Consider the following 72,089-nt stretch of genomic DNA (forward strand, 5'->3'; position numbering starts at 1 on the left):
TGTAGCCTAAGTGACCAGAAGTGACCTCGTTGTGACATGCTTGAAGTACTTCACTCCAGTAACGACCAGGAACGACCAGTAAATAGTTGCATCCGATGGGTGAAACGTTCCTCTTGTAGAGAACATCGTTGCGTAAACAAAACGATGACAGTCCTCTTACAAAAATGTTAGGCGCCTTGGGTGCTCGTCCATCTAAAAAATTAATAAGGGCAAGCAACTCAGGGCCATCACGTTGTTGGTGTGCAACAGCGGCCGTATCAAGAACCCTGAGGAATGGCGTTTCCTCTTCATGGGGTGAAGCAGTCGACTCTATCGGTGACCGCGACAGACAGTCAGCGTCGGTATGCCTTTTCCCTAACTTGAACATGACCGTCATGTCGAACTCTTGTAGCCTGAGGCTCCAGCGTGCTAATCGCCCAGCAGGAACTTTCAGGTTTGTCAGCCAGCATAGTGAGTGATGTTCACTAATAACTTTGAAAGGGCGGCCATGCAAATATGGGCGAAATTTCATACCCGCCCATACCATGGCAAGGCATTCCTTCTCAGTTGTTGAGTAACTTGCTTCTGTGGACGAGAGCATTCTGCTTGCACAGGCAATCACCCTTTCAGCTCCGTCCTGCAGCTGCACAAGTACTGCTCCCAGGCCAACATTGCTGGCATCAATGTGAAGTGTCGTAGGGGCTGCTTCGTCAAAGTGCGCAAGTACTGGAGGGGTTTGTAGCCGTTTCTTCAGCTCATTAAATGCAGTTTGCTGTACGTCTCCCCACACAAATGCCACGTCATCTCTCGTGAGGTGTGTTAACGGTGACGCAATGCGTGCAAAATCTGCGATAAACAGACGATAATACGCGCAGAGGCCAAGAAAGCGCCTGACCGCTTTCTTATCGGACGGTAGGGGGAACTGTTCAACGGCGGCAATTTTTTCAGGATCGGGACGAACACTAGCATAACTCACGACGTGACCAAGAAACTGCAGTTCCTCACAGCAAAAGTCGCATTTCTCTAGCTTCAGCGTGAGGCCCACCGACCGGATGGCTCGCAGAACTGATTGGAGTCATTGCAGGTGCTCGTCATATGTTGCCGAAAACACGATGACGTCGTCAAGATAGACCAATCAGGTTTTTCACGTCAGGCCCGAAAACACAGTATCCACGAGCCTTTGAAAAGTAGCGGGTGCAGAGCACAAACCAAAGGGCGAAACTTTAAATTTGTACAATCCATCTGGCATCACAAAAGCGGTTTTCTCACGGTCTCTCGGGTCCGCCTCGATTTGCCAATATCCACTTTTCAAGTTCATTGAGGAGAAGTAACGAGAGTGTCGAAGCCGGTCGAGGGAGTCATCTATACATGGGAATGGATAGACATATTTCTTTGTAATCTGATTGAGCTTGCGATAGTCGACACAAAAGCGCAGGCTGTCCTTCTTCTTGACTGAAACTACAGGCGATGCCCAGGGACTCTGATGGTTCAATTACGTCGTCTTCGAGCATTCTAGTTACTTGCTCCTGTATCACTTCACATTCCTTTAGAGCCACACGATAAGAGTGCTGGGGCGCTATAACGTAAAATAATTCCAAATTGTTTTGATTCCAATTTCTGCAATCAGCCTCCACGATTGGTCAAAACATTTTCAGGACACTCCCAACTTCACCTGTCTGTCACACAACGTCACGAAAACCGCGATAGCTCCCCATCTGATATAATGTGTACACACTGATTATGCATGATTAAACCACACAAAAGAAAAATAATCATTCCTGATTCAACGCTTTTTCACCATTAGCCCTCTGCTAATTGGTCCAATGTTTTCTGCCTACGCACACTTCGCCTGTCTGTCATGCGACCTCACAAAACCGCGAAAACTCACCACGTCAAAGTGACGTGTACACGAAAAAAATGCACTAATATGCCAAACAAAACTCAAAATGTTTCTGAATAGCCACAGACTGCCCCGCTCCGAAAGGAATAGAAGATGGCTGCCCGCCGATCGCTCAGGCCCTAGCTACTCGCATCTGCCGGTGAGCATGTATTTATTTGCGCATGATAAACCTTTTGCCTGACAGTAAAACGTTATCGAGCTCTTTCGGCATGCATACGACATTGCTCTACCAACTCTTCCTTGCTGAGGATCCGTTTTAGCGGCATTCTTATCCTTCCGTTGCACGCCGCCGCGATTTTTCACCAGCCACCGCAAGCCAAGTAAGGCGAAGCGGACCAATCGGAGAAGCCGGCACCACCCTCTTCATGCGGTTATCTATTTTCACTGTGCTGGCTCGGCCCCATCGAAACCCTCACCACTGGAGCGTGCTCCTCGCCTCATGTCAGCCAATTAGATAAGAAAAACTGCTGAGTGTAGGCAATGTTAGTGGTTTTGAAAGCGCACAAAGGTGACCTCGTATAAACGCGGAGAGCGTTTCATTGGGTTGTTCAGACAACGCTGCGGGTCACCGCCCGATGCTTGCCTCGGTGTTTACGTAAATTTGACGTCAGGAGTTTGGAATCAAAACAGTTTGGAATCATTTTACGTTATAGCGCCCCTGGTGAATTGGTCTGGCCATGTCATCAATGATTATTCGGTGCCTGGTTAAGGGTGAGCGACCGACTCCTTATGCTGAGGCAAAGCAGTCCTGGAACTCGGCTAGTAATGCGAGTTTTTGTCGTTCTTCCTGCGGCAAGGTAGTGCTGACGTCAAGAACAGGAGTTGGATTTTGCGCAGATGCTTCTTTGAGCATTGAAAAGCAGTCTTTAACATCTGTAACACCGTCGAAATAGGCCACAGCCGTGCCCCTTGGAAGGTGCCGACGCTCCATACTGAAATTTGTCAGTAACAAATCCGTGTGCCCATTAACAACGCTGACAATACCTCGTGCGACTGAAATATCGTGGGTAAACAACAGCCACATTATTTGGTCTGCAACTCCTTCACCGTCGAACGGCATGTTGCACGCCACAGAAACAAGGGTGCACGACCGAGGTGGGATGACAACACCGTCATCATTCAGGCGTAATGAGTTACGTGGTGGTGCTAAGCAATCAACTGGATCAGGATTAGGTAAAATGTTACCAAACGGTCTGGGATATTGATGACCGCACAGTATTCCCACATAAAGTCCATTCCGAGAATCAAGTCCTTACAGCACCCGGGAAGAATGACGAAAGATGCACCTCCTATGTTGACTCTCGCCGTACATCATCCGGCGGGCATCAGTAACTGGCCGCCTGCAGTCCTTATATGGTACCCTGTCCACGGCATCTTTACTTTCTTGAGACAAACTGCGGGGTCATGACTTATAATGCAGAAGTCAGCACCAGTGTCAACCAAAGCTGTCACTTTCTGCCCATCAACAAAACAAAAACAATAAGGTCCACGGACACAACTTCTTCACTCTTACGGCTTGTCTGTGTCATAGCGTCCTGCGGTGGAAGCAACAGGGGCTTTGTATCATCGTGACGGCTTGCAACCTTGCCCCCGGAGGTCGCCGGCAAATGTTTCTTTGGGGTTATCCTAACACCGTGGCTCCAAGGGAGAGTATAATTGAACTGCATAACTGCAGTCTTGGATTGCGAAGTGGAATTTCCGAACATCGTTTTCGATTAGAAAACCGCCGACACGATAATAAAAAGTGATCGATGGATTCTAGTTCATTGCAGAGGTAGCATAATGGGGATGCCGCCAGACCACATCTGCGCAAGTAAAAATTAAGTTGTGGAATACAGCAACGCAACCTTGTAAATGATATTTCAAATTGCCGGTTATGACAACACTGTCGGTTCTGAGAATAATTTAGATGTATAAGGTCTGTAGATTTTGCTAATGAGAGGCTTTTCTTGTGTTCAGTAAAAAGAAAACTGCCTATATCTGGCTGCAGCAATATGCACAGTTGCCGGCAGCACAGATGTCACCAGACCCTTTAAAGAAGCTCATGATAAAGAATCGGTTATTTCATTAAAATGAATGTCTCGGTGGCCTGGTACCAATATTAAATGATCTAACCATAAGTGGGGTGGAGCTAATGTATAAAACATGTTCAAAGCTGTCGAATTTGTAGACACATTAAGCGCACTGCATACAGAAAGAGAATCTGCGACGATAACTTTTGTAACATGTAGCGGTAACTTTCACAATGCAACAACTATTGCCAGAAGTTTGGCCTGAAAACTGATGTGTAATCTGGGGCAGGCGAAGTGAAAAAGACCAATCGAGGGATGGTGAGTATATTCCCACACCTGCCTTCTCTTCACACGAGGAAGCATCAGTTGCTATTACATTTATTGGGAAATGGGCCAAATAGTCTTGCAAAAAAGGTATTAAAATATGTTGGGGGCAGCAGTTCTGCATTATTGGAAAAAATGTCTGCAAATTCTATTTTGAGTGACAATGTGAACCTATCAAACGGAATCATTTCCCTAATGTGAACATTTAAAGGTGCTAATTGTGCCTGCACAAATCCAACCTGTGGGGTATGTAACCATGGCAACATGTTCTCAAAAAATGAATTTGGTTCACAAATAAATACATATTCTGTACGTCTAAGAGGAGATTCATAAGTTCTTCAGTAGGTTTGAACCGTAAGCATGTGGAATCTTGTGTGAAGAGAAGGTAAGCACACTTCCTGATATAGCTCCAGTGAAAAAATCCACCAGCTCATGTCTGGCATTTATGCCAGAGCGGTAATTCCAACACGGGTTCTGGCGTCTCTGGTGTAACCCAGCCGGTCTGGTGTGACCTGGTGTGACCAGCTCTGGTGTGTCCTGGTGCAATCAGCCGTCATCTACTGCGATTTCATACGCATCAGCACCAGTATCACAGTGCCAACAATGAGGTCACGATTAGCATGTTTCACGACTATACAATGGCTTTATTGCTCTTTTGATGTGGCCATCCGTGTTCGCCGCAGCTCACTAGTCTTCTGGGAGAGCCACATTCTAATTTTCTTAGTGGCTTCACTGGTATCCACTTCAGAGAGGCCTTTTGTGGAGGCATAGGGCCTGAAAAAAACTACAAGAATTGTTTATTTAAGTTTCAGTACTTTTGCTGCAGATTCATGCCCTGCCTTCCATGTGAAAACAATGCATGCAATACAATTCGATTTTACTTGAACTTTAGAAATACTTATCAATGCACCAGTAGATTACAGTGGAATCTCACTAATACAAACATGCTAAAGCAGCACTAACCATAACTATACACAGAGGCAACAAATCTACAACCTAGTCTTCATACAGCTTACATGTACTGGTTTATCACTTAAGCTGTAGTTTATCGTATGCTTAACAATCAGTACATTCAATATTTCATAGGAGCTTACCGCAAAACATTTTCACTCTTTGGTAATGCTGACATATTTACCCTGAGATAGAGAAAACAATTATTTGGACCATTGAGGTCGATATTGAGGACGAGTGGGTGGTGTCCTCATTCTAGGACTCCACTGGCCATGGCTGCTCGACGTACTTGCTGGACGAGAGCTTCTTGTCCTGCCAGGGCATCGCTGGTCAGCGTTACCTCCCACCGCTCTAATGACGTGCTAGGCATCTTAAGTGTTGAGGTTTGCCCCCGCACCCCCATGAGATGTCAAAAAGTGTAGGGCGTGTGTCGCCGCACGAAGGGCAGATGCCGCGATATGTTTGTGGGTATATTTTGCTGTATCTGTATAGGTTTGGGAATGTGTTTGTTTGGATAAGGTCTGAGAGCTACTGCCTCTTCAGTGCTGTACTTTTTGTGAGGGGGAGGATAAATCCTGCGGTTGAGTCGCTGGATCTCGGGTTGGTCGCAGTAATTGGATGGCAGGGGCACGAAGGTAAAGGGTGAGGATTGATGAGACGATTGTTTTTGCCCCGCTAGGTTGATTAGCGCTAGAGCTAAGGCATTCGCCCTCTCGTTCCCCTCCAGTCCCGCGTGGCCCGGTGTCCACGTGATTTGATGGGATTCTTGCAGTCTCGGGCCTAGAATCTGAGCTGCCAGCAGCAGTGTTCGTCCACTCGTAAAATTACGAGAAACAGAGGTGGTGGTTAAGCAGCCACAGCATATATTATGAACCTAGCAAATTCATGTGCATCCCTAGAAATTATGCCCACCTACACGAGTGCCATAAGCATATTCAAGTATCTGCTTGGGACTGCATTGTGTAGTGCACAGTAACGTTGAAAGTATATACTGCATGCTTTTAATAGGCCACAGCACACATGTGCCGCCTCCTGAAACTGGGCCAGCCAAAGCGCGCTAACTCGCTGAAACCAAAGCAGCCAGCAGAATGGTATAAATTTTTTAACTGCGCTAATTCACACTGACAAGGACGAGGCAGACAAGACGTGCACAGTCTGCGCACGTCTTGTCTGCCTCGTCCTTGTCAGTGTGAATTAGCGCAGTTAAAAAATTTATACCATGCATGTCAACCAAGTAGCCCGACTTGGAGCTCTAAGCCAGCAGAAGTCCCCACATCAAGGTACACCCTATCACAAAGAAAAGAAGAAAAAAAAAGGCAGGCCATCTGCCAGCTTCTGATGATGGTTAACCAGCCTTTACTTTTTTTGTGATAGGCAGTAACAGGTAGTCTTGCACTACATGCACAGCTAGGCATGGTAAGGAAAGTGGCAATGTGGCCATGTGTAAAAGGAGGCATGAGCGCCAAGGCAGCTCACACAAAGCACAAAGTAGCAATGCGTACTACACACAAATGCACAAGATAATCGGCACAATCCTCACAGACACCACATTACAAAAAAAGGCCAGCACCAATTAGTCCTTACTCCATAGATAACTGACATATCACACTCAACAAAAGTAACAAGTAATGTGAAGCATCATACGTAGCACTGCAATGTAGCACACAAACATTTGCAAGGTCTATTTCTGCTGGAATTCCAGTACTATGTTGGATAGTAATTTAGGCTTAATGTCCCAAAAACTGTGCTGTGGGCCGCAAAGGACATAGTAGTAGATCCCTAACAATATTTAAGTCTTTTAGTACGCAGTACACGCGAGAACACAAAAGTTTCAGCATTTCGTCCACTTGTGTGGAGCTACTATGGCTGGGAATTGAGCTCAAAGTTGTGCTCAGGAGCAGGACACGATAGTCACTAAATTGGTAACATGTTATAAACAATATGCATGACACGTGGTTGAAAGGCATATAAGCTAGGTACTACAACCTTGTACACTGACCTCTCAGTGCATTCACTTTGTGAGGTGACAAGGGCCGCTGTGGCTGCTTCCGGCCCCCTTCCGCCACAAATCGGTTAGCCAAAGTTCCCGTGAAACTTCTCTGCGCCAGTACTTCTGTGGACCAGATAGCTGTTGCCGATCTTTTCACGAAGTGGGAGTTTTTCTGAACACCCATCAGATGTTCATACGTGGCCTTCGGTATAAATACCTTGTTGGCCAAATGAACCTGCAGACACACAATTGAAAAATTGTTATAGCGAACAGCAATTGGCTTACCCATCCCAATGACAAAAATGACCTGCTAGGAGTACACAATTGAACGCTGTTTAAAATACAAATTTACACAAAGTACTATGGGAGGTACTTCATTTCGCATGGTACTTGCCAAATGACAAGCAAATAACATTACTTCTCACATGAACATCACGAGCTTTAATTAAAGAGAGCTTTATCACCACTCCTTCACCACAGAAGGGCCAGGATAATTTTATGCGCTTGCCATGCCAATGTCAGTTCAAGTGCAGATTGACGGCTGCTATACTCCTTTTGTGCAAGAAGTGAGAGTTAACATGCACCTGCATACTTATCACAGCTTTTTTGGTTAATTACGCTGAAACTCGGAAGACAGCTACAGAAGACATCAAGAGTCAATGTCATGATAGTTTATGCACCTGCAATTGTTTTCATGCATCCCACATCATCTTACCTGTCCATCCTCTGTGAAGGAACAATTGGGCACGATAGCCTCACTTGAGGCAGCTGGCACAGCTACCAATGCTGCAGGTGGTGGTGCTGCTGCTGTAAAAAAATAATACATAGGACTTAATATTCTCACCCCCCTTCAGAGCAGCCAAGCAGTGGTTTATTGACACTTTCGACTGGTCTCAAGTTAGCTGCTATTTGCAGTTTGTTTTTGTACTCTTTCTTATTGAGTAGCACAGGGCATGCCTGCATGCAGAGTACTATGCAATGTGTCACGCTTAGGTGAGATGAAACCAAGTAAAAGATTAAGCATCATTGCAGATGCAATAAAAATAAAATCAGCCTATTTTATGTCCCAAGTGTTCCAACAAAGTCCCCTCCCAGTCACTTTCAATTACAGATCTTGCATTAGATTGTTTCTAGTAACGGCCTATCCGGATTCTTAGAGCCGTGAGCTGTGCAGCAAGTTGGGCTGCAACCTTCCTGATGTCATCAGCAATAAATTACAACTTAGGACCAAGGGGTTGTGGCCATTTCCTGTTTTTGCAAGGAAGTACCCCTGATATACAGGCAAACTAATATCCTTTGAATAAACCCTTTTCTTAAAGAAGTAATGTCCTTTGAAAATGTTGTTGTTGTTGGGTTTAATGGCACATAAGCAGCTAAGGCTATCATGCGCTAAACACAAGATATAATTGTTCCGAAAAGTTGTGTCACCTCAGCGAGTCCTTGTCTGGGCAAGGACCCCGCTAGGGTCCCAACAATTTAAAGAAAGACCTTGACCTTTTCGGGGATGAGAAGGTGGGTGAGGTGTAGCATAATATGTAGCGAAGCACGCGTTGAGAATATAGTTTTTCGAGAATACCTGCTTCCTTTAAAAAGTTAAAAACATCTGATATATCAAGAAGCACATGTTCGCCTAAAAACAAAGCGGGGTGAAAAGGAATGTGTTCCTTGTAAAATGGAGTAAAATATTTTTTCCTCAGTGTTTCATGTTTTCTGCATGAAAATAAGACGTGATTCACTGTTAGTTCGTCACCACATGTTTCAGATTGGGGCTTGTCTTGCTTTGTTAGTAGGAAGTTGTGTGTGAGGTGTGTATGTCCTATGCGAAGGCGGCATAGAATCACTTCTTTGAACCGTTCCTTGTGTTCGCAAGATCGCCATTCGCCTAACACGGGCTTTACCAAGTGTAGTTTGTTATTTAGTTCATTGTTCCAAGCAGACTGCCATTTTTACCTTAGTTTACAATGTATGAAATTCATGCAGTCTTTAGGAGGTATATTTATTTTCTTGATTTGTTTGTATTTAGCCTGTGCTGCGCATACATCTGCTCTTTCATTGCCGCTAATTCCGACGTGGCTCGGAACCCAGCATAACTTAAGGTTCTGTCCTTGTGTGGTGGCTTTTATTACATTGTGTATAATGTCCCCCAATAGCGGTGTGACTGCATTTCTGGAGTGAAGAGCTTTGAGTACACTTAGGGAGTCTGTATATATAATACTATTTGTGAGGTTCTCCTTTACTATTTTTTCGACGGCTATGGAAATGGCGTAACATTCAGCAGTGAAGATAGATGTATATTGCGGAAGTCTAACGGTTTCTTCCCAGTTCCCTTGGACTACTGCACTTCCAACATGGCCAATCGTTTTTGAACCATCAGTATAAAAGCTTGTGAAACTGCTGTATTTTTCCTCTATTGCAAGGAATTCCTGAATAATGTGTTGGGGTGGAGTCTGTGCTTTACGGAATTGTGTTAGGGTGAGATCGCAAGCTGTGGGGAAGTTGAACCATGGGGGTAGTGAATCATGTCTGTGACAATGTCACGTAATGTATCGGCTATGCCAAGATTCTGACAGATCTCTTCAAATCGCAAGAGCAGTGGTTTAGTAGTATGTGGTTTGTTGTTGAATATTCGTCTGGAAAGGCATTTTGTTACAAGTGGATAGCAAATGTGTTTTGGTAGAGATCGTACCTTCAGAATATATGCACAGGTCAGAGTGGCTCTTCTGCTAAACCCTTTTCTTAAAGGAGAAGTGAGACATGACTGCTTCGCCTTTTCTGCTCGGTTTGATAACAAGCAGCTGACTCCTAAATCATGTAAATCATGGTATGATGCCTGAATCCTTTTAACAGGCAAGAAATAATGAATTAAGACATCTTTTATAGCGACAAATTCAAAATGTGCGCCAAATTTCTTGACACAGGGTTGGTTTACAAGTCATCTGTGGGCGTCGGGAAAATGGGGGGTGTAGAGGATGACAGCAGCAGGAGACCAAGCTTATTATCTCATGTGGAATGAGGAAAAGCATTGAATGAATGAGGAAAAAATGATCTATGTGATGCGCACCCTCGGCTTTTAGTGAGACATGATCATTGTGTAGCTTGCAGCCACTGGAACAGGCTAACCAGCGTGTGTCAGCTATTTGTGACACCTCTGATTTTGTGACATACTTGTAAACAAACCCTTCACTAAGAAGCTGCACTCCATTAGGCATGCATATTGAAATGGTCACCTTAACAGAGGATATACTGTATTTCCTCGCACAGTGTTCACATTGCCAACACTGACCTTCAGAAATTAAATTTTTTCCTTTGAGTAATCACCAGCCTCGAAAAATGCTGCAGCGACTGTCATCTGCTTGTTCAGTCCGCTCATGATTGTGCATGGCAGTCAAGCCGTGGTTTCCGCCATTTGTTTTTCCGAACCTTTTCTGCCGTGGCTGTGCACAGCACGCATGCGCTCAACATTTTCCATATCCAGTCACAACAATGCAGACAGCACAAAAAATGCAGACAATTGCTCAATTTTGCTATGTTGCCTAACTATGTAACCAGATGAATTTTAGAAATAGCGACTTTTAGCAATAAGTTTAGCAAATAAAACGCCATTGCAGTTCTTACTATTATGACGAAGTGCCATTTAGAAGTAATTACTTTCAGCTTACAATGGGTGGTATGGGAGCCACATTTAGCACCTAGAACATTTTTTTAATTCCCCTCCCCCTTTATTTCTAGCATTCCTCATAATTGCGTCAATTTCCACAAGAAAAGTGTAGAAACTATGCGAGTAAATACGGTAATTGGTGTTTTTTACATGTTCAAGAACTATGGCATGACACTGTAGTAACAAAGTTGACAGCTACCCGATCAAGCAAAAAAATGAAGAAAAAAACCCCTTGATAAAAAAAGTTGTGTCAGTACCAGTTCAAAACAAAGCGTCTTGTGCCTACCCCTCCACAACATCCTATCTTCGGGTTCAATAAGTATGGAGTACGTTCCTCCCTGAATAGACAACTAAAACCCTTCAGTAAAGAACTATGATGCACTGTTGATGTGTCAGCAGCTGCAGCTTCCACTGAAATAAATTCAAAGTGGTAGAACAAACTTTTCTGAATTTTCTAAGGAGTCATCGTAACTACTCAGTAAATGGTTCTAGATTTACTGGACAGCCAGTCATGTCAATTTTAGCCCATTTTTGTTGCGTGCATTGAAAAACATTTAGCCATGTTTGCAAACACAGCACGTCAATATCCCACGAAATAATGTAAGTGACCGTGGCAAGGCATTTTTTTCCCATGTTCTTGCTGAAGTCCTGCAGGCTACAAACACTATCCATAAGGCCACCTCAGCGTATCATCCCCAAACCAATGGTCTTACTGAGCATTTCCATCGAACTCTCTCCAATATGATCTCCATGTATGTTAAAGTTTACCACACAAACTGGGACACTATACTTTCTTTCGTCACGTTTCCTTATAATACAGCCGTTCAATGCACAACAAACTACAGCCCCTTTTTCCTCGTGTACAGCCGTGCACCATCTTTTGTTTTGGGCACCACCTTTCTCTCTACGCCTTCTGTTCCATCCGCATCTCTACCAGAGGAGTTCGCCGCCCGTGTCGCCCACTGCCAACACCGCGACCATTCAGTACAAGAGGAAAGTCCGTAGTGATGCGACCCGTCGTGTAATTTCGTTTCGCCCAGGCGACGAAGTGCTCCTGTGGACACCTGTTCGAGTGCCGGGGCTCTGTGAAAAGTTTCTTCACAGGTATCGCGGCCCATATACTGACCGCCGTTGTCGCAGCACTGAAATAGTTCACGTCTCTCACCTGAAGCCGTATCTTCGGCGTTTGTACCCTTTCTGACTCGCTGCCTTGCTGATTGCTTTCGTGAGGGGGGGAAGTTAGTGTGAGCACTAACTGTGCAGTTCACCATCGTCTTCATCTGTATATAACCATCCTCATAATCATCATCATTTGTCGGGTTGGGGCTTGTTGGCTGGCTCGCGCTATGTTGAAATATAAGAGCCCTGCCTTCGTCCCGGGTGTTGTCTCACATGCCTTAATTAAAGTAGTCATGTGTAGCAATGCTCAGTACATTGATATGAAATGTCTCCACATTTCCTACACAGGGAGTTCAGTTTACCCAATCCTAATGTTCATGGTATTTTGTCCTTGCCTCTACCAGACAGAACTGGTAAAAACTGGTAAAAACAAGTGCATGCAAATGTATACACCATGATTGAGGGGCTTAATTGTACTTAACATCATGCAACAAATTAGCAGTGCAGACAAAATCAAATATGAATGAAACTGTACCAGAACCATATAAAATCAAACATTTTTTGAATAGTGAACAGACACACTCACTATCGATCTTCCCATCCTAGTTTATCCAACATTAGCAAATTTCTCTCATTCCACTGCACGTTATAAAGCAGTGCTTATTAAAAGTAATGTCACAGTATGTAATGTGGAAGGAAGAGGACATGGTTGGTGCCTTGGGAGATGACGAAGAATATTCTGGGTTTCGCTTCTCTACGCAGCCATTAAAACACAGCTGTAAATACTAGTACGCTTCTTCCTTCCCGTAACATTATTGATGGAGGTGCGGGGTATTCACTTGCGCAAGACGGAGCTCTGCAGCGAACGTAATCTGGACATAACCTGGAAGGGGAGTCTTCCACCACGGCCCTGTCGATGCCACCGACGGTCATCCTATCCCAGCCCCGCGACCCTGGCATGTTTTCTGAGATTGACAGCGTTGACGTCGATGACTGGTTGGTAAATTATGAACGTGTCTGCGCCCACAACAGGTGGGATAACACGCTTATGCTGGCCAACATAATATACTACCTCAAAAAAATGGCACGGGTATGGTTCGAGACACATGAAGAAGAGATTACAAGTTGGGAGCAGTGTAAACAGAAGAGTACTAGTATTTACAGATGGATTTTAATGGCTGCGTGGAGAAGCGAAACCCAGAATCTTTTTCGTCGTCTCCCAGGGCACCAACCATGTCCTCTTCCTTCCACATTACATACTGTGACATTAACCCCGTGGGAATATAAACAGTATAAATGAAGCATTAGGAGCAAACAAGCAGTTTATTCACAAACCCATGACTCATTGGCGAGTGCAAATTATGCCGGTTTAGACGGAAAAGTCCGGCTCCCTGAGTGACATGCAGCATTCTCCACTACTAACTTTTCACGTTTTATGTCTACGTATTTATTATGGCCACCAAGGAAGAACTTAGAGCACAGTTGGAAATTGAAATTAATCACACTAAAAAGAAAATACTCATATTTACGAATACGTACTATCCGTTTCGAAGACAGAATGAAACAGGGCAATAATAGTTTTGTTAATAAAAAGTTTTGTATACTCACACACCCCAACACAATTTTAACCAGAGTACTGTATAACGGTAATGGTGACCAAGCCACTAAAATTATTTTCCATACAAATTACACGTATTTATGCATGATATACTATGACCTGTAAGTGGTGTTTCATCAACTGCTAAACTTGTCACAATCAGAGTTACAGCCACCCAAGGCCTATGTGGTTCCTGTGCCAGCAGTGGTGAGCAGCTATACAATGAAGTTTCCTTAACTACAACAGCTTGTCTACAAACACCAGCGATGAGCGCGACAATTCATATATAATACTACACAATAGGAAGCCAGAAAAAAAAAGCTGAGCTACCTAAGCTACCACTTGCGTGCCAACACTATACAACAGGTCATCAAATCCTACACACCTCCAATCTCCTTTGATGATGTCTCAAGGGATGCCGGCTTGGGACAGTCAGCCACAACTGCCTCTTCTGGAGCTTCCGTTTCAGAGTGGGAAGTGGGCTTCACACCTATTGAGAAAATAGCTTAGCTCTGCTCACACACAGTTTCTGCAAACCAACGTTATAAATTAATTCTGCTTTTTTTTATCCATATCTGCTAACCATTTTGCCTTCCCAACAAGATTAGTTCCAATACCATTTAACGCAGTAAGAGCCGTAGACGAGTTTACTTGGCTACAATTTTTCCAGCGCAAGAAGGGCCAAGAGTCTGCCTCGTCCCCGTGTTTGGGTTTTTTCGAAATGACAGCAGCAGGCTGGGCTCATCCAATCCAGTTTAAGTTCTAGCTAGTTTCCTTTTTGGCGACCTGTTGAGGGGCCTACAGACTCCATTCGTCCTACAGAAATTTAAAAAATAACTGCCAGTCACGTGTTGCCATGCCTGTTACGAAATTTCGTTTGATTGAGTCATCTAGCTGAAATGATGATTTGCATCTGCATAAAAGCACTGAAAGTGATAGCCGTGCTTTGACGATAGTGTTGATATGACGCGGCAGTGGATGAAGTTAGATGGAAAGAACCTTCCACCAGCACCTCATTTTACACTTGCATATTTCTAGACACAAGTTTTGAATTTACTACCCCATGTTATATATTATATATCTGCAAAAAATTTGTTTAGAAATAAATAAGTAATAAAAGGCAAAACAACTGAATAATTGAAGATGAGAAATGAACTGATAATAAAAGAAATAAAGTAGTCTATACTAAGTTAGTCAGCCTTGCCTAGATAGGAACAGTAATATGAACTTAATAATAAATTACAGTAGAGGATAGACTTAAATTTTGAATAATATTAATAATATTTTTCTGATTTTGTAATTTACTTTTTGAATTTTCTAAATTTATTATTTATTGAAATATAAATAAATCAATCAAGGAAAATGGGAAAATATTAATAAGACAATGTTTTTGTGTCAGAGAAAATTATAAATGGCTCGGCAAACGTTCCTGGGGCTATATCCTAGTAACACCGTGGGTTCAAGTAAGAGTACAACTGAACTGCACAACGGCAGTCATAGATTGCAAAGTGGAATTTCCAAACATCGTTTTCAATCCGCCTTTTTCATTTTCCTGTGCTGCCCTCTGCCGCGCGCCGCTGGAAACGTTTTGGTAGGGTTCTGGGGCTTTCGCCGATGACTTGTGAACCCGCGCCCGTCTTAAGTGCACATCGGTTGTGCGTTTCGTGGATCGCGAATAATTATTAATGGCTTCTGGGGGGCAGCATGTCATTCCTGGAAGCCATGTAGCACTCACCAACTATATACATGTAGGGTGAGCAGGCCTGAGTGTGCTGTTTCGTTTCGAGTGCGGCCGATAAAGGCACGCCGAGTTCCCTCTGCCGTAGCGGTTGCTTTGGAGTTTCTTGGCGCTAACTCCTGCACTTACACCTCGCTTTTTTGTAATTCTTTTTACACATTCTTTAGACATTTCACATAAATAAGATGTTTTCGAGTGCGCAGCCTTCCGCGTCGGATTTAGCAAAGCAATGCACTTGTTTACATCGGCATCTACAGCCACAGATCGTTGTTAGCGTCAAAAAATGGGGGAAAGGTGCATATATGAAAAGGCGCTGGTATGAAAGAATGTCAAAATGTAGAATAAAACACACATATCTGCTCATATGAGCCGCGTTGTTCCATCGTGAGACGAGTCAGTATGAGCGGCTGAGCCACTTAAACAATGGCGACTGTGATCCAGTTAGAAATATCGGGCTGTTAATTTATTACTGATTCTCGCTTTTCTTTAACTTCGCGATAGTTAGTTCGCGCGTGTCATAAAGCATTATTAGAGAAAACTGTGCTCGCATAAGCACTCATTTAAAGGCCGTGTTGTTCTCCTGCAAAAACACGGATGCCATCGCCGACACCGTTGGTATATAACTGAGCGAGGCGAGGCGGTTGTTTATGCTGCTGTGCCGAATGTGAAGTCTCTTGTTTCGGGTTTGACGCAGAGATAATGAGTACATCTCAGGAATTAAGAAATGTGTCATGAGTACATCTCAGGAATTAAGAAATGTGTCAGCATGCCAATACGTAAAAACCCACCCATCTACGTTGCGAATACGACCGGCAGCCTACGGGAACGGTGACGTACAGATGTTGGCACAGCCATTGGGCACACTGCTGTGTCCCCGCTTGCAGCTTATTGTGCACGCGGCGATCGAAGCGAAGAGTAGTTTATTTCAAATCACTCAGGCTAGAACTGGACTACAAAAACAGTTTTCTTCGTCCTAACTTGCTTACTTTTTAGTAGTAGTAGTAGAAAACATTTATTGTAAAAAAATATAGGACGAGCGGTCTTCAGGTTGGTCGGGGCCCCTATCTAGGGCTCCGCTGGCGTGTGCTCTGCGGCTGGCCTGGAGTGTGGCAGCTCTCTGGGCCGCCTCCTACGAGCTGGAGAGCAGGGCCTCCCATCCCTCTCGTGTTGTGGTTTCGTGAAACTTTTTAGTACAGGTCCACCGGTAGCGGGTGCTCGCGAACTCGACGGGCCAGGCCTAACCTTCGCTGAACAGGATCAACATTGGCTCAAACTTACGTGCACAGATTGAGAGGGTCGAATCTTGTACATTTCAACTTCGTGGGCATGTATTGACTCACTTTAAGCGCGATTATTTATATATACCCACGAAGCCGTTGCGTCTATCGCGTTATCGGTTCGACGGCCGATCGCGTGGGGTTCGGGTGAATGAGGGTCGGCACGCTGATTTTATCGGTGCCGTCGACAAGAAAGCCCGTCGCAGTACAACTCGCGCTCGTCGATTACGTATTGTAGGCCTGGTATGATAAAATGGTCTCAGCGACACAGTGCTGAATGGTCGGCCAATCGTACGCGTGCGCGTCTTGTCAGTCTCGTATCGACCCAGTGTTACCGCGCCTTGAACGAGTACGTGAAGTCGCGCACACGCTGCCACTACCAGCAAGCGAGGGCCGACGCTGCAAGAAGTCTTCGTCAGCAACGCGTTTTTAAGTGTCGTCCAAGTGTAACGCAGGGGTTTATCAATAAATTTGCTATTACTGCCATCAATGCAAGGCGGCAACTACGTGGTTCCCTCTGCAGTCTAGACGAAGCCCTCACCGGTTTCTGTTAAAAGTGGAGTTGCAGTCTTACGCTACGCACGTTTTCGGTACCGCACCGACGTCGAGCTACCAGTGAAGTTTCAACGAGGTACACAGCACGAGTTTGCACTCGCAGTAGAGCGCGTGCGAGCGCAATTTTATTTTCTTTTTCTTTTTTTCTTTTTTTTTTGCGGGGGACGTTCCCCCGAGACGGGGCCGCACGGCCGCGCGCGCGACCCTTCCAAAACGTTTCGCGACTAATCCGCCAGTGCAGGGCGCATGCGCCGTAGCGCCGTGAAAAAGGCGGATTATTGGAAAACCGCCGACACGATAATAAAAAGTGATCGATAGATTCTGGTTCATTGCAGAGGTAGCATTATAGGGATGCCGCCAGACCACATCTGTGCAAGTAAAAATTAAGTTGTGGAATACGGCAACACAGCCTTGTAAATGCTACTTCGAATTGCTGGTTATGACACCACTGTCGGTTCCGAGAATAATTTAGATGTATAAAGTCTGTAGATTTCGCTAATGAGAGGCTTTTTTATGTTCAGTCAAAGAAAAGTGCCTATATCTGGCTGCAGTGATATGCACAGTTGCCGGCAGCACAGATGTCACCAGACCATTTAAAGAAGCTCATGTTAAAGAATCGGCTATTTCATTAAAATGAATGCCTCAGTGGCCTGGTACCCATATTAAATGATCTAACCTTAAGTGGGGTGGAGCTAATGTATAAAACATGTTCAAAGCTGTCGAATTCGTAGACACGTTAAGCGCACTGCATACAGAAAGAGCATCTGCGACGATAACTTTTGAAACATGTAGCAGTAACTTTCACAACACAACAACTATTGCCAGAAGTTTGGCCTGAAAAACTGATGTGTAATCTGGCAGGCAAAGTGAAAAATACCAATCGAGGGATGGTGAGTATATTCCCACACTTCCCTTTTCTTCACACAATTAAGCATCAGTCGCTATTACATTTATTGGGAAATGGGCCAAATAGTCTTGCAACAGGGCATTCAAATATGTTGGGGGCAGCAGTTCTGCGTTATCGGGAAAAATGTCTGCAAATTCTATATTGAGTGACAATGTGGACCTATCAAACGGAATGATTTCCCTAATGCGAACATTTAAAGGTGCTAATTGTGCCTGCACAGATCCAACCTGTGGTGTATGTAACCATGGCCAAGTGTTCTCAAAAATGAATTTGGTTCACTAATATATATTCTGTACATCTAAGAGGAGATTCATAAGTTGTTAAGTAGGTTTGAACCGTATGCATGCAGAATCTCGTGTCAAAAGAAGGTAAGTGAGCTTCCCAGTATAACACATTATTAGGAACGAATTTAGGCAGACCTAAACATATTCACATTTCCGGAAAATATCTTGCACTTCCAGAAAACGAAACACAGCCAAATTCTAGAATCGGTCGTACATACATACGGTAGATCATAATTAGTGTGTCAATTCGCATACCAGAACGTCGATTACTGATTCTACGTAATAAACCTATGGCTCGTGTTCCTATCGTTGCAATATTTTCTATGTGGGTCGCTTTTACGACACTCTGAAATTTCTGGTAATTGCAAAAAATGCGCGCCGGAGACTAAAGAAATAAGAGGGCATACAATATCAAACCTAATGGCTAGATGGTCACTGTTTGAGGCAGAGCCGACTGTAGACCAGGAAGTGATGGACATCCCCAGACTGGCAAATGTTAGATACAATGCTGGTTTATAAAGGCCTTGAATAAATGTAACTGCTTTCATGTTTAAGCAACAAAAAATTTGTTTAATTGCCCAGTCTGACCATCTCTTTCCACATGAGTCTTTTCTGAAACCCCAAGACACATAATGCGAATTAAAGTCTCTGGCTATCACAATTTCTTTCCTACAAGATTTTACAACGGTATCAAGGTATCGAATGTCATGAACACCTAAGAGAAAATATGCATTAACTAAAGAAAATGGCGAACCAGGAATAGTTCCTATTCCTATTGATACTATTGCTAGTATCTCGCACTGCGTAAATTATACCGATATATTTTTGTTTGTGGCATATTTTAGTTGTTATCAAGAAAGCAAGTCCTCCGCCTCTCGATGGACGGTCCAATCGAAATAAACGATATTTTATTGTGTGGAAATCTTGGCCATTTGAAAGCCAAGTCTCCTTCAAAAGAATTATGTATAGAGAAAATTCTAAACAAAAATATATTAAATATGTAGCTGCAGAAATAATGGAACAGCAGTTCCACTTTAATACCTTTAGAACACCTATGATGATAATGCGTACTTTAGAAACCACTTGCTCTAAAATACTGTCTTTTAAAAAATCTCTCTTCGAAAGACTGTCTTTACGTGCTTGGTGGGTTGGTTTTCATTGAGCGATGGACCATGAAAATCATAGGAGCAACGCATCCTCCTCTTTCTCTTCTCTCACTTTTCACTGGCAGTGTCACCTTTTAACAATATATATAGGTGGAAATTAAAAGCAGAACAGAAATAATAAAGGTGCAAAAAAGGCAACACACGCTGGAAGGGAAGGCGAAGACAAGAACTTTCTAAAAGTGGACATTTCTGGGAAGAGTTTCACCATCCATATACTGCTGTTGTATGACACCCTTCAACCGGAGAGGGGATAAATAATCCACTGGAACAACTTCCAATGCAACTGGCCTCGGCATACCACTCAAGATAGCCAGAGCCCAGTTTCCTACAGTCCTGGAGCTGCTACCTTTGGAACGATAGGTAGTACATTGAGTTGACTAATCTTCGTGCCTATGGCTTGGAATGTTCTTGAGGCGTTATGTATAACGCTTTAGTTTTTCTGCATTTCTGAGCAAATCATCATTAACTAAACTGCAAGGCAATAATTAGGTATCTGCACACATGCATAACCTGCAAAAGCGAGGGCCTTGAAAGACAGACTTCTAGTCTTTAGCCAGAATTACGATGATGATGGATTTTATTGGCACTAGGGCCAAATATGGCCAAAGAGTGCTAAGTAGCCAGAATTACACGACAGATTTCTACGTGTAAGAAAAGAATTGCAGAATGCCATCTTCCTGCCTGGCGTCAAGATCGGAGGGCGTGCATAAATCGAAGGGTGTGTCGATCGAAACAAAGAGTTGGTAGCAACGCTCGTCCACGTCTGTCGTGTCGTCTTCTTGTGTACGTGTACTTTTTTTACGCTATATCTGGAAGTAACTATGTTAGAACAACTAGCCTAACAGATGGTCCTTCTGGCATCAGGAACTCTCTACTACTGGTGATCGTCGTGTGACGCAGATGTTCGCCTGTAGTGTCCAGAAGCAGCTCTTCCATGCTGCAATTGCAGTTGCAGAGATATGAGAGTAATTTTGGAATGTGACCACCAAGCAGTGCGCGAGAAGTAATTGCGAAATACTTGTGGTGCACTCGTTCTCGCGCGAAACTCGCCTGTGTCCCAATGGCAGTACCACATGCAGAATGTGTGCAAATGGTCCTGCCTTTTAACACAGTAAAAGGTTTGCCTAATATATGTGAAGGCCGATATATATGAAAGGTGAATCCGTTGAGAAATTCCATGTAATCATCAGCCCCATACGTGATCTTTTAAAAAAAAATTTTTTCCTTACGCATACAGCATAAAATGAAAGAAGGCAGCCCAATCTTCGTGTGCTGTAGTACGAGCCATCCACGGGCTACCGCTGAACGCTTTCTAGAAACTTTTCGCTCATTCCCCATTCGCCGCAGATACCCTTGTGTTGTTTAATCTGAGAATGCTGTATGTTTTAAGCGTACCTTGCGGAAGCTTCATGCGTTATTCGAACTCTTACAAGAAAGTGCAATTCGATAGTTTTTATTGCATGGCATCTCATGGAAGTTCTCGCCAGAACGCACTCCTTGATGGGGTGAGTTCTGGAAGTGTATATATATATATATATATATATATATGGCTCGGATCTGTCAAGGACAGCTGATGACGGTGTACATAGTGAAAGCCTAGTTGTTGCTGTTGCAGTGAGCGAGTGGAGAAAGAAATCGCTAATATCTGCCAATTTTTTAAAGGAAACCTTTGGCAGATTCACCTAGTCTTGCCTCAAATGAGAAATAAATTTATTAACGAGAACAATGTTCTATCTGTCAATTGTCAATGTGCGTCTTGTCTCCAATAAGTAAATTTATTAACGAGAACAATATCAGCCCTCAAAAACATGACATTTCAAACAAATACCTCTAAAGCCGTACAAGCCTTTGACTGTAAATTAATCCTGCTATACGTACATAAAAGTGAAATAGCAGCTGTGTTCTTTTTAAATATCAAGAAGACACAGTTTGACAAAGTATACTACTGTGAAAATTGGGAGGCTATGTATTGATACTACACAAAATTTTTTAGTTACTTATTCTCTCGTAAAGAATATGTAGTAAATGATTTTATATCGGCAGTTAATTAAAATATATCATGTCGCGTACCACAGAGCTCTTTCCTGGGTTCTACATTGTTCGCTTTACCTAAATGATATTCCTCAGGCTTTAAATTTTCTAAGGTTATCCTGTATGCTGAGGATACTGCAGTTTAGTTTACCGGTAACTCACTTGTAACGCTGCAGATAATTATGATGGAGCTGCCAGCTGTCTGCTTGAATTTCAGGTAAACGATTGACGCTGGGCCCAAGAAAGACTAAATATGGTATTTTCCATTGCTGACTAGAAGACACTGAACTGCAGTTTAACTTCCTTCTCAAGAGACGCCCCTTTATTTGAGCAAGTCGTTTTGTTCAAATACTTAACGGTTCTTTTTTACTCATTTACACTGTAAAGATCATGTAAACAATGTATGTAACATATTTGTGTTTGGGTGCTATATTCTGGTAATCGCTAAACAGTTTCCCTGCTTATATCATTGTACTTTTTGTTCTGTCATTTGGAAAGAAGCTACTGCATTGAATCTCGGGAACTTACATATATATAATGTACTTATTGTCTTCACTGCTTCTCCAGAAACAGAAATTGCGTATTATAATTTTATCCCATTGCGCCACTCAAGTACAAACTTCTTATGACATTCACATTCTTAGGGTACTTCACGCACTTTCTGGCCGCTATGCATCTCTCTCTTTCTGTGTATGACCCAGGTATGCAGAAAAATAGTTTGACACATACACACACGAACGCAGTGGGCAACACGGCATTCATGTTGTCCACTTCTCTTGTGTCCCTGTCTACACGCCTTACCTTTTTTGCATTATAAACCCAACATAACTTAGCTCTCCAAATGTACTGCGCATTTTTCTGGAAACCAAAAGCAGAACAATGTAATTTTTTCCTTTACCCCCGCTTCAAATGGAATGAATCAGTTCAAACTTCTACAATTTTAACTCTACAGCTAAACCTGCTAGAAAGTCATGAACCTGAACCCAACCAGAAAAAATTTCGGTTAGAGATCATGACACAAACACTGAAGTGGCACCACGGTAGCCGAGTAGGTAGAGTACTGCAAGCATATTGCGGAGATGTAAGTAATCTATTTCCTCCATTTTATTTTCCCTTTACACTACATTTCTATATTTCAAATAAACAAACAAGTAAACTTTCCGAAACAAGTAAACTACCTGATGCATTTTTGATTATTGATCAAGTACTCTGCTTTAGTAAAATTTTCTGCAATCATAGGATGGACTCGCTGGAAGAAACAAGCACGTCAGAGTGCATTAAAATTTCAATCAATCAATTGATAAATAAAAACTTTATTTTCACACTAGAGCCATAAATGGCCAACGATAGCTTGAGGATATGGAGGGCGCCTGAGGCCCAAGAAAAGCCAGCATAAACAGCAACTTATGCACAGAAAACAGCACACACAGCATATGATGAAGTTTGATGCCGTAAAGTGATGGAGGAAAGATCAAAAGTACTAACAGATAAATGTACACATATAAATTTTATAACAGAGAATCACACACACTGAACAAATAAAACTTTAAAAGGCAAGACATTTGACCTTTTGTACAGAAGAGTTGTTCACAATAGGCTATTATTTGTTAACTTTTATTTCGTCGGTTTACTTTTGTCTGTCATGTTTCATCCCGACTAGATGAGCTTACATCGAACTCTCAATTACATATAAGTTTCGCAGACAAATAAAGAACGGCATGACAATGTCCCATTATAGATAACAAACTTAGCATTAACAATATGTAGTTACAGAATAGCAATACTTTGTTTTCCACTTTTCGAGAAGCATGGCCTGCCACCTGGCTGCTTCAGGCACTGTTTCATTTTGTCAGCCATTTCATAGCAGCCTTGGTCTTGAATTATTCTTGGCTTATTGACACATGATTCAGTCATGCGTCGATAACTTGCGGCGTAGCAAATAGAGATTGAAGTGCAGACGGAAACTGAAAGCTTTGTAGACAGCGAGAGAAAATTTAGCAAGTTGCACAATAGCTCTAGAGAAATGAAGCTCAATGTGGTGGAGCATACCAGCTTGTGAGATGGCGTACACTTCCGCGGTATTAACGCAAATATATATATAATGAAGCATATATATGTAAAATGAATCACAATATGAGTGCAATAAGACAAAACGACTATAGTAACATCATAAAAGAAAAGTGAAATGGTCAGAAAGTTTACAATTCAGGTGGTTTGTACTCGTTCAGAACCAGCGTGCTTGCTTTGCACATGCCGTCTGAGCTGTGGCTTCTGAATGAATTCACGAGGGCAGATATTGCACTTAAAATATGAGTGAAATAAGACAAAACGACTATAGTAACATCATAAAAGAAAAGTGAAATGGTCAGAAAGTTTACAATTCAGGTGTTTGTACTCGTTCAGAACCAGCGTGCTTGCTTTGCACATGCCGTCTGAGCCGTGGCTTCTGAATGAATTCACGAGGGCAGATATTGCACTTAAAATAGTCTTTCACCAGTGTGTACGCGGAGATGAGCAACAAGAGTGCTCCTGTCTGTATATGCACGTGGGCACTCGGTACACTTGTAAGGCCTTTCGCCCGTGTGTAACTTGACGTGCCTAACCAGGTGGTTCTTGAATTTCGTTGTGTAGGAGCAGAACTGGCAAGAAAGAAGCTTTTTGTCCTTGACTGCAAAACAAAAGAAACAAGGTTTCAACACAATGAACAAACATGCGAGCCTCTATCTGATTTCCCGACGCCCAAAAAAATGAGAAAGCCGTGAATAGATGGTGTGCTTTTCACAAAAATTAAAAATAAAAATAAAATGTGCCATATCTTTCTTAAAACGCGAGACATAAATCAATTAGCCAAACTCAAGGAGTACCGAAACCAAGTAAATTCAGATGTAAAAAACGCAAAAGAAAGATATTATGAGAAGGTATTCTCGTGCATCTATACGAATCCAAGAAAAGTTTGGCTGGAAATTCAGAAGCTATCTGGAGGAAAGGCTAGCCCTCAAGACCTACAAATACCTTCTGTAAACGGTACTCTTGCTGATGATGAAGCAGTCACTGCCCTAAATGCTCACTTTGTTCAATACTGCACCAATTTCTGCAGAAGATCCAGAAGAGATAGGACATTCGGTTACGAAAGACTGTCCCAAATTCGTTAATGTTATTTCCGGTGACACCAGGTGAAGTTGAAAGCGCGATCATTAACTTTAAGTGCAACACTGCTGCAGGTGTCAACGGTATCATGGCATCTCCTATAAAATATGTGTCTGACATCATCTCTAATGTCTTAGCTCACATTATCAATAAAATGTTTGAATCCAGAATTTTCCCAAGCAAACTTAAAATAGCCAGAGTTTGCCAGATTCATAAAGGTGGCGCTGACCATAGTGTAAACAATTTCCGACCTATATCGATACTACCTTTTCTGTCGAAACTTTTTGAAACTGTTCTAAATTCACGACTGGAGGGTTTCTTAAGGAAATATGCTATTATCAGGATGGCATAATATAGATTTTTAAAAAATAAATCATGTCCGGATGCGCTTCTAAACATAGAACATCAAACACAGCAAAATATTGAAAAACGTTTATACACGGTAGGTTTATTTCTGGACCTGCGTAAGGCGTTTGACAGTGGAAATCATGTTATGGTTCTGTCTAAACTTTAGACTACAGTATACGTGGTACGGCATTAGATCTGATGAGGAGTTACTTAACGGATCGTTATCAGTGTGTTTCATTTAATCGGGCGACTTCCTCACTTCTCAGAATACAGATTGGCGTACCACAGGGATCCATACTTGGCCCTGTATTATTTAACCTTTATATTAATGACCTTCCATGCATTTCTTCCTCACCTAATATTGTAATGTATGCGGATGATACTAATCTTTTCTTTGCAAATTCTTCCCTGCAATACATAGAAAAAGAAATAGATTACTTGAATTTATTACCTGAATGGCTGTACACAAGCAAACTTCAATTGAATGTCCACAAAACTAAATATATCATATTTAAACCAATAAATAAGCCATTGCCTGTTAATATCAATGTTCTATTTCAAGCAACGAGGATGAACAAGTAACAACGCAGAAGTTTTTGGGGGTATGGTTTCAGAAGAACCTCGCCTGGGACAATCATGTCAACAAGCTGAGCAATGATCTTAGTAAAGTAGCTGGCTGTATGTATAAAATTGGTGATCTAATACCATTATGGCTAAAGAAAGCAATGTATTATGCCCTTTTTTACTCGAAGCTAACTTATTGTGCCTTGATATGGGGAACGACAGCAAAAAACTTTGAGAATTATTAAACTTGCAAAAACGAGTAGTCCGAATTTTTGAAAACTACCATGGCAGGCTGCGAGACTTACCCATACACAATCTTTTTAACAAACATTCATTGATCCGAGCAAATCAAGTTTCTATTATAGATTGCTCTTAAATATAAAAAACGGACTATGTTTTCAGCCTACCCATTTTTCCTCCTTGATACCCATTATGCAATCAAATGAGAACACTATTTACAGGTACTATGGATGTCAGGATCTAAACTATGAAATACCTTAGCTACTAAAAAATTGTTGAACAAAAAAAAATTATTTTTATGCACCCTATTTTAAAGAATGTATAAGAACCTTTCTCTTACAGTCTGAAATTCATTGTAAAATGCTACTGCACTAACATTTTGTTATGCACAGTATATCAGTATATGTATGTTTCTATCTGCACTGTAATGTGAAAGTACATACCAATAATTTTTCAAGCATAGAATGTATATTCATGTAATAATTGTATAAATCTATCTTGTTTATTTGTATTTTCTACATTGTACTCACTCGTTTTTTGTGCTGTATTTGTCACAATACAAGAGCCTCTGTCAGGCCACATGGCCTTTAGCTCTTGTTTTCTGTAACAAAGAAAGAAATAAACTTCAACTTCAAAACAGCAAACGGATTTTAATCACACACCAGCCCAAAACTCAAAACAAAACTCACTCAAACTAGAACACACTGAAGGAATAAATACTACTAAATGTACAACCTAACATCTACTAAACATGCCCTTAATTCCGCCTACGTTATTTCTAAGCGTTTACTACACGATAGTTGGGCAACCCTAGCCTACTGCTGCGATGCTACAAGCGAGGATCATTCTTACTGAGTTCGTCGTCGCACGTATTTTCCCGGCCGGAATCTTGTCGGACTTCCTCAAAGTCACTGCTCTTGCCGATTGTCGCGTAACCGTTGCTGCCTTGATGTCAGCTAGTCACCTCGTCCGTCTCAGATGTCAATGTCCCGAACTCTGTCAGTGACATGGCATCTAGGCCCACCTGGTTAGGCCTAACGCCTGGGTACGCCGCAACTTCTGCGAGCGCCGACGCCAGTGGCGCTCTGGGGACCATCGAATGTGCTGGTCTGCCGATGAAGGGGGATCCTTTCTGGAGTGCCCAGCCCTGCCGTGAGAGGTTGCAGCCAGCCCAAGGAGCCTCACTTGAACTTCGCCGAGGTCGATGGACGCACCCTGGACTACCAGCGTCCCGGACTCAACTGAACTTCCAAGGCTCCCGTCGCCAGTGCGGTGCTGACAATGCGACCTTCCTGGCCCAGAACCATGTTGATAATCCCTGCTCAGCGTCTCTTCACCCTCGATTACGGCTCGGGTCACGCGCCTCGAGGTCTTATGCCGTTCGGAACGCTCCATGCACATTGTCCTCTTCTTTTCTCGCGCCACATGCCTCCTACTCATGACATCATGTCTTAAGCGCACCCTTTGGTGATCCCGTCACATCGCGGCTGCCACACGTGGACTATGGCCACAGTGCATCATCAACATGCACCGTGACGTCACCTGACTATCTGAGACCTGCTGACTTTAAAAGGGATGCCCGTTTCAGCAAACATCCGGGGACATGGCAACACTGCCGTAGCATGGTCACAGACTTTCCGCTCCTTGTGCAGGCTCTAGCTGGGTGCTTTTGGATCAGCGCTACTGCAACTTTCACGGTGGATGGACGCTGCCAGCTTGCATCGCCTTTGGCTTTGCCAGATTGCGTCTTAGGCGCACCCTTCGGTGATCCCGTATTACGGCCGCCACACACGGACTATGGCCCCAGCGCATCATCAACACGCACCGTGACGTCAGCTATCTCGGACCTGCTGACTTTCTGGCTTTAAAAGGGACGCCCATGTCAGTAAACATCAGTGGACATGGCAACACTGCGTGGCAATGTCACCGACTTTCGCACTCCATGTGCAGGCTCCAGCTGGGTGCTTTTGGATCAGCGCTGCTGCAACTTTCGCGGTGGATGGACGCTGCCAGCTTGCATAGCCTTTGGGTTTGCCGAATTGCGTCTTAGGCGCACCCTTTGGTGATTCCATCACATCGCGGCTGCCACACATGGACAATGGCCACAGCGCCTCATCAACACGCACCGTGATGTCACCTATCTCGGACCTGCTGACTTTCTGACTTTAAAAAGGACGCCCGTTTCAGCAAACATCAGTGGACACGGCAACACTGCCGTGGCAATGTCACCGACTTTCCCTCTCCTTGTGCAGGTTGGTGATTGAAAATATGGTTTTCGCAGTAATTTTCTATGCTTAGTTGTGTTGCCGTGTCCACATACTCGCTTATGTTGTATATCTAAGTGTTGTACCGTTGCTCTTTAGCTAATGGCTCGCTCGAGAGATGTTGAGGAAAATCCCGGACCTATCACTGAAGGAATGTTTAACGAGATGATTAAGACACAGAGGGTGGTCTTGGAAAAAGTAACTAATATTGAAAAAAACCAAGCATCTTTTGAGGCACGAGTAGAGGGCAGGCTTTTGAAAATAGAGGAAAGATTAGAGATCTTGCATGAAGCCCCAACAAGCCTTGCTAACCTTGAGAAGTTTGCCAATGAAACTGAAACTGCAATGGCAACTCTTGCTAAAAGAGTTGACCACTTGAACCGTAAATCAAATTCTGAGAGTAATGCTCTCGTCAAACCAACTGATGACCTCGATAATTGCTCTCAGCGATATAATCTCATTATCAGAGGGATAAGAGAAGATGTGAATGAAACTGAAGAGCCATTACGTAAGACGGTCAACATTGATGTTTTTCATACAATCTTAAACCTAAAAATTGATTCAGTCAAACGGATTCATCGCTTAGGAAAGCGACAGATAGTAAAGATCGGCCAATCATTTTGAGACTCTCCGATTTCCGAGATAAAACTAAAATCCTGCGAAACTGCTTTAAGCTTCGGGGTAAGGAAATCAGCATTAACGAAGACTTTGTGGGGATCGAGGTGCCTTCCTGCGGCTCGTCCCCCAGCTCACGCGTGGCGTTTAGGCCGATCTCCGGGAACCACCGCCTTAACGGCAATATGGCGGACATGGCTAGCCTAGCGTGCCGGACCTACTTTCCCGCGCAAACCGTGCTTCTCCCCTCCCCCCCTGAATTGGACTTGCCCCGCGAGAACACGTCACCGGGACGCACCCCGATTGGCCTCCCACGCGGCGGCCCCCGGGCACCCTCTCCACCCGAGCTCTCATCCACTGAGCACTTCCTCGCCGCGGCAGATGCTCACAGGCCCGCAATGATGGGCTTACATGAGACCTTTGTTCTCGCGACTCCTCGTTCTCGTGCTTGGCGGACCGCTACCCGGTTAGCCCTAGCACAGCGGGCACGCGTACTCGATCGGTCTTGTGGTGAGCCTTGGCACGTAAGTGCCGTGACTGTCGCACTGTGCTGTATCTTGGGTGAATAAACCCGTGTTTGTTGGCGGTTTGACTCCGGAGCCTTCTCTGCACCGTGTCGGAGAGTTGATGAACCCTGCCATAGCGCCTTTGTGCGTTGCGGAGTGGAGGAGCGTCGTGCCCTTTCCTGACCGTCGCTCGTAGGGTAAGCCTTGTGCAAACCCATCTCCACATAACTATGAGGTAGGTTCGCCTTCGCGACCCTCTGCTTTCGGCCACTAGGAGCAATCCCTTCCTTGGAGCACCCTAGGTGATGTCGACCGCTCGGTTGTGTACACTAGTCTTATATAGCCACGCCAGTTACGGGTTTTCTCAACTGTTTGAGATGCGCGGGGAGCAGGTGCCTACTAGCCCCTCTGGCCTGCTGTCTCCGCTTGCTGGCCCTTTGTCCCGAGCGCATTTGTGCCCAACGTGCCGCATCGGAGCCACCCTGCTTAGATGCCAGCACGAATACACTAGCCGGACTCGCTTTGTCCTGCTAGTGTCGTTCACTGTGCCATATGCCGCATCGGAGCCACCCTGCTTAGATGCCGGCACGAATATGCTCGCCGGCCTCCCTTTGTCCCGAGCGTCGTTCGCCGCGCCATGTGCCGCATCGGAGCCACCCTCCTTAGATGCCGGCACGAATACGCTCGCCGGCCTCCCTCTGTCCCGAGTGTCGTTTGCCACGCCGGACCCACACCGCTCTGCCGGTACGTTCGCGGGCTTTCCCCTGCCCCGAGCACAGGCTGGTGTCGCACCGGAGCCACCCTGCTTAGGTGCTGGCACGAACTCGCTTGCTGGCCTTTGTCCCGAGCGCAGTTTAGTGCCCAACGTGCCGCATCGGAGCCACCCCGTTTAGATGCTCGCACACATACGCTCGCTGGCCTACCTTTTGTCTCGAGCACCTTTCTCGGACGAATACGCCGCGGTGCAGCTTTCCGCTCCGCCGTAGGCGCGAGCTCGTTCGCTGGCCTTCCTCTGTGCTGAGCGCAGTTCGGTGTCTCGTGCGCCGCAGCCGAGCCTCCCTGCTGGTGCAAAACCGCTCGCTGGCCTCTCCTTGTCCCGAGCGCAGCTGGGAGGCAATGTTGAGCGCAAGCCACCCCGCTCAGCCGACAATGTCGCCGCGTTTTCCGACTACCACTCGCCTCACGGGCATCCGAGCGTCATTTTCGAAGTGTGTGAGCCACCCTTCTCCGCTGTCGATCTGTCGGCCGGTCGTGTGAGGCCTCATGCGCTTGTCAAAGCGGCAACCCAGCTCTCATTGCCGTTTACTGGCCCCATTGGGTCGGTCGCACATTGAGCGGACCACCTTATCATTCGTCCTTTTTGCTCTCCGGAAGTTTGCGTTAGCGAAAGTGTCATTTGCCGTGGAGACGTACAATCTGACTTAAGTGCTTGTGCAAGACATCGGGCCGCCTCGCACGCTAGGCGTAGACATGACAGCGCTGCAAACTTGTTATGCGCTACCGGAAAGGGAGTTCAAACGTGGTGGCGGACACCTTGTCGTGAGCCCCTGTTTCGGCGTCTGATCCTTTGGTCCGCTACTCCTGTGAGCATTCACACCAAGTAGAAGCTGGAGCCTCATTTTCCAATGGCTCAAAAGGCGCGAACCTCACGCACTCAGTAGAGACCGGAGCCACGTCTCCAATGGCTCGACAGGCGCAACCCCCGACAGCGAAGCGATCCCTGGATTGCCAGCCTCGGGAGAGGACGTATATACCCGGTGTACCCCATTACTCCTGCTGGTATCGTCTTCAGCAGGCAAGAGTTACTAAAGGCACAGCAGAGCGATCCATTTTGTCGGCAATTTGTTGACGGGCTCAAAGAGCCGAGCTCCCAAGAGGAGCGGGACGGCAATGCCATCGGGCACACCCGGACAGCTGGTATTGCTGTTGGCGCAGAGTGCGAGACCAAAATGTCCCCTCTGGTATACAAGCTGGCTGACTCCCAACGGCGACCAGTCGGCGGTCCAGTTCACGTCTCGGACCTCAAACCTTTTTATGCCCATAGCAACAACTGGGGAGAGGGGGGAAGCGGTCAACGAACCGCAGGCAAACCGTGACACGGCTGGCCCCAGGCCACGCCACCGGTACAACCTGCGGAAACGCACCTAGGCAGACTTTCTCCCACCAGATGGTAGCCGGACTTTATTCCCTACCATGCCGGTGAACGGAGAAATGCAGGTACGGTGTAAGGGTGCACATCGAAGCGGTCACAGGCCCATGTGGCCTAGTATACCCTCTTATGTGTTGCCCAAGCCTCAGCCTGGCGGGCAGCTTTCTTGGCACGCCGGCTATGCCGGGGCTTTCCTGTCCTTTACCTTGCGTCGTCTAGTCTTTGCTCTGCGCCTGGCTTCAGTGTGCCTCCAGTCTTGCTGACCATAAAGCCAGCTGTCCCTGGTCCTACCATGCCAGCCTGTTGCTGACCTCAAGGCCTGCTGCTCCTGGTCCTTCCGCCATGACTTACTCCTGCCTTTGGGGGCCCCGAACCCGAGCAGCCTTGCCTCCTGCTGCCTTGGCTGCCGCTAACTGCGGCTGGTCCGCCCAGACGGACGCTGACCCCTGGGCGAGGATGGTCACTCCGGCTTCCGCTGCTGACTGGCATCCCGGCCTAGCGTGCAATCCGGAGGGCCCTGTGACTTCCGTGGTGGCTGCTGCGCCAAAAGGGCAGCCACGCCGTGCACGTTCCTGGCAGCTCCTGGCCGGCGGACCTCCAGCATTGCTGGCTGTCCCGTGGTGCTGCCCTGCCCCGTCCTTCCTGGGCTGCCGACCCTTCCTCCTAGCAGTGAGCCCTTCTTGGTGGGCGGAACTTTGGTAACCAAGGTAAGCCCCTGGCTTCCTATCAAGTGAAGACGACGACACCCTCTTGGACTTTGCCCCGTTGGCTTCGCCCTCTTTGGCTGAGTCAACCTTGCCACTTGGCCTCAGTCAGCCACCTTTGGAGGCTGGCCTCGGTCTATAGGAGGGGGGAATGTGGGGATCGAGGTGCCTTCCCACGGCTCATCCCACAGCTCGCGCGTGGTGCTGAGCACAATCTTTGGGAACCGCCACCGTAATGGCAGCATGGCGGACATGGCTAGAGCGCCGGACCTACTTTTCCGCACAAACCATGTTTCTTCCCCTCCAGAATTGGACTTGCCCCGCGAGAACACGTCACCGGGACGCGCCCCAATTGGCCTCCAAAGCGGCGGCCCCCAGGCACCCTCTCCACCCGAGCTCTCATCCGCTGAGTGCTTCCTCGCCGGGGCAGATGCTCACAGGCCCGCAACGAGGGGGTTACATGGGACCTTTGTTCTCGCGACTCCTCGTTCTCACGCTTGGCGGACCACTACCCGGTCAGCCCTAGCGCAGCGGGCGCGCGTACTTGATCTGTCTTGCAGTGAGCCTTGGCCCGTAAGCGCTACGACTGTCGCACTGTGCTGTATCTTGGGTGAATAAACCCGTGTTTGTTGGCGATCTGACTCCGGAGCCTTCTCTGCGCCGTGTCGGAGAGTCGACGAACCCTGCCGTAGTGCCTTTCTGCATTGCGGAGTGGAGGAGCGTCGTGCCCTTTCCTGACTGTCGCCCGTAATTACGGTAAGCCTTGTGCAAACCCATCTCCACAACTTTTCTAAACGAATTGTCGAGATCCGCAAATGGCTATGGGACTCCAGTTCTGAGGAGAGGAAAGGGGGGATCAATATGAAACTTACGTTTTACAAGACGAAAATAAATGATGTGGTGTATGGTTGGAATGAGGCTACTCATTTGAGGTACATATGCAAGAAACCTTCCAAAAGAGATGACAGGCATGGTAACGATTAACGGCGTCACAGTGCTTCTAAACAGTTAAAGATAATAAACATAAATGTAAGAAGCATTTTAAATAAAGTTTACGGACACTGCGGCTCTACTACTGAAACATGATCCCAATATTCTGGTACTTACTGAAACATGGCTTAAAAAAGCCATACTAGATGCCGAAGTAACACCTCTTGGATACAAAATCGTGAGAAGAGACCGCGAAACAAGAGGAGGAGGTATTGCCCTACTAATTAAAGAATGTATATTGTTCAGTATTCTACCGCATGTCACTGATGTTGAAGCTATTTGGATTAAAACCAAACTTAATGGGCGTACAGTATTCATTGGTGCTATGTACAGACTGCCAAACTCCCCAGTGAACGTGCTTAATAACTTCAGAAGCTTTATGAACGCACACCTAAAGCACGAAGACAATATTATTTTATTAGGGGACTTCAACCTCCCTAGAATTAATTGGTCGAGACTTTGTGTGGAGGGACGTGAAATCCCTAATTGTGAACAACTACTTGAGATCGCTTTCTGTTATGATTTACCTCAGGTCATCTCAGCTTGTACGCGTGTGGGTCCAACTGCTTCATCAATCCTTGATCTAATATTCTTATATGGTTGGTTGCTCCCATTTCTTAACATGTGTGAATTTGATGAAGGTCTCTCTGATCATAAAATGGTTATGATGTCTCTAGATGTGTATGTTATTATCATGCGTGAGAATGAGAAAGTTGTGATTCCAAACTTTAAAGCCGCCAATGACCTGACAATACTGGAACATCTGGAGCAGTCATATACTTTTTTCAATTTGTAGAGATCATCTGGTACTACTGAGGAACTGTGGAAATTTTTCCATGATATGACAGCGTTTTGCATACAACATTTCATTCCTCAGAGTTCTAAACGTGCAGGAAAAAGAAACCCCTGGGTAACTTGGGAGATAATACACACTAAAAGAAAGCTTGAACATATGCAAAAGGCTTGCATCCTCAGTCCTAGTATTTAACAGAAACATGACATTCATCTTTTAGGTAAAAATCTCCAGCATAACCTGAAGACATCTAAAGATAACTTTATAACTCAACGCTGAAACGATTTCTCAAGGAAGCCCCAGACAAGTTTTGGAGGTACTTGAATCCAACGGCTAAGTCGTGTAGCATGCTCACAGACAAAAGTATCTAGGATCAAGGTTAGTTCTAGTTGTAAAACATAAATACCCCAGAAAGTGGATGGGAAAACGGCTCCGCGGTAGCTCAATGGTGAGAGCATCGCACGTGTAATGCGAAGACGTGGGTTCGTTGCCCACCTGCGGACAGTTGTTTTTTCATCCATTTTTATTTCCATTAATTTATCATTTCTTTAATTCAATTAGTAAAGTGCAAGTAATTTCCCCTATGTTGTCCTTGGTGTTATTGTTTGTTGGCTTCTTATGATAGGATCAAGCGGAGGCATTTAACTCCTTTTTTTTCCGCAGTCTTTACCATCGATGACGGTATCTTGCCTACCATCAATGATTATGCGGACAGACTTCCTATTCAGATTATTGGGATTACAGAAGAGGGCATTTTAAATCTGTTGATTCACGTTAATATAGAAAGAAGTCCCGGTCCTGATGAAACCCCCAAGGAATTCCTTTATAGATATGCCGAATAGACATCCAAGTTTTTAACACTAATTTTTCAATCATCCATTTCTAGTGGCTCATTTCCCACTGCCTGGAAGTGCGCAAAAATTGGGCCCATACATAAAGGTGGTCCAACCTCTGCCACTAGCAACTACTGACCGATAACGCTCACGAGCACCTGTTCTAAAATGCTAGAACACATTGTATCAAAGCACCTGCTCACCTCTTTAGATGAACATAAATTAATTTTTCCAGATCAACATGGCTTTCGCAAAAGATTATCCACCCTCACTCAGCTTATTGAACTTGTACATGACCTCTCTAGCCCAATTAATGCCCGCGGCCAAACTGGTATAATATTCTTCGACTTTGCAAAGGCCTTTGACATGGTGTCCCACAAAAAGCTTTTACTTAAAATCAATGTTACCTTCAAAAATTCTGCTCTTACGCGGTGGTTCACTTCTTACCTTGCACATAGAGAACAATATGTTAAACTGGGACATCAGCAATCTAGTTTATCTCCCGTAGTATCTGGGGTTACCCCAGGGTAATGTCTTAGGGCCCCTTTTATTCCTACTTTTTATAAATGATCTGCCAAATGACATAACTACATAAATAAGGATATTTGCCATCGACTGCATTTTGTCCAAGAGAATAGAGTCACCAGGTGATCAGGCCGACCTTAATCTTAACTTAAAGAAAATTAAGAACCGGTGTGATCGGTGGCAAATGCATAAATCGGTTTTTATGTCCATCTCTAGAAAAAAGTATATTCTAAACTTTTCATACAGTACTACCAGTCATGAAGTTGCTCGAGTTAAACAATATAAACACCTAGATCTTAAATTTACACCCGACTTGCATTGGAATCTTCACGTAAATGAGCTTTGTGCAAAAGCTAACAAAGTATTGTGGGGCATGAGACGTAACCTGCACTGTGCCTCTTCTGAAATTAAAATTTTAGCTTACAAAACCTTCCTAAGACCCATAATTGAGTATGCAAAAATAGTATCGAACCCCTACACCCAAAGTAGCTGTCTAAAACTAGAGAAGGTCCAGCGCCTTACTTCTAGGTTTATATTTATTAAATACTGCCATTTTCACTCTCCAACTGAATTATTTAAACTTGAGCTCTCAAGCAGAGCTCTCACCTCTACGGAAATGTACCGAGTATCAGACATAAATTCCTGTTAATAATTCATAACCATGTCAAAATAAGATACAAGTACTTCCAAATCAAGGCAAAGGAAACATCACGGCACAGACACAGTATGTACAGTGCTCACAGAATGAAACGTGACGGTAAATGTTTAAGCTGGAACGCTTAATATGTGTAATTACTCCAGAGATATATGCCATGTTGCTATGAATATGCTCACTAAAGGTGATGCGGACTCTGATATAAGTGTACGAAACAAAATTACGCCAATGTCGCTCGAACTGGAAACGTTGCAAATGCAAGTATGCGCATTGGTTAGGCATAAATTGACGCATTTCAATCCGTGAGCACTGTACATACCTCCTTCCACAGTGCACGACTGCTTCAGGTATAGTTTTTTTCCCAGGGCAATTCAGCAGTGGAACTCTTTGCCTGATTTAATTGTCCAAATAAAATCAGTTAATGCATTCTTGCAAGCATTACATTGCCTTATGTACCCTGATGCACCCTGATGTTCTGCACTAATATTGTGATATATCAAAATGTGCTGTGTAATAATATTGTTAATCTGTTTCGTATAAGCAGTGCTGCTTCATTTTCTTTTTTGCGCATTGTTCAAGTGCACTAATGCACTTCTCTGTTTATGTATGTTAAACCCACTCCTGTAATAGCCCGTCATAAGGGCTGACAGCATCAATAAATTAAAAAAAATATAAGACTAGGTATGTTCCAAAACTTGTTTAGAGAGCAGTCCAGCATCAACAGTATCAATGCTTGTTTACAGTTCTTATAGAAAAATGTTGCTTTTAAAAGTAGCCAACCCAAAAATTCTCATGACACGATCCTTCAAAAATAGCCAATTTGATGCAATGTAGCCAAACCAGGCAACCCCGTCCAAAAGTCAATTAAATAAACAGATTGGAAGAGTGATGGACTCCGTGTGAGGCAGCTGCAGCGCAGTGCTGCAGTGCCAAACCGGTGGGCTGCCTGCACTTGGTTAATGCGAAGGAAGTGGCGGTCATCTGCTACGGGCAGTAATTTTTTGCTGTCGCATGCTATACCGACCACTTTATATGCATTCAAAATTTTTATCTAGCATCAGATTGGGTCGTGTGATGACAGCACTATATCCAATATGGCCACTGTAACATCGCTAGACAAGCCATTGCATTTCATATATAAAGCATCTGTATTCCCTCTGTAGCAATCAAGGTTGCTTAAAATTCGTGCCACAAACAAATGTCATAATTAAACTTGACATTTGCATAGTGCAACATTCTAAATGACATGTGTGGGGTGCTGAATGCTGCAGCCTATACATCATTACTCATTTCATTCGTATTCATAACAAAAAGATGCAATATGTTCTTGCTGGGGCTGGGCAAATATTCGAAGTTTCGAATAGAAATTGGATATTACATACTAATTATATTCGTATTTGAAAGTGCACTACTCAACATTTTCAAATAAAAAAGGTAATACAAGCTTTGCATTCGGTTTCGTGGCAGAAGCCTACATGACAACTTGTAATTATTTTTTTTTAGTCTGTCAGTGTTTTTGGCAGTCTAGTCATGTAGCAGTTTTTTTTTATGTGACAGTGAAGTCTTTGTTGCAACGGCCCCTTCTACGTGTGTCTACAGCACACAAGTCCTTCAGCAGCTCTTTTTCATTTTTCCACTTTTGATCTTTTTTTGTCCAACCATTTATTTACCGTTTTTGGATAGCGAGCCATTCTTCGAAAGCCTGTTTGGAACAAAGCTCTAAAGATGTTGAGAGGCTATTCGTTCAGCATTTTTAATGACAATTGGTGATGCGTTTAAAAATTATTCTGATTGTCCCTGATAATTGTCTTTTTTTCACGAGTCAGTACAAGCATATGGTACCTAATTATAGCAATATAAACATTACTGCTGTATATATATGTGTACTCTATTCGACTTTCGATATTTACTATTCATACTTGAACAAAGCTGAAATTCGCCCACTTCTAGTTTTTGCATATAACAGATAATCAATTATAGATAATACTGAAAAAATTTCATTGAAATCGTCAAGCTCTAAAGAGCTTGTTTACGTACTCTGAGAATGAAAAAGTGCAGCGCAAGGTGACCAGTTATTTCATAGTAGTCGAAAAAAAGCAAGTCGTTCCCCTACTGTGCAACTTTTCCTGTTCTGAAACTTGTTTTGGAGAGTATGATTTTTTGATACTGTGTTCCACTTCCCATGAAAGTCGTAATGAGATTCCACTGTAAAGGGCAGTAACGGATATAATGAAATAATAGATGTAACCAAGTAATTTTATCTACCATTATAACTTTAAACAAGGTTGTGGCAGCCAAATTACTTCAAGTGAATCAACACTGTGCGGCTGGATGCACAAGCTGTGCAATTTAAACTAAGCTAGCACTGTGAAAAAGGCTGTGATGTCCGCTTCCTGTAAACAAACTATGTCATACTTTAGGAGCTAAACCAGAGAAATCTCGATGTAACGAGAAAGAAGTGCCTCACCTGCATGCTCTTTGATGTGAAGAAAAAGTGTTGCCTGGTACTTGGTCGTAAACGGGCACACGTGGCACCTCAGTTGGAGCGGCTCTTTGATGGTAGGCAAGTGTGCGAGACTCACACGTGACTTGTAACTGCGTGGTGCAGGCTGAAGTGACTTCCTACCCTTGTCTTTGTGCAGGGATTTACTGCTGGCAGAGGCAGACGTTAGTGAGTCAGTGTCTTCATCACTCACGCTTTCTTCATGGCTTTGACATGGTGCAGTTTCTTTCACTGGTTCGAAGTCTACAACTCTTCTGCTTTCACTCGAGTCACGTTGGCCGTTGCTTTTTTGTGATGTCTTCTCTGGAGTGGCTATAGCAGCTGCACGTTGGCTGTTGCTTTTTCCTAATATCTTCTCTGGAGTGGCTGCAGCAGATGGACGTTGGCTGTTGCTTTTTTGTAATGTCTTCTCTGGAGTGGCTGTAGCAGATGGATGTCGGCCGTTGCTTTTTTCTAATGTCTTCTCTGGAGTGGCTGTAGCAGTTGGACTGGCATCTACATCTTTGCTTGCCATTTCCCCTTCAGTGGAATCATTCTCACTCTCGTTTCTTTCCTTTGTCTGACTTCGTGCAGCTTCTCGTAAGGATGCAGCTGAAAGAGACATAATATGCACTACCAGCTATCACCACCAAACATTTAGTTGTATTGATAAAATACACAGAGGCTGGAAAATGTAGAAGACGTGAAAACAATATGCAAAAGGATCAGGCATTGGGTTGCACAGTATGGTTGAGGGCAACCATGCATTTGTATTTCATAGGGATGATAAAACCAAAAACATCCCTTCCATGCCTGACTGGTTCAGTTAAAAGTACATTCAGTGCAGTTTCTTGGATCTTTCATGCTTACAATGAGCTGAATCAACACAACTCCCACTTACATTTACTTCTTTCATATACAAGTCTTGCAATACACTTGTTTAAATAAGTTTTATTTTCGTTCAACAAATTATTTCAACCAAGTGCAACGAGCCAAAGCATTTGAGCATCTCTTCTGTATATGGTTCAATATTTATATTTTCGCACCAAGCTGAGTAGCAATGCCAAGAGAATAGAATGTCAAAAACACACATTTGCATTCCCCCAATTAAGAGTAGAGGAAAAACGTTTTGAAGCAATTTAGCCAGAACATGCATGGAAAAAGCAACGGTGCCTTAGCATGGGGACTAATAAAGGCTTATTACATCGGAAAACAACAATATATTTGTATTAACGATATGTCAATGACCCTGCATGGCAATGGACCTCAGTTCTTTGCATGTTTTTTATACAGTTGACTTCCATTAATTTGACCCTCACAGGACCGACAAAAATGATCGAACTATTCGGCGGGTGAAATTAAACAAGATGCAAAAAAGAGAAAAACGCCAGTAACACTGATGGTTCATTTGGCAGTATTTGCTCGATTCTAACATGCCCACGAATCAAACGTGCGGCCACTTTACATGTGTTCAATGCAATAAACTAACGTAGAAATGACATTAAAGCTCCTAAAGAAAGTAGAAATTGAACGCGCACCCACTTTTTTTAGCAAGAACCATTGTTGCAAAATGGTGGCCGGTTTCTTAAAGTCAATTTCGCCACACAGTTTTTAGTTAGCTTTGCCGAAATACATAGCTTTTAAGCGGCAAAGCATGCAAACGTTGCAAAGGCAGCTTTGGTTTCGTGTCCGAATGCACCACACAGGTAATTTTCAGGCCAATTTTTTTAACATAGGCGCATGTTAGAACCGGGTAAATACCGTAATCAAACACTGTGAGCTACGGTTATTGGGAAAAAATCTTCCTAGGGCGGGCCGAAAATAGGCATTTTCTACAAGAGATGACGTGTGTTCAACACATTCACCGTCCCCATAGCTCCGCCGAACAGACACTGCCACTAAAGGGGTCACTATCGGAGTCACCAAAAGGATCATGCATGCGCGTTCTGACTAGTCAAGTTAGAGTTAACCAGCAAAGGCCAATTTTAGGATCAAAATAACGAAAGTTTGAGCCCATGGAAATAAATGCATGGGCACCAGCCTGGACCTCTGGCCAAAATTGAATTAAGGTAGGTCACCATGTTCAAAAACAACTTTTCAAAAATATATATATTTTTTGCATTTAGCATATTCAAGCTCCCTGTCTATTCAAGAATATTTAGCAAAACGAATTCGGTTTTTGTCTTAAGCTGTTCAAAAGTTATGACAACTTTTCCAACCCTCTGAAACCGAAACTGAAGGTTTCTGATTCCACAGCATCTGCTATCCCATCATAGATGTATGTCTCTTCATATACATATTACGTAATGTTAATTTGTTCACGTACGTTCTAAAGCTGTTCAATGAATTTTCTGGGACATGATGTTTTAGATTTATTTAAAAATTTCCACAAGAGGGCTGTGGGGCGCTCGGCACTCTGTTGTTTACATTGCGCGTGTTTGATTAGGTTTGCTTCTGTGTTATCTGTGCAATCTGTGCTTTTTCGTACGCCATTTCGAGCTCGGGGATTTAGTTCTAGCTCTTCAAGGAGAAAGTTATAGTACTCCATAAATTATCGCAAAGTACAGGATGAAGAGAAAGTGCCAACGCAGTGACTGTCGCCATGTGAGGAAGGCCGTATGTGAGTCAGCTGAAGATGCAAAACGGGCCAGAAAAAAGATTTGTGCTGCAGCTCGCTCAAAAGGACGTGTTGCTTCCAAGGAGGGCCCAACTTACAAGTCTGGTGGATCTTAAACATACTGAACGTTTTTTTTAATTACATTGACATTTAGTTTCAATCTTTAAAGCCATTTTTCTCATAATATCGATTTTTTGCATCCTACAGTTGCATCCTACAGTGATAACTTTCCTTCTAATAAATATTTTCGCATAAAATTTTCTGTGCTATTTCTTTATATATGGAACTGTGCATTCAAGCAGAATGACTGAAAAGGAGCACTAACTTTTTATACTATGACCAATTGTGTGAAAAGCAAACCTGCCGGATATCAACTTTATCAGTCTTTTTATAACGCACCTTAGCTTCGAGATATGGTGATTGTAGTGGTTAGATGCACAGGTTATTGTCCTCATTGCGTACCTGCCAAGTCGCGTTTGAATCGCACCTACTGTTTTGTACCAGGGTCGATTGAGAAATAAGGTTCCCAAGAGCTCCAGCCGCACGGGAAGGTGCAAGGCGAAATCCGGCAACACCGCTGTGCGTAGCTGTTCCCCCACTCTCGATTCCGTCCGGCCGCGCTTCGCTGCGCCGCTCAGTTTTGGCTCAGCAGCCATCCCAAGATGGAGGTGCCCACTGCTGCTCCCACCAAGTGCGAGATTCGTTCCGTAATTCGCTTTTTGCACGTCAAAAGGACTTCACCCGTGGATGTTCATCACCAGTTGACAGAGGTGTATGGCGACAAGTGTATGTCCGTTCAACAAGTCCGAAAGTGGTGCAGGGAGTTTAGTGCCAGTCGGAAAGACGTCCACAATGAAGAACAGAGTGGAAGACCATCAGTTTCAGAGATGATTATCGAGATGGTCCAATGCGAAGTGCTTCAAAACAGGAGGATCACCGTACGTGAACTTGTTGCTCGGATTCCTGGTAGTTCTCATAGTACAGTGGAAAGAGCTTTGATTGAAAAATTGAGGTATCACAAGTGTTGTGCTCTATGGGTACCGCGTCTGTTGACACCAGAACACAAGGAGAAACGCCTTGCATCTGCTCGCCTGTTTCTTCAACAGTGTCAAGAAGATAAGGATTGTTGGACTCCATTGTTACGGGAGATGAAACGTGGGTGTTTCATTTCACTCCCAAAGTGAAACAAAAGCCCAAACAGTGGCGTCACTCAGGGTCACCAGTCGCAAAGAAGTTCAAACAAACTGCTTCTGCTGGCAAAGTCATGGCCAGTGTGTTTTGGGATCGTAAGGAATACTGCTGATCGATTTCATTGAACCTGGGACAACAATCAACTCAGACATTTATTGTGCAACACTAATAAAACTCAGGCGAGCTATCCAGAACCGCCGGCGAGGACGACTGACAGCTGGTGTAACGCTGCTTCATGACAACGCCCAACCTCTGGTGTCCCGTCAAACCCAGGACCTTTTGACAAATTTTGGGTGGACTGTCAAGCCCCACCCACCGTACAGTCCGTACCTCGCGCCTAGCGATTATCACTTGTTCCCCAAGTTAAAGGAACACTTGAGTGACACACGCTTCCGGAGCGACGAAGTTAAAGAAGTGAAACGCTTCCTCAACGGTTGGCGGTGGAGTTCTACAACATTGGGATACTGAAATTGGAGCACGTCTACAAAAATACATAGAAAAAGATGGCGATTATGTCAAAAAATAGAGCAAAGTGTCTTATTTGTAATGATGTACATTGCTATAAGAATACGCATTGTTCTCTATTTGTAACATTGATGGGAACCTTATTTCTGGATCAACCCTCGTAGTTATGACTGTTGGCGCAACATGCATTTTTGGCACATTTTGATTTATATAATTTTTTTGTTTACATTTTTACCAATTTCATCATTTTAACGTTTTAAACTACCTAAGCTTTACAAGCCAAAAATATAATTGTAACTTTTGGACTAGAATTGGAAAATTTTTTATCGAACGTGGTCACCTACCTTAACCGAAAAATCTATTTACCCGGACCGGAGTCTCTTAATTTAGGTCTACTGTAATAAGCATGTATTTTTTGGCAATTCAGAAGCTTTTAGTTTTTTTTTTTTTGACTATGAGATGGGGGCTCTATTGTAGAAGTGTGCACATCACAATGAAACTAGGTAGGAGATACGAGACCAAGATAAGGAATGTGAGGACCATGCTAAGAGTGCATTTGCTATTATCCGTGTCATTTTTTCCCTTCCGCATAAGTGAAATTAAACCATTGCGTACGTTTCATAATACCCAATAAAAATCCGATGCTGGGGGGGCATCACCTCCGAAAAAACCCGACACTGACAGGGTTAAATGCCACAGCACTAAGAAGCCAAAAGAATTGCTTGCTCACCCCGCTTGTGCTTCTTCAGGTGAAGCGCCATTCCTGCTTTCCTTTTTGTGAGAAAAGGACACAAATTGCAGCTGAACTTTGCACTTGTTCTGCCGCGTTTGGGGCCACGCTTAGCCGGAGGAGGTGGCGCAGGAGTGGGTTCGACGGGACTATCCTCCTCCATGGTCGTATCGAGTTCACTATCCTCTACCACTGGACAAGAAAAGAAATGACAAATGACATTCGTCTTGCAGTGGACATAAATACAGCCTGATGATAATGATGAATCGTATATAAGATAAAGAAATGGTATATAAGAAAAAATGTATTATCCAGAAAAATGTACAATGCAGAATCGCATCAACGAGATTTCTCTGTACCATGTTGCTCTGTGGCCAAGAGACAAGCTTCACAGCCTCCACAAACAATTCCTCCTTCTGCCTCGACTTGCGTCCACAGGTGACTTTTCTTTCCTGCCGGCTCCCATACTAAAACAGAAGGACACTTGCGTCGCAGGCCCCATCTGTTTTTCTTATTATTATTTTTCCATTTTAGCTGCGCAGTGCATTCACAGTTGCAGTATTTTGTGCTCAGCATTCGATGATTTACTGAGGTCACATGATATACTCGACGAAGTCGCAGGAAGCACGTCTTATGTAGAGACCTTCACGTGCATGATCTTGACTATCTGGCTGAAAGTGCGGTGCCCTCGAGAGGAAGGGCGTGCACATGTTCCATTTGAAATTTCAGGAATTCTCATGCTCTGCAGCCACTTCATACTTGCAAGCGAAGATGTTGTACGACTAGCATTAGTGAAAATGCATCCACATGTCCTCACATACAGGCTTACGTGAAAAACAAGAAACAAAATATGGTCTAGCTTTAACAAAAATGCTGTCCCATTTCTCTCCGGGTAAAGGCAACAGTTTCAATGTACCATTGTGTTCAGTACAAACTGCAACGCACACGTCGTGACTGTAGCGCTTCGTTGTCAAGCTGGTGGCGCTAATGTGTAATGCTCGAGTTAAAAGTGGAGAGGATTTCCCATTCCAGCAATGTATGTACTCTCGTGCTTTTGGTTGTGTGCTTTTTTCGTGTCCATAAGTTATACGAGAGCCATTGGTACGGCACATATACTTTATTCAACTACCTTTACAGGCGAGTAAGTGGAGGTTGATGGTGTATACGCTTGGCTTTGTTGCTTTTGAATGCATTGTGCGTCTCAGAAGACTTTCTAACCTTCCACACATGAGCCGTGCATACACATTGATATTGTAACAGCATGATGGTGGCTGTGCTTCTCCACTCTGCTGTCGCACGTATTCAGCACCCCTTCTCAACTGTTGGCATGGCGCAGAGATTAGGTGCTCGCTTATAAAGCTGCTGGCCCAGGTTAAATTCCTCATAAGGGCTAGATATTGCTTTTTTTTACCCAGTTCTCGTATTGAGGCCAGGACCAGAGTGAGGTAGGGCAGCCAAAGAGATGCTGTTGCATTTAAAACAGGATTACCGATATACGAATAATGTAGTAATTGACTTTTTACAGGATATGCAGTAGAACCTCCTTCATACGTTTACATAAAAAATGCAAAAAAAAACTTACTAGCCAGGAAAACGTATGATCCGAAGTCACTAAAAAACTCGGCAGACTTCACTGTAGTTTAAAGCTATGTAATGCAAACCGTTGCATGAATCATTGCTGCATGATACGCCGACGTGCCCCAGTCTGGTGGGACCTGAGTGACCCAAGACACGCATTAATTTTTCAGCTTCGACAGGCTAATGTTTGCGCTCCTTGAATATAGACTGGGTCAGCAGCTTCTTTAGGCAGAGCATTTTGGTAAGGAATTTCTGAAGTACTCACTCGCCAAGAAATGTTGCGGCATGAGACGTCGACACGCATTGACATGGTCATCAACGCGAGACGTTGACAGCCATAATGGCCACATTTCAATGTGACCGCTATGACCGGTAATGTAATCCATCACCTTATTGTTTGTGGAAGGACTCTATATTTGCCAGGTCACAATAGCAGGTGGAATACAAGCAAACAAAAAACCAACATGACAAGAGCAAGGACACCCGGATGCATCAGAGTTAACAAGCCCAATTACACAACACGCATCTGGAAAAGCAGGTCAACTTTCTGCTTTGACTCATACGAAACCATACCAAATGCATGCTGACATACCCATCACTAAGCCATGTGAACCACGCTAGCTCCTACATATATGTGTCAACTGCTTGTAGATTCTGCGCAGTACGTTAGCTTGGATGACCATTGGGGCTAATGCACAATCTCTGCAATGCAGTGCTTCCCTGACATAGATAGAAGTCATACTTATATTGCGTAGGTTCAAAAGCAATATGCCACTGGAAAGCATGGTTGAACAGCCATTTCCATTACTAAGGTGTTGCTACCAGCATTAAACCAATCATCTGCCTAAGCATTTCAGTGGGCAAATACATGCACAGTTAGCACTCACTTTACAACACAGTCGGAATAAAGATGGCAGACAGGCACAGTATCAGACTGATACAGCATGTAAAAACTTTGTACTCTGAAAAGTATCAGGAAAACTTGGTGTCCAATATCCGCATGTAGTGCGACTTTGCCCGTTAATCCAACAAAAGTTGGACAGTACAACACCAATTTACCTAAACTTCACCCTTCTGTCTCCAAACTTTCTTGCAGATTATTGTTAGTCACCGTCTAATATGTCCTTCGCTAATATGCCCTTCGCGATTTGTTCAACTGCAATGATTTATATCATTTAGCTCTAATTGGTAGCATTCAATAGTTTTTCAAGACACCAGAAAAATAAAATGAAAAAGAATGGCATCAAATATGAGAAATTATTTGCCCACTGTGAATGCTGCTGTGCAAATTTCACTTAGATCTTAAGATTGACGTATGCTAGAGTGTTGCGATAAATATTGGCTAAATATGATATGGCGAAAAGAATTGTCTGTGCTAATAAAACACCTTGGTTCTCTGAAGTGAAGGTGCCCCGACGCAAGCAAAGAACATGATGAAGCCTTTAAGTGAACTAGCAGTGCTCAAAAAATTTTAATTGAATTGTGGAGTTTAACATCCTCAAACTACACAGTAGTTTATGAAAAAAGCCATAGTGAAAGGCTTTGGATTGATTTTGACCATCTGGAGCTTTTTAAGGTGCACCTAAATTTAAATGAACAAGCATTCTTGCATTTTGACACCATTGAAAAAGAAGTGCTTTCTCAACAATTCCATGCCAAACACTCAGAAAGCATGACTCTTACAGTTGCTTAATGGTTGCACCAGCACCACATTTTAATCTAGAAATTTCCATATGAGACTCAGCAGTACAGATCACAAATGACAAATTATACTCAAGCAGAAGCCATGATGTAGTGGTCAAAAATACTTACTGTTGCTCAACCATCCAGTGACAGCAGCTACCGCGTTCTGAGAACTAGCAGTCTCAGAATGGCCAGTCTTGGAAGGCTCAGTCTTAACGGGGGGAGCTTGCTCTGCATGCAGAACCTGTGGTTCTGGATCCGCTTTCACTGTAAAAATTAGAAAGGCACACTAGTTTACACACAGTAGTCGTGATACTGAGATAAAGATCCTACACATTTAGGTCTGTTAATGAGGTGGTAGAAACAATGTATGAACTAAAACTGAACCGAAAAAAAAAGAAAAAAACAAAATTAGACCAATTTATCTTTTCACTTAACAATGAAAACAAAAACTAATGGTGTTCAGTCAACGTTTGCCACCTTCTCTGCAGTTTTTCATCCATGCAATGTCTGCACTTGTGGCTCTCGAACCATATTTATTCAAATATAAGGCAAGGTTTTTGTTCTCAGTATCCTTATCGAAGTCAACCCCCCTCTTACATGGGAGGCTGATAGATTCAGTTACTATTTCAATATGGCGGCAGCAGTGCACATTTCCAACGATCCAGAGCACAAATCCTAGCAACTTATACTTAAGCTTTGGCAAACGAGGCATTACCATATTCTTGCACACTCCCTCCCAAATCCCGCTGCCTTGCGTGTGATGGAAGATGGCGCGCTTCCTCCCCGCTTTCCTCGTGCGCGCAAAATTCAGCCACCATCGTCGACTCACCCTCGCACACTTTGACTGACACATAAGCATACGGCGGATGGCGACGATGTTGTCGCCCTTGGACTTTATACGAAACATCATGGCAACGCTGATGGCAGAAATGTGCATGGGGTGTATATCGCCTTAACAATATGCGAGCCGCTGCACCATGTGTGGCACGCACATATCACGACGCACCATCGTATCGTCCTACACATCGCCAGCCTCTAGCACCCTCTCCCGTCTTTGTTCCACCCCTCCGACACACCATTTGCCTGTGCTGATGTTGCAGGGGTGTAAGGGAGACAGGAAAGGCACGTGAGACTGGTGACGTGTAGGGCGACATGACGAAGGCATACCATGCTGGAAGCACAGCCTAAAAGCGGGTTTGGCAAAGATGTGCAGGTGGGTGTGGCAGCTTTTTTTAAATTTTTGTGTAGCTTTTTCTGTCTTCGGCACACACGCACAACAGCCAGATGTACCTGTTTTAACCGATAAATGGGTATGAGGCCATTTACCTAGGCGGTTTATTTTGCCATATAACACATACAAAAGTTGACGGTGCATCAGCTACTCATAGTAAAACCGGTATTGTTATAAGTGGGTTTGACGACAATCTAATATAGTATATGCACCTCATTTGTACATGCACAAGAGCTTGCCGTCATTTTAAAGTGGAAGCACAGTTAATGTAGTTTTTTTGATGGGGGCGAAATGCGAAAATATTAAAGAACCACAGGTGGTCCAAATTATTCCAGAGTTCCCACTACGGCGTGCCTCATAATCAGATCGTGGTTTTTGGCATGTAAAACCCCCCAATCTTAAAGTTATTGTAGTTTTCAATGGTTGCACAATGCAAAGCAAGTATGTTAATAAACAACTTATGAGCATATGAAAATCGGTAGACATCAAATAGTTCTCCCGTCTTGACGACGACCTCAACTTTGCAAGCCTTGATGCCATGAGGTAGCCTATGATGTTTTCTAGACCAGTAGCCTGCTTCCAAGCTCATGTACTGCGCTAAGTCGTAGTTAAAAGTGAGCTCGTTCAAAACTACCGTGGAACAGCTTATCATAGCCATGGTTAGCCCGCGAAGACAAAGATATTCCTGATTAAATTCTGAGGTTTTACGTGCCAAAACCGCGATCTGATTATGAGGTTCGTCACAGTGGGGGGGGGGCACCATATTATGACCATCTGGGTTTCTTTAATGTGCAGCCAATTTGGTACGAACATTTTTGCGTTCTGTACCCCATCAGAATGCAGCCGCCACGAAGCGGATTGATCCCTCAACCTCGAGCTCAGTAGTGCAACACTATAGCCACCAGGCAATGCGGTGGGTCGCCACAAGGAGGCACTGCCTACACTCCCACGGCGTACACTATACACATACACAAATACCCAAGATTGTGGACAGGTGCATGGCTGCTATGCTAGCTGAATTGGTAAAGCACCGCATGCACAATGTGGGAGACGCAAGCTTTCCTCACACCTGCAACATGTTATCTTTTTATCTGCTTTCATTTCTCTTTGCCTTGTTATTTCTACAATTCCAATAAACATCAAAATAATTTTGCCCTGCACGCTCTGTGGCTTCCATACCTGTTTTTCCATATGGCGGCGACTGAAACAGATTGAGCACCTCGAATACCCTCAGTCTTTTTGCTCACTTGCAAGGTACAGGTTGGAGCTAGTCAGTGGGACATTGGATTAACAGCACAAACTTAAAACTTCGACACCAGAGAAGAGAAAGCACAAGGATGGCACTAACTTTAAACTGCATCAGAGTCCCTCCTCCATGGCTGTAACTGAGAACATGGAAGCTCTGTAACGTAGCATGCATATCATGCTGCTTTATTTGGTGCCTTTCATATTGTTACGATGGGGTGCATTTATTTAACAGATGAATTGATGAAAAGGGGCCGCGCCGACACCGAGCCGCTACCAAGGCAAGTGCACTTCGTTCTCCTCTTCTTCTGTCCTTGCCGTAGCTTTAGCGTAACACTCCTCCCGTCTCAGACGAAGCCCGCTGGGCGAGTAACTGTTACGTCCACTCGGAGTCACGTGGATGACTGCGTTTCAGGCGAGCGACGTGAACAAGCTGCGTCTTCTTAGACCGGTAGCCATTGGACACGAGACGAGCAATAGAGTAGGTTACATCACTTAGGCGATCGGTGATGACGAAAGGCCCGGTGTAACGAGCCAGAAACTTCTGGCACAGGCCGCGCTTGCGAAGTGGTGTCCAAAGCCATACAATGTCCCCTTTGTCGTATGACACATTCTTATGACGTGCATCGTAGCGGATCTTGGAGTGGTCCTGGGATGCCAACGTACGGAGCTGAGCTATGCGGCGTGCTTCCTCAGCGCGGCAGAGAGTCTGGGCAATAGAAGAGTCCGTATGAAGAGTAAAAGGTAGAACGGTGTCAAGGAAGCTGCGGGGTGATCTAACATAAAGAAGATAGAAAGGGCTGTAGCCTGTAGTTTCATGCTTTGCGGTGTTGTAGGCGTATGTCATAAAAGGCAAGATGTCATCCCAATTTTTGTGCCTGGAATCCACGTACATCGAAAGCATGTTGGTCAAAGTTCTGTTAGTGCGCTCGACGAGACCATTTGTCTGTGGGTGATACGGGGTCGCGTGGCGAAACTGGCAAGCACAGAGACGCAACAGCTCTTCGACTACGTCGGCCACGAACTGGCGACCGCGATCGCTCACAATAACATGAGGGGGTCCATGACGGAGTATAACGGAGGACAGGAGGAAGCTCGAAACATCAAGAGCAGTGGCCGTTGGCATCGCTGCGGTTTCAGCATAACGCGTCAGATGGTCGACGCAGACTATAATCCAACGGTTGTCGTTCGTTCAGCACGGGAATGGGCCGAGAAGATCCACTCCAACCATTTCGAAAGGAGATGATGGTGGCGCTACAGGGTGAAGGAGTCCGACCGGAGCAGTATTAGGGCGCTTGAATTGCTGGCACTTGTTACAGCTGGCCACGTACTTTTCTATATCCCGTCGCATACTGGTCCAGTAGAATCTGGCCTGAATGCGGTGGTACGTTCTGGTGAAACCCAGGTGCCCAGCGGTCGAGTCGTCATGCATAGCACGGAGCACGTGGGTTCTCAATTTTTTAGGGACCACTAAGAGGAGGCGGGCACCATCAGCCGCATAATGCTTCCTGTAGAGCAGGCCATCTTGGATGACAAAGCCATTGTTACCTGTTGGCTGAGCAGCTGAGGCGAAGAGGGCATCGAGGCTGCTGTCGTCACGCTGCTCTTCCCGGAAGGTGGCCAGGTCGGGAAAAAGAATGTCGTCGATGGCAGCCAGAAACTCATCGAAATTGTCGGCGTCACATTCACTTGTTTGTAGAGGGAGCCTCGAAAGACAATCGGCGTCCGCATGATGTCGGCCACTCTTGTAACGGACTACAAAGTCAAATTCCTGTAAACGTAGCGCCCACCGAGCAAGGCGGCCAGACGGGTCGCGGAGACCAACTAACCAACATAGTGAATGGTGGTCAGTAACGATCATGAAGCGGCGCCCGTAGAGATATGGCCGGAACTTCTGGACTGCAAAGACGACGGCGAGACACTCTTGCTCAGTGACGGTGTAATTTTGTTTGGCCTTGCTCAACGAACGGCTGGCGTATGCAATGGCATGCTCGGCGTCACCAAAGCGCTGCACGAGGACGGCGCCGAGGCCGATTCCACTCGCGTCGGTGTGCAATTCTGTTGTGGCAGAGGGGTCAAAATGACGAAGTATGGGTCCGGAAGAGAGCAGGAACTTCAGTTGGCGAAACGAGGAATCGCAATCTGCTGTCCAGATGAAAGGGTTATCCTTGCGCAGCAATTGAGTGTAACGGCAGCTTGTTCAAGGCACGTCAAAACAATGTCCAGTCGATCGTTGTGCTCTGCAAAAGTACGGCCAAAAATGACGACGTCATCAAGATAACACAAACAAATCTCCCATTTCAGGCCGCGCAGTACCGTGTCCATAAACCTTTCAAATGTTGCAGGCGCGTTGCACAAACCAAATGGCATGACGTTGAATTCAAACAAGCCGTCTGGGGTCACAAAAGTGGTTTTCTCTGTCAGCTGAATGCATGGGTATCTGCCAGTATCCTGATCGGAGGTCCACAGATGAAAAGTAGGACGCGGAATGAAGGCAATCGACAACGTCATCGATCCGGGGAAGTGGATACACATCCTTCTTCGTCACAGAATTGAGACGCCGGTAGTCGACACAAAACCTCCAGGACCCATCTTTCTTTTTCACGAGGATGACCGGCGCAGCCCATGGGCTAGAGGATTCTCGGATAATGCCCTTAACTAGCATGTCGTCGACCTGTTCAGCGATGATCTTGCGCTCTGACGTGGACACGCGGTAAGGCTTCTGCCTTATGGGATGCGCGGAACCCGTGTCGATCCTGTGGCGAGCCCGCGTAACTGGAACGCGTACTTTGCGAGCGTTCTGATCGAAATCAAATAATGACGCATGCTTGCTAAGGACGCTGACCAGGGCTTGATGCTTCTCTGAAGACAGTGACTTGTTTATCATTTTTAGAAAAGGCAACGAGTCTTCAGGGACAACGGGGCCAGCCCCATGCTCTCGGGGTTCGTGTGACGTGTCATCAGATAAAGCGCCTATGCGGATGCTGGTATCCACTTCAAAAGAGGCAAGTCGCATACCCCTGGGTAGCACAACTGACTGGGAGGTTAAATTTGACACCCACAATGTAGTTGTTCCGAAGGCCACAGAGAGGACGCATCGAGGTACGAGCACACTTTTCTTCACAACCATCGAAGGCACAGGCTCAACAATTGCTTCAAATGTATCGGCGTCGACACCGCAAGCAGCAACTCGTACTCTGGATAAGGAACGTGCCGGTAAGACAGTATCTTCAATGACGGCGAGAGTGCGTGAACATGTAGCAGGTTGGTCAGCAAGAGGAGAGAGGAAAAGCTCGCCGGTACCGCAGTCAACAGTGGCACCGCACTGTTGTAGGAAGTCGAGGCCAAGAATTACATCATGAGTGGATTTAGCAAGCACTGCGAATTCGGCTTGATACACGTTATCGGAGAAGTAAACGTTCGCGGTGCACACTCCAATAGGTCGGAGCAGCTCTCCACTCACAGCACGAAATGCATTAGCGTTATCCCAGAGAAACATCACTTTATGGCCTAGTTGGGTTTTGAAATCCCGGCTGATAACGGAGACACTCGCTCCTGTGTCCACTAAGGCCAACGTAGCAACATTGTCCACTAAAACACGAATCTTGTTATGACACATGGTGACGGGCGGAGGCATAGGGGCGTGTAGCTGCTGATGACTGGCGACCTCACCTCCATTGGTCGCGCCGCCTAGTTTCCCGGCGGCGGTGACGTCAGACGTCGTCGCGGAGATGGTGACCTGCGCTGGCGTGAATGCGGTGGCGTCAAGCTCCGCACAGAAGCTGGTGAGTCACTACGGTAATTCGCCTGGTGGTTTGTCCTGCCATCGGAGTCAGAAGGCCAGCGTGTCCCGTCACTGTGCCAATTGCTGCGCCGATAAAAAGTGCGCGGTCGCTCATACGACGGTGGTGACGTGCGACGGCGATGAGGACAAAATCTGGCGACGTGTCCGCGAATACCGCATTGGAAGCAGATGGGACGCTCACGGGACGCACTGAAATTGTCATTCACTGGATAACTGGCACGGCCATCCCACTCTTGAGAAACTGCAGGTGCTCTGGGTGAGTAACCGCCGTGGAACTGAGAACTGGAATGCGCGTTCATAGTAGGGTTTGACACTCTTGAACGAGGGGCGAAGTTGTAGGCATCTGCGGAGACGGCGGTGATGGACGTCTCACCGAAGTCGCAGTAAGGAAAGGGCTCTCGAACCCGCGGAGTCGAGAGGGAAGCCGCCTCACGTCGGTCAAGCTCTTCGCGCACCACTTGCCGAATAACTGACGCAAGGTCCGATGAAGCTGACGCAAGGTCCGAATGACGTCACTGACGGAGTCCAGACTATCTTTTCCGATGAGGAACTGGTACACGTCCTCAGCGATCCCTTTTAGAAGATGACCAACTTTGTCCTCTTCTGTCATCTGAGGGTCCAGGGCCTTGCACAATTTCAGCACTTCCTCGATGTACGTCGTGCATGTTTCGCCGGGAACTTGGGCTCACTGCATTAGGGTTTGTTCTGCACGCTTCTTTTTAGCTGCGGGATCTCCGAAGCACTTCTTGATTTCATCTACGAACCGTTCCCACGTCGTCATGCTTTTTTCGTGGTTTTCAAACCACACTGACGCGGTTCCCTCGAGGAAGAAGGCAACGTTGTTAAGCTGGGCGGTGGCATTCCAGCCATTAAACCGACTTGCGCGTTGGTAAAAGCTCAGCCATCCATCCACGTCTTCCCCGGCTTTTCCGGCGAAGGTTCGTGGTTCTATGTAGGGCTGCCGTTGGGAGCTGGAAGAAGGCGGCGGGTTGTTGCCGTCGGAAGCCATCTCTGGTGGCAGACCGGCAATTCGGCGACTTCGGCGAAGCTCCACGGATTGCACTTCTGCGGGCGGTTCGTCGTCGTTGTTCGGGGACACCGTTGTTTTACCCAGCACCTCCACCAAAACTGTTACGATGGGGTGCGTTTATTTAACAGATGAATTGATGAAAAGGGGCCGCGCCGACACCGAGCCGCTACCAAGGCAAGTGCACTTCGTTCTCCTCTTCTTCTGTCCTTGCCGTAGCTTTAGCGTAACAATATAGATTTTATTCATATCACTCTCACTTTCTCATTTCTTTCCCTACATTTTCTTTTTAGCTGTTACATATATTCTTGCATATTTTTGCAGTTATTCAATGTATTATATAAAAGAATCTGCCTTGAAAAGAATAAACCAGCTGAAAGTCAGCACCGTGGTTGCCCCTTTTCTTCTGTGGTGTCCAAGTTTTACGCTTGCATTGTTAGTCTAATTGCAAGGGATTCAGATTTGTCAGTTTTGGCGCCATGAAGTCACTGCAGCAATCCCATTGTAACGTCATTGTCGATACTATATAGGGCAAAAAAAAGCTCGGGCCTCAAAAGAAGACGGAAAGAGATCTTGTGTGCATGCAAGATAACTTGCCGCATGTAGCAGAATAACATCTGACTCGCACATCTACTGCACCATTGCTTACAGATCAAGAATGTTTCCTTAGACTGTTCAATAGGTCTCAGAACCTTTAGAGGGACATTACATAGGCACATCAATTTAGGGTTATGTTACCAAGTAGTTATGCAATAGCAAAGCAGCTAATTACTCCATGAGAGGAGGTTTAAAAGGCCACAAGAGTTGCAAAACCAAAAGGTAGCTGGTGACACCCTCCACAAGTTCGAGCACTAGCTTGTCCCAATGTCACAAATTTTTTAAAGAGACAACGAGCGACAACCATTTGAAGTGATCGGTGTGAGTTTCGCTGGTCTGCTACTTATAAAAGACGTGATGAAAGGCACTACAACACAATATGTTGAAATATTTGTATGTGCTATCACACGAGCTGTACATCTCGAAGTTGTGGACAGCACAACAATAGAAGCATTCTTACATGCATTCCGAAGATTTACAGTGAGACGAGGACTATGTTCCGGCATTTACAGTGACAACACAAGGACGTTCAAGAAGGCCAACAGAGTCGTCAAACGTATGATTAAAGAGCTACAAGGTGAAGTCTCCAACAGAGCAAGCCAAGGAGATCAAATCAAATGGAAGTACATTGGAGAACAAGCACCTTGGTGGGGAGGCTTTTATGAAAGAATGATACGAAGCATGAAATCAACGATGAGGAAAGTTATCAGAAAAAGACTTATCAAGAGAAGAGATGCAAACAATCAAAACTGAAGTTGAAGCTGTCCTTAAAAACAGACCGTTGACCTATGTATACAGCGAACCGGTTGAGCCTCTGCCTATTGTGCCGGCTGATATAATAGGTGGCAAGCATAGGATCAAAAACAGTACCGAAGGTGAAAAAAAGGTCAGCATAGAAGAAATATGGAGAAATAAAAAGAAATCACGAAAGATTGGTGGAAAAGATGGAACAGGGAATATCTGAAAGAATTAAGAGAGCAGTGTAACGCAAGAAAGCAAGAAACGACAGTGAACCAAGGAGATAATGTTTTGCTCAGTACACACACTACTAGATCCTTCTGGAACCTGGCTAAGGTCATTGAAGTATATTCTGAAGTCGACGAAGCCACACTCCTGTCTCTTAAAAACCAAAGGAAGACTCGTTCGGAGACCTGTACATCTTGACACACTTGAAGGTTCCTTCCACTGACGAGAAGAAAACTTTTCGCAGCCAGAAGCTATTGAAACTCAAGGGAGCGGACAAAACGAGAAAGACGACGACGGTGGGCTCCAAAGGCACGCGTGGTAAAAAAGCTATATAAAGAAAAAAAGAAAAGGAACAATCTTGATTTTCATTCGCATCAAACGCAGCTGTCTCATCTTGTTTCTGAGACAGCAACATCACAGGAGAACCGAAACAAAATTTCTGTATTGCCTTTTTTGCTCTGTTAGATAGCTGCCAACTCCATAACCATGGTATGATGCCTCAATTCTTCAAACAGACCACAAATCATTTAACCATCACTACTTTTATTAGGACATATAAAATAATTTCCAGCAGACACCACCTCGAATGACTGTCGACTATAATCTAATCAGCAATGAAACAATGTAGTATTGCTATTGCTGAAACACATCATGTCTAACACATGTACTGGAGCTGGGTACCTCTCTCGCTTCTTCCTCTGGACATGGTGCTCTATCTAGCAATGCCACCATAAAGTCAGAGTGTGGCATGTCTGAATATATAGTCAGACAGGAATACTTGATTACATATGATACCCAAGACTGGAGAAATTTTAAATTATCTTTTTCGTGATTGAAGAGCAGCACATACCCAATGACATGTAGCAGCGTGACACTTGCATGCAGGTGCCCGCAGCTGAGGATAACAATCAGCCAGTAATGAGCTAGAGAAATAATGCTACACGCTACTGGGCTTCAATGAAGGTATGCTGCGTCACTAGCCAGCTGCCGCTGTTAATCATCACCATTCAGAATAAAACTAGACGGCCCGAATCAACTGGCTGCCTACAACTGATGACCTGAGGACGTTATTCGCCTTCTTCGTGACAACACGGTGATGGCAGGCTCACCGACCCCACGGTTCAACCCGCTGCTTCCTTGGTTCCAGCCTGAGGGTGTCATCGGCTGGTCCTTCAGGTTGGAGGCAACCATGGCTCAGAATATCATCACCATACAGCCCTTCAAGTACGAGGTTCTTGAGTATGTCCTCCAAATTGATGTAGGCATGGACCTTCCATTCCCTTCGCCGAGCACCACACCTTACAACAACCTCAAGCAGGACGTCCTGAGCTACTTCGGTCTCCCTAAGTCCCAAAGCAACTTTCCAACCCCAGCAGTTTTTGTTTTGGTGCCCAGTCCTGTACCACTGAAGCATGCGCTGGCTGCCATCCCAGCTCCGAGAGTGCTGTTGACGCACCACGAGCCACCAGTGAGCTAGGCGATTCTGGCACACCACAATTCCACGTACAAACACTGTCAATCTAGCACGACATTGTGCATGTTCACTGAGACCACCTCAGGTAGCAATCGGATCGAAAGGCCACCATCTGACGTGCCGCAAACAACCAGCAGCAATGCACATAAGCACAGCTTCTTTACTGAATGTTAAATGCGTCAATCGCAATGATTTACGACGTCACACTTAGCAGGACGCTGCCGTTTCATGTTAAAGTTTCACTGAAATTATTTTACCAATGTGGCACACTGCTGCCATCTATGATTAAAATGGTAAATTGATGCAGTGCTCCCTACACAGGCGTCAGCATATTAGGCGAGGCGTACTGATCCATTGCCTGCACAGATGAACTGTACAAAGAGAGAAAGAGATAAATTATTGCATACCACTTCTGGAACTGTCGGAAAGCTCAACCTCCATGCAGTCAACCTCGAACATGTCATGGTATTCTTCGTTCATGTCCACACTGTTTTCAGGTTCAGTCTTGACTGGGTTAAACATACAGCAAACCATAAATATCACTTTGAAAACCCGGTTTGCAAGCACTACAACACCAAAACTATTTACGCAAATGATAAACAAGCTGGAAATTTGAAAGTGCCACAAGGCCACATGAAAGTAAACACGACAGTGCTCTAGCAATAAAAAAAATTCTGAGGAAGAGTGTACAAAAACCAGGATTCCTATGGCTTAACTGCCCATGCAAAATTCAACCTCACCAATGGTATTCTTTCAGGCATTTGAGGCACTCAGTGCATAGATAACCTAAACGCAAGAAAGCAACTGCCAGAACACCGTGCTTCCTAGGCAGCTTGTGGCAGCGACTGCTTCAATGAGTGACAGGAAATCACATCTGGATAAAGTGACCACTCAGCTTTAAACCTGATGACCTGTTGATTACAAAACATGATTACTCAGCATCATTTTCAGAAAGCACATACATTAAAAAGAGAGAGAAATGATATGCAAAAGGCAGGGTGGGAAGCTACAAGGAGTAAACATCTAGTTAAAATGTGCAAAAAAGCTCACAATTATTTTTTATATTTACTGTGACTCAAGAACACTTGCAACACTAACGCTAGATTGTTCACTTGCACTGGAAATATTTTATTGAAATCTATGCCAATTTTGCAATGTTCATGCAACAAACTTCTACATTTATAAAACAATGACAACTTGTTCCAATGAATATGCAGCACACCGACAAGATATTACCATTCAGAAATAGAACAGCCTATTGAGAATGTAATTCAAATTAATTCAAAGAGCAAACATGCATCTATAAAACAAGGTATTTACACTTGTTTCTGAACTTGTGATTCTAACAGTGCTTTATCCACTATATTTAAAAATACTGTAAGGTTTGTGTAACCAGCATCCATGCAGAACAATGCAGAGGTTACTTTAAAAATGCCCATCAAGACCATGAAAAGAAATACACTTAGACAAATACACAAAATACAGAAAATACACTTAAACAAATACATAAATACACAAACAAATACTTAGACAAATACACAAAATACACAAACAACATAAATGCCATGCGTCAGTGCACTCGGCAAGCTTCAGCAAGTCTGAAAAAGTGACTCCCCTAAAACAGTGATATGGTGCAAGACCTAATCACTCAAAAACAGCACAAATTAGAAGGCACATTGAAGAACCTCTTCACCATAGATCAAAAGATGTCATCACTGAGGAACCAAAACAACAAGAACCACTTCTCCTAAGTTTTCTCAATACAGTTAACTAAGCATCCTACAAAATGGCACATGTACTAAGAAAGAACTCAAGAACACCAAACCAAGAGGAATTTCAATGCTTTAGATTTGCTTCTACACTTTGGACACCAGGCCATAATACTTTAATGGTGCTTGCTTCCAAGACTGGCATAATATATTACTGATGAGATTTGCCATCTTGAAGTTGCATAATGGGTTACAAAGAACACTTTGGGTAGCAGGTTCTAAACTAGTTCTGGCCTCCTCAAGCCCCTTATCATGCATCTAAATCTAAGTATATCAGTGCTTTTTCACTTGGCTCCTGTCACAATGCAGCTACCACGTCCAAGATTCGACATGGCAACCTCACACTCAGCAACAAACATACCTTCTGCACCTGCAATAAAAGGAAATGCACATTAGTAAAGGAAAGGCTGATTTATAAAAATAAAAACAAACTTCATTCAATAGAAAATAAATGCGCAGCAAGCAAGAAAAAGAATGCAGTAAACTTCTACTAACTTGATGTCAAGTAATAGCAGCTCTCACCATTTCACTCAACCGCATTCCTAAGTCTCAAAGGGACCGATTATAAACTTTCATTTGAACGCCTAGCAAATTAACCTTTCAGATACCCATTCATTCTTTTGATTTAAAACTTACTTTCACTGCATTTCTTGCATCTTCAGCATCATGAAAAGTGCGCGCACAGCTGCCGACTAGATTAAGAATTTTCAATTTTTAATGTGTTTTGTCAAGTTTACAGTACATGGACTCCATGCAAAAACTTGCAGGAACATCAGATATGAGAACTATTTCAAGTCTAGCAAGCTTGAAAAGCACCTATCCAAGCACTTGAAAATTATACCTGGTAAACACACTGTGAAAAACAATGAAATAAGTGAACCCACCACATAAAAAGACAAACTCACACTGAGCAAAAACACAACTGTCTACCTTCCCATTAGTTTTACTAAAACGTTCTGCACTCATTATTCAATCTTGCAGCACAATTCCTACCAGAAGACCTTCAATATGTATGCAAGACATCTTTAATATTAAAGTTCCACAGTCCCACCAGTGCTTAATAAATGGAAGTGAACTGTCACTTGTACAGCTTCTTTGACAATGACTTCAAAACTGTTTCTATAATAGATGCTAAACATTCTTCATTGTTTTTGTTAAAAACTTGTTTTAAAAGACTACACCAGGAGAAAGTAATATCACAACAGGTTAAAGTACCACCCACCTGGATACACTGCATAACTCAACTGCCTAATTAGGGTGCCTAAGCAGATCCACCACAAAGACGTAACGTAAAACGGCACAAGGCGGGGCTATTTACAATGCATTTACACTCAGATACACAGTCACCAAGATGGTGGACAGCCCCAGCACCAGACATACCCGTCTTCTTTGTCGTCTACTCAAGGAAGAAGGTCTCTCTAGGGATGTGGTAACTTCGTAGCAATATTTATTCGTGAACACAATTTTTAATCAATTTATCAATGCATTTGAAACCTCCTCCACTTCTAATTAGGTTGCTGTAGAAGAAGAGTCATGTGGTGGTACTGTGTTCAATCAATGGAACAAGGTATATTTTTCAGTTCTACAAATTTTTTTTATGAACCTGTACCAGCTTCTTTTATAGCTTTATGCTAACATGCAGGTTGATGCCAGCTTTTCCCTTTCGGAAAAGCTGTTTATGTGCCAAATTTTTACACTGTGTCACTATTTGACCACATTTTCTTAACATTTACTCTCTTGTATTTTATTTTAGAGAAATAGTTTTAAATATGATCATCCAACAAATAATACTGATGACAATGTGAACCACGAAACAAGACTCATAAGCCCTAAAATAAGCTGCAGATGTTAAAATTGGCTAATCAGCTCGGTTCTTTTTTCATTAAATATACAATACAAAATGAAGCCTCTGTGAATAACTCCTGCGTTTTGCGATTACCTTTATGAGCACGTGGGATTAGCAGTTTAGTGGTTAAACAGCGAAAGCTAACAAAACAAGCATTTTAATCAATAAGGTCCACCACAAGTTCATTCTGTATTAAGATAAATAGATGAGCAGTAATATGAAAATAACACAGGAATGCTTAGACCTGTGGTGAAATTGCACTAAATTTTATAATTCAGCAAAATATATGTATGCATTATCTGATGTCACACATAAAACGAACTGAGACAAAACAAAAGAAATAAAAAAAAGTTTGCACTCGGTCGCGCAAAGCTTAGGCACAGCGAGACTGTCGATCCTCAAGTCTTACCTGGCTGCTATTGCTAGGTATTAACTTTGCTGCTGCTAGGTCTTAACTTGGTTTAACTTAACTACGCATGTAGGAAGGTATTCGGAGGTACCTTCCCTTTTGTGACATTTCACGTGACTATAGAGCGCTGGACACGTCAGCGCCTACCAGCGACAGCGTTCCTGGCATGCCATGAACGCAGGCAGGATAACCAAGGTTGGCACAGTGCCAAGAACGCTGTTGCTTGCCGACGCCGAACATGTTGGAGGCTAGCCACTCGATATTAAACGACCAGTTTTTCTTTTCTCCTGGCTTAGCGCGCCGCGGAGAGAAGAGAGGCGGGGATCGGGAAGGCAGGGAGCTGGCAAGGAGGAGACCTCAGCCCAGCTATGGCTACAGTGGGGCAGTTTCTTGACACGCACCACAAATTACGGCTGGCTTACACAACTTCGCTGCTAAAAAAACAACCAGATCAATGCAGGATGCCCAGTGACTGTAATGTACGGCACACACAAAAGATAGCAGAGCTAGTTCTCAGACAAGGTCACACAGTCATTATTTCTCCTACCTTCATCATTTTTGGCATCTGCTCTCAGCCCCTTTCAACGATAGCTGATGCTTCCAGTAGCATTTTACATTAGTGTTGTTTGCAGTGGAAAGGTGCTAACTGTGGTGAGACGCATTGTTGCCATGTTCCTGCAGCCCCTTGTTTAAATTTTTAATTTTCTTGTCCTACATGAGGCAAGAAAAGAATGGCAACAATGCTAAGTGCTCTTAGTAGTTCTTCGCTATCCAGTGCAAACAGTGTGAATGCTGGGGAGAATCCACATAACATCCAGGGGGGAGCCCTCATCAAAGCATACAAAATCAAGCGCTGGGGAGGGGCTGCACACTCAGTATTCTCAGCTGCCAGGCTTCAGGCAAGGATTCGGGTGTACCAGTGCATAGATGTCAACAAAATTTAAGAACACCCTTCAACACTACATCTCCCGTACTTGGCAGTAAGGTTTGTGAGCACTTCTCATTCATACACTTTCTAGCAAGCGCAAAATTGAGCTCGAAATATTTTTTGAAGAGGAACGATACAACACAATCAATGAGGAGCACCTACAAATAAAATCAACAGTTCCACCTGTTATGGTGGCCCACTGGTGCAAGCCAGTATCCACTGTGCACAGAAAAGAGCAACAGATGTTTCCAATTCAGATATCAACAGCAAAAATTTGCAGTTAGCCTTAGGACTGAAAGAACAGCCAATTACAAGGTTCATTAAAATTCCAAACAAGACACAAGTTCATAAAATGTGCTTCTTGACTTAGTTTGTAATTGCTGAAAGATAGAGGGATACAAGGAAATTAAAACTTGAAATGATGAGCAGCGATTGAACAAGGGTGTCTCAAGCTGCAGCCAACATTTCAACAATGGGACCCGTCTAACAAAGACGAGCTTCCTTGCCGAAACATTGCCTACAGGCTGTGACATGCCTAGTTCAACCACTACACTCGATAAATCATGCCCGTCGAGTTATTAAACAATAAACAACAAAAAGCACACTCTTTTTAAAAGAGTACCAACACAAATTGAATTTGCAGAATCTCTGCCAGATGCTTCTTGCACATAAATGGATGACATTATTACGAAGTTTGAGAAACTTAAGACATATTAGTTTGGTAATAAAGTTGGTGTCAAATTAACAGATTTATAGTAATCGACATTTTCGAAACACCACAATAAAGCAAAGTATTCTGAAATCGTGCAGTGATAAGACTAGGTATAATGGGGGTGCTCATAAAAAACAAAAACTGAACAAGATTGCTGTGCACATTTTTTCTGGCTGCACTTGCATGTGACTGCACCAGTGATCGCAGGAACATGGCATGCCAGTGTATCATGACATTGTGACACATCCACTTCCCGGATGCTTGAAACTGAAACAGATATGTAGAAACATGTACATATAATAAAAAATTGTTTAAAGTGCTCTGCCACTTGCCAGTATTTCTTATGGGGTTTAGGGTGCTTGAAACTACCTTTACCCCAAAAAATTAAAAAGTAACAAATTTTAGGTAGTTCAATTACATTGTGCGGTTTTACATGCCAGAACCACAATCGATATGACAAATGCCATAGTGGAGGACTTCAAGGTAATCTTGGACACCTGGGTTTATTTAACATGCACCCAACGCATGGTACACTTGCCAGTATTTCTTATGGGGTTTAGAGTGCTTGAAACTACCTTTACCCCCAAAAATTTTAAAAGTAACAAATTTTAGGTAGTTCTAATTACATTGTGCGGTTTTACATGCCAGAACCACAATCGATATGACAAATGCCATAGTGGAGGAGTTCAAGCTAATCTTGGACACCTGGGTTTATTTAACATGCACCCAATGCATGGTACACTTGCCAGTATTTCTTATGGGGTTTAGAGTGCTTGAAACTACATTTACCCCCCAAAAATTTAAAAGTAACAAATTTTAGGTAGTTCTAATTACATTGTGCGGTTTTACATGCCAGAACCACAATCGATATGACAAATGTCATAGTGGAGGACTTCAAGCTAATCTTGGACACCTGGGGTTATTTAACATGCACCCAATGCATGGTACACTAGCGTTCTTTCATTTTGCCCGCACTAAAATGCGGCAGTCACGGGTGGGAACTGAATCCCCGCATTCGCACTTAGCTGGACAACATCATAGGTGCTAAGTCACTGTGGCGGGTAGTATAAAATGTCATATCAGTACTCCTTTAATGTCAGTGAGTTGGTCCATCCTGTTTACAACATTTCAACAATGCGAAAGATGAAGATGTAAAGGAACTTAACGTGTATGGAACATTAAAGTTCTGACGCATTTACATCAGACAAATTGGCCAGCATGCTCAATAAACGATAACACAAAATTATGTCCACAAAAAAAAACATGGCTAAACACTGTAGGACATGTGCATGGATGCTCATGTTTGCAAGTGTTTTTAAACAAAGAAAAACCAAGAAAGAGCAATAATCAAAGCATTTTTCATAAAAAGACAGATAATAAGTATGTAAGCTGTCGGTCATTGACGTTGCATAAAAGATGGCGTATCTTACAAAACATTTGCAGAAACATACACATGCAAGGATTTTACAAGTTTAGTGTCTCTATGTACAGAGTGTATAAAATAACCAATCCTTAAAAATAAAAGCTAGCTGCAAGTTTAGTGCCTAGCCTGTCATCTTCGTTTCTGTTGATATTCTGCAGTGCTAAGACACTTCCAGCATAAAATCAAAAAGCCATGAAAGTAAGTCTAACTAGTCAATTGGAAGTTCAGTCTAATAGCAACAACTCTACACAAAGGTGGAGGTTTGCAGAGAGTTTAGTTTTATGTCACGTTTCTAGGAATTTACCAGTATCATCCATATTAAATTCAAAATTGGTGTCCTTTGTGGAAATACCACTAAAAACAAATCGACTCCATCCACTGCAGCAGTATGGTGGTATCATCTGTCACAGCTATGATGAACACCTTATTTTCACAGTCACTGCGACAGATATGACCACTGTACCATTGCACTCACTTCTGGTTTATCGTGCAAGAAACTGCTAAGTAATGACCACATTCGTGATATTTTAAAATAAACTCGCTACAAGATGCTACACTGTACAAAATTTGAGCTCAAGCAAGAAAGCAGTTTAGCAGAAATAGTCATGCATAGCTGTCACTTCAATTTAGGCAATAGTAAGAGCAGCACTGTCTGCTAACGTTTGTTATACAAAACAGTTGTTATTGAGTAATTGTGTGGAAGGACAACAGCGACAAATAAATGCAGAGATCATGCTGTGGCATCACCAAGCCAATGCAGTCAAGCATCATTGAGTCACACCATACAGTTGAAAAAAGTTTAACTGATATTTAATGCAAAGTGGCGGCAGCTAACTAGCTCACTTGCAATGACAAATTGTTCAGGGGAAAGTTTAAGAAATTATTTCTCGGGATTAAAAATAGTTTGAATTTTTACCAGCAATTAGCCAGAAGGCTAAACTAAGCACCAGTATTTATTTCACATTTTAGACTGATTGTATAGATCATATTTTACCCTGAGAAGGAAATATTTTGCTGTAAATACGGTACTGAGAGCTCGTGAAACCATGGCTAAGAACATATGGCCAGAATAATTTTTTTTCTGGATGCACCTTGTTTAGAGGGCTTTGGTACAATTAATAATTTATTGCCATAATGCTACCAATATCTTGGAAAAAATATTTTGAGAACAGCCATATTTTACATATGTACAGTGCTCACAGAATGAAACGTGACAGGGAGTTTTTAGTAGAACGCTGCATATGCGCAAAGTAAACGAGAGTACCATGTCATGGAGCAAGGAATCTGGTCACCAAAGGTGACGATCTAAGCGTACGTGCCAAAATTAGATCAATGTGACACGAATAGCGTACGTGCCAAAATTAGATCAATGTGACACGAACTGCAGCCGGTGGAAACGAAAGTATGCGCAATTAGTTATTCCTAAATTGACGCGTTTCATTCCGTGAGCACTGTACATGTTACATATTATGCACAAGATAATGCTGAAATACCGAATTACAGCTGAGCCCAGCAATATTAAAATCAGCAAAGGAAGCAAAACAGTTCGCTTTCACGAAAATTTAGTTGTTACAAAATGAGACAGAACAGCTAGGGCAAAACAAAAGTTAAATGATAAGATTTCATTAGTTTGCATTGGCGAGCCACGCTCCAAGCTATTCAAAACTTCATTGCCAGCACAAAAACCCTATGTTCCAGTGAGCAATGGCGTAACTGGCTTGGAGCAGTGTTCTTAATTATTGAAGATATCATTTCTGCATAATTTCACAGGACTTGGCATTGGATGCATCGGCGCCAACAAGCAACCATGTTCCTGCAGTACTAAGCACACTGTCTTGGTGCTAGAAACACTGTTGCACATAAGTATGGAACACTGTCATTCGTATGTGCTGACATCTATGGTGTCAAGTCATGCAAAAGTAATTGTATCCTCCAAAAGGGATTGACCTAGAAAAGGGCACCTTCCAGCAAATCTCCATCTGGCGACACCAAATCCTCATGCAATGCCTGATGAGTGGTAATGAAACCAGCATGCTTCAATCTGGAGCGGTATTCTCGGTGATACAATATTGTCCCAGTTCTCAATTACTGCAGGAGGCATGGCAGCACAATGGCCACCACTCAAGTGCCCCAAACAAGTCCACGTCAATGGGACATAAACTTCATTGTATTTTCCGCACTTTGTTTTCTCTTCACACCACAGGTTAACATCAATGCACACTGGGAGACGCAGAGTACGCATGCACTATGCAGGGCACACAAATCGTCATCGCATTCGGTACAGGTTGATGGGTTCGTGTCATTTGAACCGAGCATTGAACAAACAAGATGGGGACCACTAAGTGTTTCCTACGCCACAACCGCTTCCACTACATTGCTGTTTTTCTAAAAAAAACACGTGGTGGTGGTGAAGTAAGTGTGCTGTCACTATCTTATGCAATTTTGGAGTGAATTTAAGATCTCATTGGACTGTCGGCATTACACAGGTCGATATCATGGGAATAACATTCCGGCTAATTTCATTAATGAGAGGTTCCATTCTAGTGGCGTGCATAGCTCTAACGTTTAGTAGCTTTTTCTTTTGGTGTGTATACAAAATGCATTCAATCCTATGAACTTTTTTTATTGCGGATCGTTGTTGCAAGAATTTCGTTGTCTCGAGCTTTCGTTATTGCAGGGCTCAACTGTATTCCAATTTTAAAACATAATTTACTTATGTAATAAGATCAACTTCGAGATACGTCATTCCATGCAAAACATCCCAGACCCTAAAAGCGACCATCAACTATTCTCTTGGAAAAAGTTGGGCCAGTTGGCTATTTTGTGAAAGAAGTTTCACCAAAGTATTTTTAATTAAAAAGTTTTTGCTGACATAAGCACTCTTTGAAGTTCTTCCGAAGAAGCAAACGTAGGTTGGAGGTAAATTTTTTAAACTCATGTGTAAAACTAGGTACAATGACAAATCTTGATTTAAAATATTCTACTGGCATGGTTCTTTTATGGCCTGTCATAAGTGAACACATTTATAAATTTCCCGCATTTACTGGCTCAATAAAAAAACAAAAGATAGTACCGATTTCGAAACATTTTGCATAAAAATTGTTGATGTTTAAGCCACAATTATTTTTTACCACTTTTTCCGGTCGCTATAGTTTTTTTAATAAATATTGTTAAGCAATTAAATTAGCTATTTTTCTAGATTACTTCTGCAGTTGCCAAAAAGTAATTTTTTGATGATTTTGAAACCTAAATTAAGCATAAGAGCCCTCCAGATAAAGATATGTGAGGTATGATTATTTGCACTAACCTTTCAGCTGGTGATCTAGAAACTTTATTTCGAGTAAATTTTGTTTGAGGCAATAAAAATGTTTTCAAGTCCACAACCAACCTCACTGGTAGGCCCTGCTGAACCACTATGGCACAAACCATGGCATAGGAGACAATGTCAAGTAATTTGCAGTTTCCAAGCTATAGTCTGCTGTGAGTGTCCGTGGGCCTGGTCAAGCACCGTTTTTATTCTGGTGTGAAGCAGCAGAGAACAAATAACCCTGTGATTATTCTGCCTTCATGTAGGACAGAAAAAGGCTAAGTAAACCATTATCTGCCTCTGCAAAGAGCTCACATCTATGCTGTGTTTGCCTACCTGACCACACCAAGCCCTTAAAATTAGAAGTGGGCGAACTGATGAGCAAGCGTCATTTACAATGTATATATACTTAAGACAAGTTACACAGCATATGATCACTTGACAAATAGCCACAGTGAACGTGTTTAAAGAAATTTACCTCCAACCAACTTTTGCTTCTTTGCAAAAACTTCACAGAGCACTTAGGTCACAAAAATATTTTCTTCGTGAAAATTACTTTAATCAAACCTCATTCACACGGTCGCAAACTATCCAAATTTTTTCCAAGAGAATTGCGATGGCCACTTTTGAGGCCTGGGATGCTTTATGTGCAATGACCCAGATGCTATAAACACTCACAAAACACGACTGAATTTACCTATCTATATTTACCTATCTATATTTGCAAAGATATTTATCTTTGCAAAAAAACTGACTTTTTCCCTAGTAATAAAAATAAAATATATTTTTACAGGTACACCAAAATAAGGGTAATTTTTCGTAAGGAAATAAACCATTATATGCTGTTTCACAGCGCCATAAATACATGAGAATTTATCAGCTGAAATTGAAGTAAAAAAATTGCATCATTTATCATGCAATGACCCCATACTGTGTACAGCCAATTTAGCATAGTGAAATTTGCAGTTGGCCTGAAAACGCCTTACTTTCATACTTGTCTGATAAACATTGTGGCGTATGCGGGTGTTTTTAAAAATCAAGGGCAGATACAAGGACAGCCACTACAGTGATGATAAACAGAAGCATCCAATACACAAACATTTGTGACACAATACAATAAAAAAAGGCAATGTAAAAATGCAAAGATGCCATTGCCGAGAGTCTTTGCCTTCACTGTAAAATAAAACATATTTTAACACAGAAATTCGTTCCAATGAAGCTCTCAAAAAAGAACATGCTTGTTAGAAGCGAGCAACAGAAGTGAAGCTTCAATGTTTTTTTTTTAAGTTTTATGAAGTGCTTGAAGTTTTGCTCACATAGGAAGCATCGTCAATGTACTGGAGTTAAGCACTTTACTATGCTTATTCAATCCTTCCCAATAATTCTTCCACAATCCTTCCCAAGAGATGCTCCAACAAGACTAGTACAAATTACCATTATCATCATCATCAGCCTATATTTATGTCCAGTGCAGGATGAAGGCCTCTCCCTGTGATCTCCAATTACCCCTGTCTTGCGCTAGCATATTCCAACTTGTGCCTGCAAATTTCCTAACTTCATCATCCCACCTGGTTTTCTTCCATCCTCGACTGCGCTTCCCTTCTCTTGGTATCCATTCTGTAACAGTAATAGTCCACTGGTTATCCATCCTACGCATTACATGGTCTACCCAGCTCCATTTCTTCCGCTTAATGTCAACTAGAATATCGGCTATCCCCATTTGTTCTCTGATCCACACCGCTCTCTTCCTGTCTCTTAATGTTACTCCTATGGTTTTTCGTTCCATCGCTCTTTGTGCGGTCCTTAACTTGTTCTCGAGCTTCTTTGTTAACCTCCAAGTTTCTGCCCCATATGTTAGCACTGGTAGAATGCAATGATTGTACACTTTTCATTTTATTGACAGTGGTAAGCTCCCAGTCAGGATTTGGCAATGCCTGCCATATGCACTCCAACCCAATTTTATTCTTCTGTAAATTTCCTTCTCATGATCAGGGTCCCCTGTGAGTAATTGACCTAGATAAACATACTCCTTTACAGACTCTAGAGGCTGACTGGCCATCCTGAATTCTTTTTCCCTTGCCAGGCTATTGATTGAAAGTAAAATAAATAACCATAATGTCAATAAAGGTATGTAAACTTTTCAAAACTCCTGTAATACTTTAATTGCACGACACGCAAGGCTAGTGCACAAAAGCTGCAAAAGCGTCACCACACATGGAAGTTCACTCGCAGCAGCTTCTCTAGTTGGCCACACATATGAGCATCCAAATATTTTCCACACATCACACTGCAAATACTCAATCCAAAATAAGAGAGGGACTCGCTGGAAAATTGCGGCTTGAATGATTAACAGTGGTAGAACAACTAATGTCGCCGAATACAATGTTTAGACAATGAGACTTGTCTTGGTCAGGACAGCAACTGCTTTTGTTAGCGTTTTTATGTACGCTTATGTCACCCTCTCCCCAGTTTTGCTCTATGAAGGAGAAGGAGGAGAATAAGTCAGTGCAGAGACTAAAGTAAAAGAAATCAAAATGTTCATAACAATAGGAAGGCAAATGAAAATAAATAAAAAAGGATGTATGTCTAGTCGTTAGAGAGAGGCAGCAAGTAGGGGATATGCTGTTGATTTAGAAGCAGGACAGATATAAATAGAAACATGCATATGTGCAAGCAGGCTCTGACAATACAGCATGCCCAGTCTTCCTATAAAACACAAGAAAAAGTCAAAAAAGGGGGCGAAGACTGTAAGAGACTCAGTTTTACTAAATTATTTATATTCTGGGGTTATAAGTGCCAGAACTACAATCTGATTATGAGGCTACTCCGTAGTGGGGGATTCTAGATTAATTTTGACCACTTGGGGTTCTTACGTACCCAATGCATGTTCAACGAAAATGCGTGTTACCACATTTCATCCCCATTGAAATACGGCTGCCCTGGCCTTCATAAAACCGAACTTAAAGGGACACTAAAGCAAAACAATTAATCAAATTAGACTGATAATGTTTTCTTCTAAAACTCTGCTGTTGTTAATTACACTGCAATAAGTCAATTGCACTGCACACTGCAAAGTCAATAAGTCAAAATCGGCTTGTGCAACGCACCCGCCACCTTCGAACGATTCATGGATACTACTCTGCGAGGTCTAAAGTGGGAGATATGCATGTGCTACCTCGACGATGTTATTATTTTTGGATGCACATTTCACGAGCACAACACGCGTCTTGGTATTGTACTCAGCTGCATACAGAAGGCTTGTCTTGTGCTCAACACTAAAAAATGTCATTTTGGTGAGCGCCAAGCCTTGGTGTTGGGACATCTTGTGGACAAAGACGGCGTCAGGCCTGACCCTGCGAAGACAGAGGCTGTTGAAGCATTTGAACCACCTCAGTCTGTCAAACAACTTCGCAGCTTTTTAGGGCTCTGCTCCTATTTTCGGCGGTTCATTCCTCGATTTGCTGATGTCGCTTATCCCTTGACCAGCCTCCTGCACAAGAACGCCGCTTTCGAGTGGACGCCTGATTGTTCTGCTTCCTTTCGACAGCTGAAGTTTCTGCTGACGTCGCGACCGATCCTGCGACACTTCAATCCTTCCGCGCCAACAGAAGTCCACACAGATGCGAGTGGTGTAGGTCTTGGTGCTGTTCTGATTCAGCCCGTGGATGACAAAGATCACGTCATCGCCTACGCAAGTCGGTCATTAAGCAAACCCGAGCGTAACTACACGGTGACTGAGCAGGAATGTCTTGCTGTCATTTTTGCGGTGCAGCGATTTCGGTCGTACCTGTATGGGCGTCACTTTACGATCGTCACAGACCATCATTCTTTGTGCTGGCTCGTGAATCTTCGCAATCTATCTGGACGCCTTGCACGATGGGCCCTGCGCCTGCAAGAGTACAGTTTCACTGTATCCTACAAGAGCGGCCGACGACATGCTGATGCCGATTGCCTTTCCCGGATGCCTCTTAGTACAACGGAATGCGACGCCGACAGTTTCGACCACCTCATCGCATCCGTACACCGTGATTTCCCAGATGCCACAACCTTCGCAAGAGAGCAACGTGATGACCCGAGTTTAGAGTCACTTTTCTCTGCAGCGAAAGAGTCGACATCATGTAGTTTTTGTGTTCGGGATGGACTGTTGTATAAGAAGAATTTTTCCGCGATAGGTGCACGATTTCTTCTGGTGGTGCCAGAAGCCCTGCGCTCTTCTGTTTTGCGCGTCGTGCACGATGATCCAACTTCAGGTCATTTAGGCTCCACGCGGACACTCCATCGAGCCAAAGAAAGGTTTTACTGGCCTCAAATGCACAAGACCACGGAGACATACGTATCCACTTGCGCCGAGTGTCAAAGTCACAAGAGGCCTACTGCAGCTCCAGCCGGTTTCTTACAGCCTGTGGTGCCACCCAGTTCCCCCTTTGAGCAAGTACCGTATTTACACGATTGTAGGTCGACCCATTTTTTCAAATTTGACAATCCAATGTTGGGGGGTCGACTTAGAATCGAAACCGCTAGTAACGGCAACAGAAACGAGAAATCAGGGGTGCTACGGCATGGTTACAACTTTGCACCTACGTTTTCATGGTTACGGTAGAAGCGTAGCGTATTAATTTACCGTATTGCATACATTTTGATTGCGCGCTCCACGAGCGCACGGCTCTTGTGGGAGCATCGATCGTGGAAGAGCCGCCGTTTGGGGGGTACTGGTAGTTGGCGGAAGAGCCGCCGTTTGAGGGGTATTGGTAGTTGGCGGAAGAGCCGCCGTTAGGGGGTA

General features: G+C 43.8%; 1 protein-coding gene and 1 non-coding gene across 2 annotated transcripts; one reads left to right on the plus strand and one right to left on the minus strand.

Annotated features, from left to right (window-relative positions):
- Window positions 1–4,826: 4,826 nt before the first annotated feature.
- On the minus strand, window positions 4,827–58,396 carry LOC119466357 (uncharacterized). The gene is made up of 8 exons (XM_049657018.1): window positions 57,323–58,396; window positions 46,697–46,834; window positions 43,307–43,498; window positions 38,289–38,915; window positions 13,916–14,020; window positions 7,872–7,963; window positions 7,166–7,391; window positions 4,827–4,999 (listed from the first exon to the last, which is right to left on the minus strand). The coding sequence occupies exons 1-8, from the start codon at window positions 57,447–57,449 to the stop codon at window positions 4,860–4,862; spliced, it is 1,647 nt and encodes a 548-aa protein (XP_049512975.1). The 5' UTR covers window positions 57,450–58,396; the 3' UTR covers window positions 4,827–4,859.
- Window positions 34,240–34,311, plus strand: Trnat-ugu (transfer RNA threonine (anticodon UGU)). Its single transcript has one exon. It is a non-coding gene; the product is annotated as a tRNA-Thr (tRNA).
- Window positions 58,397–72,089: the final 13,693 nt, after the last annotated feature.

The sequence above is a fragment of the Dermacentor silvarum genome, chromosome 10 (assembly GCF_013339745.2).
Source record: "Dermacentor silvarum isolate Dsil-2018 chromosome 10, BIME_Dsil_1.4, whole genome shotgun sequence".
In the NCBI taxonomy this organism is placed as follows: Eukaryota; Metazoa; Arthropoda; class Arachnida; order Ixodida; family Ixodidae; genus Dermacentor; species Dermacentor silvarum.

Coding starts and splice junctions, on each gene's coding strand:
- LOC119466357 (XM_049657018.1), bottom strand. CDS start 57,449: ATGGTTTGCTGTATGTTTAACCCAGTCAAGACTGAACCTGAAAACAGT. Junction 43,499..46,696: donor CACTGGATGGTTGAGCAACA/GTAAGTATTTTT, acceptor TTTCTTGTCCAG/TGGTAGAGGATAGTGAACTC. Junction 38,916..43,306: donor CCTGAAGAAGCACAAGCGGG/GTGAGCAAGCAA, acceptor TGTCTCTTTCAG/CTGCATCCTTACGAGAAGCT.